Source organism: Bidens hawaiensis, unplaced genomic scaffold, assembly GCF_021521415.1.
Source record: "Bidens hawaiensis isolate Kalapana, Puna unplaced genomic scaffold, B.hawaiensis_p1.1 tig00006109_1, whole genome shotgun sequence".
NCBI classification, from domain to species: Eukaryota; Viridiplantae; Streptophyta; class Magnoliopsida; order Asterales; family Asteraceae; genus Bidens; species Bidens hawaiensis.
The window spans coordinates 1,077,725-1,149,813 of NW_027491407.1; the positions used below are offsets into that span (position 1 = coordinate 1,077,725).

At 34.8% G+C, this 72,089-nt stretch overlaps 4 protein-coding genes across 4 annotated transcripts; 2 read left to right on the plus strand and 2 right to left on the minus strand.

Moving 5' to 3' along the window:
- Nucleotides 1–4,973: 4,973 nt before the first annotated feature.
- LOC143631597 (protein FAR-RED IMPAIRED RESPONSE 1-like) lies at nt 4,974–6,294 on the plus strand. Its single transcript, XM_077100310.1, has 3 exons — nt 4,974–4,979; nt 5,061–5,628; nt 5,705–6,294. Exons 1-3 carry the CDS (start codon nt 4,974–4,976, stop codon nt 6,292–6,294), a joined length of 1,164 nt encoding a protein of 387 aa, XP_076956425.1.
- Nucleotides 6,295–6,579: 285 nt separating this feature from the next.
- LOC143631598 (uncharacterized) lies at nt 6,580–7,068 on the plus strand. Its single transcript, XM_077100311.1, has one exon. The coding sequence runs from the start codon at nt 6,580–6,582 to the stop codon at nt 7,066–7,068; it is 489 nt and encodes a 162-aa protein (XP_076956426.1).
- A 24,187-nt stretch (nt 7,069–31,255) lies between these two features.
- LOC143631576 (putative carboxylesterase 18) lies at nt 31,256–32,505 on the minus strand. The gene is made up of 2 exons (XM_077100297.1): nt 31,912–32,505; nt 31,256–31,713 (listed from the first exon to the last, which is right to left on the minus strand). The coding sequence occupies exons 1-2, from the start codon at nt 32,503–32,505 to the stop codon at nt 31,273–31,275; spliced, it is 1,035 nt and encodes a 344-aa protein (XP_076956412.1). The 3' UTR covers nt 31,256–31,272.
- A 27,658-nt stretch (nt 32,506–60,163) lies between these two features.
- LOC143631600 (uncharacterized) lies at nt 60,164–60,719 on the minus strand. Its single transcript, XM_077100312.1, has 2 exons — nt 60,543–60,719; nt 60,164–60,463 (listed from the first exon to the last, which is right to left on the minus strand). The coding sequence occupies exons 1-2, from the start codon at nt 60,717–60,719 to the stop codon at nt 60,164–60,166; spliced, it is 477 nt and encodes a 158-aa protein (XP_076956427.1).
- Between the last annotated feature and the right edge of the window lie 11,370 nt (nt 60,720–72,089).

Sequence of the window (72,089 nt, forward strand, 5' to 3'; positions counted from 1 at the left end):
TGCTTAAAATAAGCGATTTAATACCTTAAACGAGCTAGAAAACGAACTAGAGCATAAACGATCTGTGCAGGTGGTTGGAGGCGGCGCGCGACGGGAAGGTGGGGGCTGGCCACGCGGCACACCGGCCAAGTATGGGTTGGAGTTTGGTTTTTACAAGTTTAGTCCCTAACGTTTTAGTATTTGGTCATTTGTTGAACTTTTATGCAATAATTAAGAAATAAGCATTGTATCAAACATGAAGGGCCTATAGTGAACATATGGAAACTTAAGTATTCATAATTATTTGATTTTTGATAAATTATAATGATCTAGAATATTCCCGGTTCGGGTTATGAGTAAACGAATACGGTTTAGAATATCCGAAATGTTACAGTCTCCCCTACTTTAGGGAATTTCGTCCCGAAATTAAGGAAAACCAAAATTTATCGTTTTGAAAGCACTTTAAACTTTTTAAGGAAATATCATAACATAGAACTTCCAATAACCGAAGCAACGCTTCAAATGGCAATCCGATAAGGGAACTTGTATATAGGATGTACCAGCGGCGTATCCACCATGTCCTTATCATCTCATCATTCGTATCGTTACCCAAGCTACCTTAAGTTCTAGATCATGACACATAATTGTACGTATTATGATTTCCATGAGAGGACTTTGAATAATTATGTTCCGGACCATAATTAGTCTTATTGTCGGATGGTCCGCATAATTCATTCCATCATGTGGGTTATAAAACATTTAAAACCATCATTTTGTAAGAAACAAACGTTTTGAAATAAAATTTTTAAGAGAAAACAATTGTCTTGATAATTTTAAATATAATTTCAAATGATAATTAGTAAATGTTATAGTTGAATTAATAAAACCATAAGATTTTGAAAACCTCTTTTGTTTTTAAAAGTAAAATTTTGAAAATTGAAAAATTAGATTTTGTGAAACAGATGTTATTGTGATAATCGAGATTAAGGAAATGTGATGGAGATACAAGATCCTAATAGATTAACTTCGATAAAGGAATTTTATTTAGGGGATGAATTACGCGAAGGGTTAATTAATAACAAATAGTTAATGGCATGTGGAGTCCTTAAAGATCGTATTCTTTAGGAATGAAGTTCTTAAGATCAAGAGTACAAATTTATTTGGTGATACGAGTTTAGTTTAGAGAACTTATGAGATTTAAAGAGGAGTTAATTATAAATTTATAGCTTTTCAAGTTGGTGATTTTGAGATTAGATTAATTCGTTTAAGATGTTTTATAATATTATAATAGTTAGTAATTAATAATTTAAATATTAATTATAATGTGAAAATATATGTATTTGAATTAAATTGTTAATAGATTAAACTGGGAAACGAATATTCCCGAATCACCGAGATAGTCCTATTCCAATTAAATCTTTAAAATTAGATAAAATATAAAGTAGGTAATTAAATTAGATTAAATTGGGAATTCATGTATTTTTCCTTTTTTTATAAAATTGTTATAAATATTAGGAAGTAAGTAATTTGAATTATCAATAATGGAAATTTGAGTAAACAATAAATTCCAAATTAAAGTGAAGCATATAATAAATTGAGATAAATGCGAGGCTAGAAATGTATGAACCACCTTGACTATTTTAACAATTACGAATTTATCATTTAAAACGTTCAAAATTTTTAAAAAATCAAAGTAGGGAGTTGAAATATTTACGATGAAGGTTCAATCAAAAGTCAATTTAATAATAAAAGTTAAATTAATTAATGTAAACTTTTTAATAAAAAATGGAAATTAAATTTAAAGAATACATAATTTAGTTTAATAATGATAAAATTTACAATAACTGTATTTTAATAATAAAGATTTATAAAATGGAAAATAAGTTGTGAAATTATCATGATATTGAGGAAAACAAGAGATAAAAAAAATATTTATAGTTTAAAGTTGAGTATAAGGATTTAAATGTTCTTAGAAATTTATAGTTTGAGGATATGGATATAAATAAGAAAATATAATTTAAATAATATTTTAACGGATGTGAGTTAGTATAAGATTTCTTGTTCGATGTATTTTAGTTTTGTCGAGATTGGCTGTTGTTTGGTTAACGGAATACAGCAGCAAACTCCTTGGCGATTATGGTAGTCGAACAGCAATCACGAGAAGCAGGTGAACGGCGTTGATTACGATGATTTCCTAGAGAAGACATTCTACGAGGATCAAGGATGAAATTTTAATGAAATGATGGGTAAGTTGTGAGAATGAGTTGATATGAAATAATGGGGATGCGTATGTATATATATGTATATATATACATATATATGTATATGAATTAGTACTAGTGAAGACTCGAGGACGAGTCGGGATTTAAAATAATATGTATGAGTTTGTAACATTTTAGTAAATGAACAATGTTTTTATAAGATTTTCCAAGAATAAAATAATCAAACATATTAAACGAGTTGACCTCCCATGAGCTATTCATGGTAATTTAAATGGCCCAACTAAATAAACAATATAAAGTTTTTGAATTGGCCTCCCATGAGCGTTCCATAGCAATTTGTTGGCCCAATTCAAATATCGTGTAATAAACAATTGAGTTGTTCAGCCCATGAGCGTGTACATGGCATTTAACTGACCCAACAAATTAACGAATTATCGAATCAATGGAGTTGTTCGGACCATGAGCGTTACATGGCATTTAACCGACTCAACTAAATATCGAATCAACGAATCAAATATACGTAGTTGGTGTATCTCGGGAACCACCCCGGACGATACGTTCCAACCCAAAAATCAAATAAAAAATGATTCAAGAAATGGATAGTTGTAGTGCCCATGGATTTCCATGAATTTTTCACCCAACTAAGCTTATAAAATTCCTTAAGAATTCCCATGTGGTACCACTTGAAGTTATGGTTGTACGAGATTTGTCATACTCCCACGCTTCAAGGTGAAAGAGCAAAACATGGGAATTCTTAAGGAATTTCCCACAATAAAATATAATCTACCAAAAATTAAGAGGATTTAAAAATATTTTGAAAGTTGAGGCATAACCTCGGAATTTGTGTGTGTGTGTAATAAATAAATAAAACAAATACAATAAAATAATTAATCTAAGCAAGCGGTAAACAATTTATTAAATAGCACATAAGGCAGTTCAGATAAGGACGTATAGGGTTCCTAACATATGTCTATTACAATTTCTAACGACCTATCTTATAACCTTCGACTCTGATACCAATCTGTCACACCCCAACCTAAGGCGGAAATGCCAGGGCATGATTCGATTGCTCACAGCTCGAAGATACTATCACAAATAAAATGTGACAACATCTAATTAATTATTTTAATTCAAATGTACACACAATAATCAAATACAACAAAACAATTCAAATAAATAAATACAATCAATTAAATTTAAGTTTGTCTTCAATATAACCTATGTTCTTGACTACATATCCATACTTCAATCTAAACAACCTGCATATGCGTAGAAAATGGAGTTTGTCAACAACACATGTTGAGTGAGATGATCACCAATTTTGAAACATTAAATAATAGCATATATATATATATATATATATATATATATATATATATATATAGTTGATAAATGATAAATGCGCAAACCAACCATGTGATAATAATCAATCGAATCATAACAAACATGCATATAACCAAATCGTGTATGCCAATGAAATCGTTGCCAAGCGAATCGGGCATTGATTACAATGACTAAGGTTGTCGTTTTACCTTTGCCAAACGAATCGGGCTCCGGTTACTAAGACGGGCGTATGATCATACTAATGAGAACCTTCTACAAGGGGATATGTTGGACCTCTCCGAAATGTTATCAAGTAAACAATTAAACATGTAGCAACTAGCAAATAACATTCAACTGATATTCACACAATGATTATATTTGTGATTTTGTGTATATATATAGATAGAAAATATGAATAAGTACGCATATGTCCCCAAAACGTTTGAAAAGAGTAGATAAAAAGGGAATGATCAAACTCACCTTAGATGGAAGGCAAGTGATTAATAAATACGATAAACGAGTAAGGTTTAAGCGAGTCGTCCACTAACGCATCAAACGAGCTAACTAATCAGAACCCAGAAAGTGAAAGAACAAGGAGAAACGATGTGTCAAAGGTCCTAAAGCAAGCAAAGTCAACAGTCAAGGCTTGTGTCTTTAACGAATATGCAAAAACGGAAGGGTTTACGAGCTGGGCAGAAAGTAGGACGGCTGGAGTATGTTCGTTAGGGTTTGATTAAGGTTTACAGCAGATGAATGGGGCTTGTTTATATAAGAATAGCTAAAACGAACTAAATATAGGCTTTTTGGCCCGTTTAAGCAAGTAAACATGTTTTATGGAAAAAATCAATGAAATATTGGTAAAGATCTGATCTTGGGCAGAGGGAAACGAATTAGGAATTGTATTTTAGTTATAGGATGTTTACTTGGTCCTTAATTCTCTCTAACATGCCTAAAATAAGCGATTTAATACCTTAAACGATCTAGAAAATGAACTAGAGCATAAACGATCTGTGCAGGTGGTTGGAGGCGGCGCGCGACGGAAAGGTGGGGGCTGGCCACGCGGCGCACCGGCCAAGTATGGGTTGGAGTTTGGTTTTTACAAATTTAGTGCCTAACGTTTTAGTATTTGGTCATTTGTTGAACTTTTATGCAATACTTGAGGAATAAGCATTGTATAAAAACATGAAGGGCCTATAGTGAACGTATGGAAACTTAAGTATTCATAATTATTTGATTTTTGATAAAATTATAATGATCTAGAATATTCCCGGTTCGGGTTATGAGTAAACGAATACGGTTTAGAAAATCCAAAATGTTACAACCGGCGTTAAGCCGCAACTAATCGAAGCAGCCCTCTGCGAAAAGTTTCTCGGTGTGCAACTTGTAATAAAAGATATATACAACCACACCGCCAAGATTAGGAGGGATGGGCTACTAGGCGACACCCCTATGAAGGTAGTTAAAAAAAATTTGTAGTTTCAAAGTGTACTTGCCGTGCTTTGAATATTTAATAAAGTTTTACTTCATCCAATGCAGGCGCTGGAAAACTTTCTCGCGGGCAACGGTTTCACGTTCTATACCCGGGAGAGTGATACCGATGACAGGACGGAGGAAATTTTCTTCTGTCATAATAAGTCGCATAAGATGTGGCGTGCGTTCCCCGAGGTGATGATGATTGACACGACGTACAACACCAACATGTACGACTGGCCGTTGGTTCAGTTTATCGGTGTGTCGTCGACATCAAAGTCGTTTTGTATCGCCACCACGTTTGTTATCAGGGAATGGCAGAGGAACTTCTCCCGGGCTCTGGAGAAACTTAAACAAATGCTCTATGACTGCATGGAGCCACACGTGATCCTGACTGACGCAGACCAGGCCCTCATGAACGCCTGCGACGCGGTCTTCCCTAATGCCACCCAAAATTTATGCAGGTGGCACATATCCGAGAATATAAGGAGAAAATTTAAGGGCCTATATAGGACGGATATGGGGACGGACTTTGCGTACTGGTGGAAGGTCCTGTATCAGTCTCCGACGATACAGGACTACGACAACCGTCGCATCAACATGGAGCGTCATTTGATACAGGACGATAGAGCAGGTGAGTCCTTCAAACCGGATGACAGTTTTTAATAACCTATACATACGTCTTAATAACGTTTCCCTTTATTTTTCAGATGTCTGGAAATACATTCGCAACAGCTGGCTGGATCCATACAGACACAAGTTTGTAGCATGCTGGATCGACGAATGCCGAAACTACGGCGAAACTACGACGAACCGAGTTAAGAGCCAGCACGCAAATCTGAAAAGGTACCTCAATGGAAACAACAACTCGCTCGACACAATTGCCAGGCACATCCTTAAAATGGTCGACTCGCAGATGAAAGAGATCGGTAAATATTTTCATGAATCCCATTCCAAGGTCATGGAAGGACATCGACAACACGTATGGTTGAAGAAGTTAATAAACAGGGCATCGATTCACGCCCTGGGTCTACTTGTGAACGAGTATGAGTTGATACACAAGATGCGTGACGGCGGGGCTTCATGCGACCACCATTTGTATTCGTCTTCGGGGCTGCTATATTCTTGTCGGATTGAGGGATACATAGTTAACGACACGGGTATCCCAATAAAGGATGTTGGCCCTTTCTGGAGGAGGCTTAATTTTGGTCTAGCCTATCCGCCGAACGAGGATCCAGACTACGACGCAGGTATGCATGAAATCAACAATACGTTGTCGTCCATAGATGACCCTAATTAGAAGAAAAGTTTTTTCCCGAAGCTCATATCTGCTATTCCAGGGAGATTTAAAAAGAAGTCACCCGAAAAAAGAGAGGATCCTCGGGAGCGTCCCAAAAAAGCAGATCCCTCGAGGCACAGCTCATACACCCCCGCTCCAGATCTCCCTAGACACAGCTCCTACAACCCATCCTCGTCACAGGGGCCCAACCAAGAAAACCCCACCCCATCCTCGCTGACTCGTTCGTTGTCCCAGTCAGCGTCGCGATTTAAAACTCCTCGGGGATGACCTAAGACATCGAAACCTATGGGAGCTCACCTCGGGTTTCCTTTGATGGTTTCGCCAGCGAAAGTACCGGTGATAGAGATGTTTTGGAGCATCATTCCTAGCTGGGCTCAGCCGTTCGTCGCGGAGATCAAAAACGTACGCCCAGGCGGTAACTATGGTTTCCGATCAATCGCCGTGGGTTTGGGGATACATGAGAAACGTTGGCCGGATATTAGGCAGGCAATGCAGAACGAGCTGGAAACGAACGAAGGGTGGTTGAGTGCGATGTTCAAGAAAGAGGATGACAGATTGTACGGCTGGGTTCATTCCAACATTCTGTACTCCAACACGGTCAAACGGGCGCCGCCGAGTCGTTTGTTCAGCGTACCCGGTCATGGGCACGTGGCTGCTCAGACATACGCGTGTGTGTTAGTCAACCTAGCTGGCAATCAGACCGAATCTTACTTCCCATTGAGAATCGGTCCTGACTTGATTCCGGATCCAATGGTTATAGGCATTGCTAACTAGGGAGGTGATCACTGGAAATATATCAAACTGGTAGGAGATTTCCCAATGCCTACGCCGAACCTTAATTGGGAAAGAAGCACCGTACCGGCGGCCCTCGAATGGAAAACACTGTACGGACAACGTATGAAGGAATACGAACAGATACGCAAGGGTTGGCGAAGGGAACCCTCTAACGTAGATCTAGACAGCTTATAGAAGACAATGTATCAATGGATGAAAAGTCTATAATAATAATAATAATAAATAATAAATAATAAATAATAATAATATTAATAATAATAAATAATAATAAATACTAATAATATTAATAATAAATAACAATAATTAAGTAACAAATTAATATTAATATTAATATTAATAACTAATAACTAATAATAATAATAGTAAATAATAAAAATACGAATAATAACTAAATAATATAAGATAAAAATAATAAAATTAATAAGAATGATAATAATAAATAATAAATATTAATAATTAAGTAACAAATTAATATTAATCCTAATAACTAATAAATAATAAATACCAATAAATAATAATAAATAAAAAAAATAGGCAGAATACGCCGTGTATAGGTCTATACGCGGCGTATTTGTCCCCTTATACTGAACGCCGGCTGCTCAACTGCCACTTTATTTCAAATTTCAAAATTCCGCCCGAGCAACCGAGCATCCGAGCATCCACAAACGAGTCTATATTGGACCAACACCGACCGGAATACGACACGAGCCGAGGAGATTTGACCCGACACCGACACGAAATGGAGGTAATTTTTTAATATTATATTGATGATGACGATTATGTTAAGATGATGATGATGCTGTTGTGTGGATGGATAAAACCGTCGGCCGGAGTCCGGCCAAAATATGGCCGGAGTCCGGCCGTCGGTTTGCAGGGATTATCAGTGGCTGCGTATAGCCCTATACGCCGCCTCTGATATATAATTTTTTTTATTATTAGTATTGTTATTATTTATTTGTTATTATTAACAATATCTATTTTATTATAAATATTATTATTAGTAATTATTAATATTATTATTATTATCATTATTAATAATAATAATATTATTATTATTGTTATTGTTGTTGTTGTTGTTATTATTGTAATTGTTATTGTTATAAATATTATTAATATTATTATTATTATTATTGTTGTTGTTGTTGTTATAATTATTATTATTATTTGTCATTATTATAGTTTGGGGATGACGAGATTGGGGAGGAGCTCGAGCAAGAGTACGAGCAGCAGATAGGGCGGGGCCGGGGCCGGGTCTGTGGCCGGGGCCAGGGCAGGGCCGTGGGCAGGGCCGCAGACCCCCAGAGGGTGACGACGTTTTGGTCACCTACCCTCATGTGCAGTTCGCTGAGGGTTCTGACGCCCACACACGATACTCGCCTACGCCAGATACACCAGTTTTCCAGCACGATTATATCCTGGTCGTTTTTGGAGTCCTGTGACGCTCACCAGCGGGCGGCTGAGTACATCGGACAAAATACGCCCTTGAGCCGATGCTTCAGTATGTCACTATCAGCCCACCGGGAGCTGACACTGGAGGTTAATTTACTCCACGATACACGTTAAGTAAGTTTACTCCACGTTGTTATGTTTTTAATATATTTATTATATTATATTATATAATAGTATGTTATATAATATTAAATTATATTATATTATATTATATTATATTATATTATATTATATTATATTATATTATATTATATTATATTATATTATATTATATTATATTATATTATATTATATTATATTATATTATATTATATTATATTATATTAAGGGGATCATAACAATTATTGCAGGCCCCGCGCGTCTGGTACACTAGAGATTCAAATAAGGGTGCCAGGTGTCGATACGACACAGACGGAGGTTTACTTCCGCATATTCGGGCAGGACGTCCATCTCTCCATGGAGGAGTTCGCGGTTGCTTTGGGCTTATACACCGAAGCAGGAGGTACGCAGCTCGATATACATGGAGAGCATCCACCAGATGCCGGAGGATGACCTGCGGGTATGGTGGAGGGCCATCAGCGATCACGACTTCGGGGATAGGCCCTTGGACACCAAGTCCAAGGTCTCGGCTATTAGGGACCCGCTGCACATGTACGTTCTTAAAATGTATTCTATTTTTAGTATAACGTAATATTATATTATATTATATTATATTATATTATATTATATTATATTATATTATATTGTATTGTATTGTATTATATTATATTATATTATATTATATTATATTATATTATATTATATTATATTATATTATATTATATTATATTATATTATATTATATTATATTATATTATATTACACACGTACCTACACAGGCTGATTGCAATGTCCATCGCGGGTCGCAACCAGGACGCGGAGCACTACAGCCTGCGAAACCTGTTTTTTTTAGGTGTCTGCTGACTCACACGCACTGCAACCTCGCTAGGGGGTTTGCAGACTATTTTGTCGGCTACCAGTTCAGGCAGGGACGAGGGTCCTTGATGGGTGGCGGGTACGCCACCTAACTTGCGATATCTTTGGGCCATGGAGACCTGGTGAACGGCCTGCGTATCGCTCCGACCCCTCCGAGCAAGTTGGATCGCATCCGTTGTGGTGGCATGCACATTGTGCGTTCGTTCTCCGGGCCCAACGGCCCGTACGACCGACTGATTTCCGGGGCGGGGGCACATGTGCCTTACGTCCCGGTGCCTTTAGTCGAGCCTCCCCCGGTTGCGGCACCGGAGATGGAGCTTGTCCATGAGCCTGTCGACACGGGGGAGGGGGCCGGCGAGGATTTGGACGATGGTGGTGATGGACGTGAGGATCCGGGAGCATCTCAGTTACGTTTCAATATATTATCGTTTTATCATTTCTTTTAATTCGTCTTCGTATTGAATGTATTTCTATTGTTTTTTTTAGGGGCCGACGCAGCACGTTCCACGCACATATCGCGCGGTGTGTATGGGTCCCGCCACCGACGCTAGGTTGTAGGCCCTTGAGTTGGGGATGAGGCAGATGTCGCGCTAGATCGACTGGCTTGTTAGCAGTCGGGTAGCGGAGCTGTCTGGACAGTGGTACACCGTGCCACCGCCACCCTCCCAGTTTTGACCACGAGGCGAGCACGTCTGGCGTGAGACACGGACGGGGCGACGACGTGGATGCCGTGGACGGTTCGGGGGCGAGGCACAGGGGAGAGGACGACACCGACGTTGGCGACGCGTTCCGGGGCCTCGGAGGCCACGATGACGGCATGGGCATGAACATGGAGGACTTCCTGTAGATTTTTATGTTTTAGTTGTCGTATTTTCTTTCATTTGTACAGATTATCAATATAATAATGATTTTTGGTATATATGTGTTAACTGTTTTTCACCGGAATAATATTAAATATTAAATAAATAATTAATATATAATGATGATAATAATAATAATAACAAAATAACAAAGAAAAAAAATAAAATAAAAAAAAACATAATAAGACAAAATTGGTGGTGTTTTCTAGAAACACCGATTCATACGCCGCGTATAGGTCTATACGTGGCGTATAGGTCGGTGTTTTAGCAATTGGGCCGGTGTCTCTAGAAAATCCGTTTTAAATTTCAAAATTTATATCATAAACATGTATAAACGAAATCTTTAAAGATTTATAGTTGCTTTATGTTTTCTCAAACTATCACATTGTTTTATTTGTAAATGAAAGTTTGTTATGTATTTGACCAGAATTCACGAGTATGGATCTTACCAAATTCAAATAGTCCTTAAACGGGTTATAACATCTCATTAAACTAAAAATCAATATCACCAAATATTTGATATGAAAATCCTATAAAATAGGGATATACTAAAAATTAATATCCAATTATTTTAACAATGATATTATTTATAATTAAGAAACAATTTTATAGTAAAAAAATTAAGCGGGTCATTGGTCTCACCAAACCCGGATATCTTTTAAACCGGGTTATAACATCTCATTTATTTGTGAAACACTTTAATCATCCAATCCTAAGTATATTATTAACTTTCTTATAATAAATAAAATTAAAATAAAAAATATATATATAAATATTAGAAACGAATAATGTAAAACAACCATGTAATACGAGGGATAAAAACTAGCATATATATATATATATATAGGGGAGACTTCAAATGAGAACCCCTTTGAGTTTTAAGAACTCGAAAGAACTCAGTGTAACGATTTTTTTTTTCGAATTTTTATACACATGTGTAATATATGTAAGTTACATACACGTAAAAAAATTACAGAAATTTTTACACACCGAGCCGATATTTTACACATGTTTAACGGACGTAAAAGTTAGTGTAACCACTTACATCTTTATTCTCTCTTCTACTTTGACTTTTTTGCTAGATTTAATCTCAACCACATATTCCAATCCATCTAATTAAATGTGTAGCCTGGAATGGAGTTTTTAAGTTCTTACAGCTCAACATGGTTCTCAAAAGATCCCTCCTATATATATATATATATATATATATATATATCTCATTTATTTGTGAAACACTTTAATCATCCAATCCTAAGTATATTATTAACTTTCTTATAATAAATAAAATGAAACTAAAAAAATATATATAAATATCAGAAAACGAATAATGTAAAACAACATGTAATACAAGGGATAAAAACTAGCATATATATACATACATATATATATATATGTATATATATATATGGGAGATTTCAAATAAGAACCCCTTTAAGTTTTAAGAACTCAAAAGAACTCAGTGTAACGATTTTTTTTTTTCGAATTTTTTTTACACATGCGTAATATGTGTAGGTTACATACACGTAAAAAAATTACAGAATTTTTTACGCACCGAGTCGATTTTATACAAATGTGTAACGGACGTAAAAGTTTGTGTAATCACTTATATATTTATTCTCTCTCCTACTTTGACTTTTTGATCAAATTTAATCTCAACCACATATTCCAATCCATTTAATTAAATGTGTGGCAAAGAATTTAGTTCTTAAGTTCTTAAAACTCAACATGGTTATCAAAATATCCCTACCCTATATATATATATGTATATGTATATGGGAGGATTCATTTAAGAACATCTATATATGTTAAAAACTTTGAGAACTCATCTAAACCATAGATTATTTGATCAATGGTTCAAAAAGAGTAGTGGCATTTTGAGTAATTAGATAAAATATTGTGGACAATAATTAAACAACAAAAGGGTATTATAGGTATTAAATTTATTCTCTTTCTTAAATATTTCCTATAAAAACTCTCTCTCTCTCTCTTAAATATTATTAAAGTAAATAAGTAATTTAAAAATTAATTGATTTACTTTCCCTCTAATGATAGAAATTTAAACCGGATATTTTGTAAACATTATTTAATTTATGCTCTGTGCATATATTTCTAACATCAGACGGGAAATAATAGAAGAATGTTCATGGAGAACCAATTATATTATTTCATTAGTTGACATATTTCATGTGATTAATTTAGATATTTAATTCCGTTGTTTTCTACTATTTTTTGAACACTTATATTTTTTGTTACCACAAACCACATGAGACCAAGTAGTCAACATAGATCAAACAAAACCAATATAGTTAAATATTTACATATGATTTGCAAACCACCAACCCCTAATATTTGAAACTATTGTTGGCAGTTCATGGTAATTAATTTCATTCGATTCCTTGGTTAATGATATTAATATTTTGTTTTATTGGTACTTGTATATGTGGATATAATTACATATATAATTGGTTTGTTACACATGGTAGAATTTACATATATGTTTTTTTTAACGGAAATTTAGAGATTTTGCACATAAGTAATTAGTCAAGTTACATATATGTAAAACAAGTTACCTTCATATGTGTATACCACCAATTACATATATGTACATTCAGAAAAATGTAGTTTTTAAAAGATTGGGTTTTGAAATTTAAAAAGGGGTAGCGAAGATTGTTGCCGCATGCCTTCTATTTCGATGTAATAAAAAACTTAAATAATTAGTTTAATATCTATTTCTTTTGAATTAAAAAATAGACAAAACATATACAATGGTAATTGTATATGAGGATATAATTACATATATAATTGGTTTGTTACACGTGTTAGAATTTACGTATATGTTTTTTTAAACATAAAATTTAGAGATTTTGCATATATGTAATTAGTTAAGTTACATATATGTAAAACAAGTTACCTTCGTATGTGTATACGACCAATTACGACCAATTATGTACATTCAGAAAAAAACATATACAACTGATAAATTACATATATATATTTACTTAATGTTAAAAACAGTATATTAATCTGAGAGTATATGCACGAGTGCCCATTATGAATTCTTTTCAATGACACATATGCATGTTCCATATTCTATAATAACAAACATTCATGCGAATTAAGTAACTGGAACTATTGATATAAAATCATCGTGGTCAAATAAAATTAACGACATCAGGAGATAATCAAGGAAATTATGATAACTAGCAAGATTTTGTTGACTATCCATTTTACAAAACTACCCTTTGTATTAAAAATAAAAGAAAAATCAAAATAAATTATATGATTGGTTGTGATTAGTTCTTAAATTTCTTAGAAAAAATTGAGTTCTTAAAGGAACCATCCCCTATGTATATATAGACACACACGCGCGCACGCACACACACGCGCGCGCGTGCGCGCGCGCGTGCACACACACACATATATATATAGGGGATGGATCATGCGAAAAGTGATATTATAGCGAGAAATGCGAAAAATAAATCTAGACCATTGATTGTGTTTAATCAATGGTCAACAGTAGAAACGACATTATCGTAAATAAAGACACATATTTATGACATATTTTTAATTAAAAAGGGCATACATGTCTTTTGTGGTGTTGGCCTAATTAAACCAGAACTTAATGTATTCGGCGGTTATTTTTGCTAGCGTAATCAATGCTCATAAGATGATTAATACTAGTTTAATACATATACACGATACATAAAAACATACACCAACTTGTCTCAAGTGACTACACGACATTAGTTTTACCTACACTACATTAGATATTTCTATACTACATTAGTTGTGACAGCACAGCATTTGAAAGTGTCCCTACACCACGTTAAATATGTCCAAAATACATTAATTATGACTACAAAATATTTGAAAGTGTGCCTACACTACACTACATTAGTTTTGCTTACACAACACTAGATATATCTACACTACATTAGTTATGACTATACGACACTTGAAAGTGTGCCTACACTACATTAGTTTTGCATACACTACATTTGAAAATGAGCCTACGTTACATCAATTTTTCCTACACTACTTATGATATGTCTACACCATATTAGTTATGACTATATAACACTTGAAAGTGTGCCTACCTATATTAGTTTTGCCTACAGTACATTTGATATATCTACACAACATTAGTTATTACTACACAACTTTTGAAAGTAAGTCCACATTACATTAGTTTTTCCAAGACTATATATGATATGTCTACACTACATTAGTTATGACTATACAAAATTTAAAAGTGTGCATACACTAGATTACGTAACTTTATCTACATTACATAAGATAAGCCCACGTTACATTAGTTGATTAAAATAAAAAAAACACGTCTGTGACATTCGTGAGAAAACCGAGTACACCTTGGTATTCACAAACCAAACAAGCGATTAACCGCTTATTGCGTATCGAACAAACGATTAACCAAACGGGTCAGGTTATGACCCAGATATCTCGGGGGGCCAACTATAAGTGATATATGATTAAGATAAGCTAATATAATAGTATTATGGCCTTAGTACGTTAGCAAATCAGTTAAACGAAAATATGCTCGTTTAACTACCCGCTATAGATTTAAACACGAAAGAGAGTTACAAAACAAGCATTGTATCATCCGTTAAGCCGAAAAAGATTTACAAAACACTTAGTGGGATTGTTCTAAGAGATCCGTGAAAATATTTTCGATTTTCACAAAAGTATAATATGTTTTTATAAATTTACACCAAAATAGGCGAAAAACACTCGTTTTCGCACTGTTTGTCGTACCCGGTATATTTTTCGCGCCAAAAAAAACCAAACCCGAAATAAATTTGGAATTGGCTTTTCACGTACGAGCTTGCAAATCCAGATGTTTGGGCTAAAATGGGCCGAGGGTGGGCCAAACAATTCCCGGCCGCCACCCCATGTATTGTTATTATCTTTTTGTTTACTTAGCATATAAGCTCTTGAAGATATTTTAAACCACAAGTTCCAGAAACTAGAAAGAAAATTGCTGCTCTTTCATCCTAATAGGCAAAACTCACGGTAATTTAACCAAATTCATCAAGTTTAACATATTTGAATCTTGTTTAATATCATAAAAATATAGTTTGATTACAAAAAATCATTCCAAACCATGCAAAAATCCTAAAAATGGTCCAAAAACATGTTTTGATCATACACATGGTTAGGAACCTGGTTTTATAGTTTTTTTTGGCCATAAACACGGATTATAGGGTTTAAACGGCGTTTTTACGGTTCAAAAGTTCCGTTTAATACCCTAGCTGAAACCCTAAGTTAAGAGGCTTCCATGTTAATGAAACTTGCTTGTTTTGTGATATAGGACCTGTATCTATATTGCATAGAAGCACGAGAACCCGAAAACTTGATTAGAAAGACGAAAACGAACCAAAACCGCTAAGGTAATACCAAATCACTCGATTTCGAGCTGTTTTCGATTGTGATGTGCATATTGTTAGGCCATGAAATTTTTCAGGGACATCAGGGAAAATATCATTGAGTTCTTGTTCAAATTTGGATATTTTTCGACCATCTGAGAATATTTGGCGAATTTATTACCGAATTAGGGCGTTTTTTTGAGAAAAATAGTTAAATTGCTTGAAAAAATATGAAATTTTGTAGGGAACTCATATTAGGTATATTATGATAACTTATTAAATTTGGGGTCATTTGTAAATACCTAAGTATGTTTTGATGATTTGCGTTTATTTGAATTTTCATAGTGGTTTTTGGCTCGAAAATGATATTTGGCAAGATTGTTAGAGTTTGGGATTTTTCTAGGTTATTTTGGGATATATTTTGGTCACTCAGAAATTTTAGCGGATTTTTCGGAAGCCATTTGGTATAAACGGACGATTTTCGGGCTAAATATAGCAGATAAAATGAATTTATATAAATTAATGAATCAGTAAATAATTCCATAAATATTTTTATAAATATCTACATATTTTAATTGATAAGTCGCTAAATTTTCATAATTTAAGTATTAATGGATAATTAATTATGCTAATTTAAAGATTATACAAATTCAATTCTGATAAAAACCGACGAGTTCGTGATTAATGAACCTGTTGGAATATCAGAACACCAAGAGTGATCAAAAATTATATTTTTGGATTAATTAAGTAAAAACGAACATTTTATGAGAAAACCGGACAATTTGAATAGATTGTGCGCGTCTTTCTCAAATCAAACTGAATAAACGAAAACGAGCCCCGTAGTGAATCCAGAACCCCAATGTGCGATCTTTCTTTATAACTTAATCATTTTATCGATCAACACATTTACCCAAGCTTAAATTCCTATAACTGTTTTCTGAACGCGTAAACGAACAACTTGGCCCAGATGGGAAAATCCGGAAACTGAGCCAAGTTCAATTTTAAGTAGTAGACATTGAACAACATCACAACCTAAGCCTATTGATACTTTCTGGGCGTAACAGCTATACCCAGATGAGATATACAGCTAGTTTAATATTGAGATTTATAATAATATTAAAATATTAATATTATTATAATATTCACTATAGGAACCCGTGAACGAGTCGAAACAACTGTGAACTTACACTGTACCGCTGTGCTGATTGTCTTCTAAACCGTGAGTTTCATGACCCCACTTTAAATTGTTTTACAAACTTTTGGGTTGAAAAACATGTTGATACATATCCATATACTATGAATTGTTTGATGATGGGAATTATCTAAGTGCTAACACACGAAAGTCCCCACTAACACAGTGATTAACTTCAAGCCGGTGGCCTGTGAATAGTACTATTGGTTTGACAAACCCAGGCGGGGCCAGCACGGTTTGCTGAGACATTATCCCGTTTGCACATGACCATAATTATACAAACACGCTATGTAGTGTTAGACATAGCTATTCGGGGCATGTTGTGGGCGGAAAGGGGGCCATAGTGGTTGATTGAGAGTGGGAAATGGATGCACGTAGCATGGACAGTCAAGGCTTCATTGTAGCTTAGCATAATTATATTATAAACATACAAACAAACGTACTTGTGAACGTACATACATACATACATACTTGCGTATTTACAAACTATGATTGTTGTACGCACAACTGATTTCTTGAAAGTCGTGAAACTCACCAACTATTTGTAGTTGACCCGTTTTAACATGTTTTTCAGGTATACCAGACTTGGACTAGAAACTCAATGTGCTACGTGTTTGACTTGCGTTCAATGCTGGGTGAATTGATGCAAGTGTGCTAGTAAGAAGTAAAGCCGCTTAACGGGCTGGAATTAGTTTGTATCACCTAGTTATAAACAAAGTTAGATCGATGTAAAATATTGTAAACTTGTTTGTATTGTTCTTTATAAACAATGTGGTTGATACCAGAGGTGTCTGTTGCATTTCCGTTTTACGCTTTTGCAAATAGCTTAACGGGGCGTGACAGAAGTTGGTATCAGAGCCATTGGTTTTAATGGATTAGGTTATCCCTTAGGATTCCTAAAATATAACCGTAGGCTCGATTAACTCTGGGAAAATAAATAATAATTTAATATTATATACTGCTGGATGCCGGGATGAACTTGTAGAGCAAGTAAGTTATTGTGGTCCGGAACATAATAACAGACTTGCTTGTACGGGGGAATTCGGGGAGAAGTCGCGAAACTTACAGGTAGGTAAAAATGGCAACATATGTGTATAAAAGGTAATGCTGATTAGGTATATATATATGTAACATGAATACGTGCTTTTCTGGAACAAGGTGTGTGAATACGTGTATGTACTGTATTATTGATAATGGTAAATTTTATTGTAACGAATATTATATTCGATTATAATCAATACTAATTCTTATTATAATTAAAACTGTATGTTATTAAAACTAATATTATATTTTATCATAATTAATATTATATTTGTTTATAACAAATAAAATATTTTATCTGGCCTTAAGTAATAATATTATCTACTATGATTCCTGTTATCGAAAAATATTATTCTTGTGACAAATTGTTGAACCGAAATATGTGGAGATCGGTAACCTCATATCGGATGAAGAACCGGTGTTACCTATAAGCGAGAATTTTGATAAAGCTTTATCGAGTCCAAATTGAATTTTATTGTATGATCGAACCACAGACAGAGTGTAAATTCAAAGCTCAGAAAAGGAACCTTTGAAGGTGTGATCTACATACGTTCATCTCAAGGGAACACAACACTTCTCGATTCGGACCTAATCTTTATCTCATATACCTGTTTCTAACAGTAAACTGACTGTTTTCTAGTCATCTTTTCACTTCCCTCATTCAATAATAAACACTATTCCTAGGAAAAATACCTATTGACGACTTCAAGTTATGAAATTACAAAATATAATAAATACTTTACGAAATCCTCGATATATAACAGACCGTAATCACCCGTATGTACTGCTTATAAACTGTAGTTTAAAATTTTTTCATAGCATTAGTACAATCATCCCTGCCAAACCCACCTAATCAACAAACTCATCAAATCATATGTATACGAGTATCTTCAACCCCTCCCATATTGTTGTCACTCTGATCGATTTATCATAGAAGAGAAACCTCACGCCGTGGACCAATGACGTGTCTTGGCTTATTGAGAACCAACTTACTTCCAACTAATAACCACCACATTTGGTAGACCCAGCATGCTTACGGGTACCAAATAGTCTGATGAAAGAATATTCTGTAGTTATATTTAATAACATCCAAAGGTCAAGGGAAGTATACAAATGCCTCTGACTACAACATACTGCTTAAACTCATAACGAACAAATGCCTATTTACGGGAGAGGTAGAATAAAACAGTACCCAATGGTGGGATTACATCTAAGTAATTGTTGTGCAAGTTGTGAACTATTCGTGATTATTATAATGTGTGCTCGAATAGACAAGGATAGTATGACAACGTTGTGCATAGTTTTGATTCTCCATGCAACCATTTGGTGTGCCATGCTGATGTGGGAGACGATTTGGATCTATTAGTACAAACATTGACCCTTACCGGCTTAAGATTTCTTGTCACGGGATGACAATTTTTGATATATACATGCAAACAATGGTCTTATCGGGCTAAATCTATGTAATATCCTGGGTATATGGATATATGATTCGGTGTGTGTAATACGTATGGGCTATTTGAATTACCTGAATGTTAGCTAATGTGATTCCCTACGCAATAAGTTATAGGGAAAATTACTGTTATGTGAAGTTTAGTTGTTTATCATTATAGAATGACCCCAAAGAAAACAAACACGTGATTTGAGGCAGTTGTGGCCAAAATGATTGTTCGGCAACTGCAATTGGTAACTCTGACAATCGCAGTGCGATTCGCTTCCAGCATGAATACGACAACGAATACAAATTAAATGCCAAACAGTAATACGGCCGCGAATATTATTTCACCACCCAATACTAATACACCTACAAATGTTATTTTCATGATAAATACAAATATTGTCACGAATAGTACTCCCCCATTGGGCATTAATGCTACTACCGATAATGATAATTTTCCCCACTAAATGCCATTGGAAAAAAAAAAAAATCTTTTACCGAACATGAATACTAGTCGTAACAACCGTGATCCTTCACAACGGGAATACTCGTTTAAACGCTCTAAGTTGTACAAACATTTAAGTTTTAATAGTACTAAAGAATCAAATGAGTTAGTAAAATGAATCGAGATGATAAAGTCTGTTATCCATTCTAATATATTCCTATCAAATAGTTTCGTTAATTATGTTACTAATACACTACTTGGCCACGACCCTATTTGGTAGAAAACGATTGTACGAATTCGGGAACAAAAGGCAATTATCCGCATGACTTGGACAAAAATTAAAACCTTTATATTGAAATATTCTCGCCCAATGAATGAATCTAGAAATTAAAAACACGAACCCGAAAAATCCAAAACGAAAGGGTGGGTCAACTGGAATGCACAAACCGTTCTAACAAATCGGTTTGACTAATGCTATGGTTAGTATTGCAAAAGAAGAGACCTTAGATAATCCAGTTAGCCACTTAACTTTTGAGAATACCGTGATGCAAGCCGGGGTGGTAACTTTGAATTCGGTCAGTAAAGGTGTGTTGAGAGTCTGGGAAATCATCTAGTAAAAAACAAGCTAATCACGAAACAGGAGTACAAGAACTACAACAATTTAAATGTGCGCACCCTACAACTCAAAATAATACGACAATCAACTCTAGTTCATAATTAAGCATATACGACGAGCCTTTGCTAAAGGGTATATCGAATAAAGGCGGATCATAACAGAGGGAAGACTTGATACTATGCCTGTAGCCGTGAAACCATTATGAACACTGTAAACCGACCATGTTAACCTCATCACTTACTGTTATCCCAATCATAACCAATTCGATCACAAACTATGACAAACCCTCATGTTTACCATGAGTATGGAAGTACGAAACACTCCAAAAAGAATTGTCCATGGTTAAACCAAAAACAAGCATTGACGTCTAACTCGGCTAGAGGCCGCGTTTAGTGATTGGATCAGATAATACATGACAAGACTTAATTATGGTGAAAGAATACACCTGTAATTACTGAGTAATATACTTTAGTCGTTTGATATAGGTAACGATAGAAGTCTCATTCCCACTAACTTCTTATCCCCGAGAAATGTACTGGTTAGCTAAAAACAAGGCAGAAATCATGTGTGATAACTAAATAGTTAAAATTCCCCTCTTGGATAATGAATCAATCATGGTACAAGGAGAGGATGTTGGTGCAATATCACCTCTCGTGTCTCATCTTAAAGTATTGTGCTTTCGCCAAGGGTGTATGGCATTTCTGGAAAATGTAACCATAAAAACCTCAACGAAACATATAGGAGACATCCCCGTAGTACTCGAATACTTTAATGTTTTCCTAATGAAATACCTGGAATACCACTATCCGACAAGTTGAATTCCGAACTGACCTAACCTTAGGGACAACTCTTATTGCTAAGGCACCTTATTGTCGGACATTCTCCAAAATGTAAAACTAATTATACAGCTACAAGAATTATTAGATAAGGGATTTATGGGACCTAGCTATCATCATTGAGGAGCACCGGTGTTGTTGGTAAAGAAGAAGGATGAAAGCTTAGGATATGTGTTGATTACTGGGAACTACACGAATTGCCATCAAGACCAATATTCCCTCCCATAATTAGACGATTTGTTGAATCAGCTCCAAGACGCGAATTACTTCTCGAAAATCGACCTCTGAACCGGCTATCGTTAGGTTAAGATCCAAGGGAAAGATGTTTCTAAATCGGAGTTTTGAGCTCAGTATGGTCACTATGAACCCTTAGTTATGCCTTTCGGACCGACTAATGCACCTGTAGTTTTCTTGAAACTCACGAACCAAGTTAGTAAATTGTACCTCGACAAATTCTTTATAACGTTAGTGAAGACCTTCTGATATCTTGAAAACCAAGAAGGAACATGAGCAACATTCACGAACGATCTTGGAGATGTTCAGGCAGGAGGAATGGTATATCAAGATGTCCAAGTGTGAATTTTGGCTACAAGGAGTACGATTCTTAGAACACGTTATTAGTTGACACGGAATTCACATATAGCCGAGCAAAACTGGTAAACACCAGAGTCACCAAGAGAATTTTGTCAAATTTTGGAATTAGTTGGGTATTACCGACGCTATTGAAAATCCAGTATAGCCCAACCTTTAACCCTCCTAACCCGAAAAGAACTGAGTTTATGACTGGGGGAAGAACAAGAGATGGCTTCTCAATTGATGAGACAAAAAAAAATAAAAAATAAAAAATAAAAACTCCTATGCTAAGTCTCCCAGAAGGGACTGATGATCTTGTAATTTATTAGGATACATTCCTAAAAGGGTTAGAGTGCGTATTAATGCAGAAAAACAAGGTTACGATATACGCTTCTCAACGTTCAAAAGCACACGAGAAGAATTATACTATCCTTAATCCAGAGTATAGGACGATTATTTACCTCTAATGCATGGGCATGCTACTATTATGCCATCAAACGCACAAATTATAGGAATCGTAGAAGTTTATAACATGCAATTGATCTGTCAAAACTAAATATGGGGTAAAGAATACGAGTAGAGTCGTGGAACAGATTATAATGAGCTTCACAACACACTATCATAAATCAGTCCGAGAGCATAGTATGGCCCGGGTACTAATTGGCCCGGCTAACTTAAATTACATACTTTATCCCAACCTATAACAACTACGCAACTGAAAATCATAGAATGGCGCCTCTATCTCATTTATTTTAGATCGAGATAGACATCAAGCCTCTTATTTATGGCAAAACTTAGGAAATCGAATCGGTTTAAGCAAGACATGCCATTCCTAAATAAAAGATCGATCTGGGCGAACTATACAAATATTGGGATAATACATTGCAACTGTATTTTAAATCTCGAAGGAAACTAGGGCCAACTTTTTCCACTGGTCTAATCTTCGTATTCTAATAATTACCATAGTATTATACGAGCGACACTATAACTGGTACGATACAAGCAAGAATATAAATCGTTACCTTAATAGGCTAAAAGTTAGCAGCGCTCAAAATGAAAAACCCAATTTGAGTCCAGAAACCACAGATAAAACTTGTAGAAATTAAAAACAAACTGAAGGCCGCATAAATCTAATAAAAGACATATACCGATGTACGTAATGAATTGTTGACCTTTGAAAAGTGTTGTTCGAGTTGAGGAAACTGATAAGTTGACATCAACATACATAGAATTGTACGAGGTTGTCTCGAAAATTAATCCCGTAGCATATTGAATAAAATATCTCGAGAATCGAGCCCATTCTTGATTTTAGTTCTAATAACAAATTCCTTATATACCAAAACAAACAAGTGCCTTATTAACAAGGCGGAGATAGTACCACTTGAAAATGTACACATAACTAAACCTTGGAAAGAACCCATATAAATAATGGACGGGAAAATCAAACAGTTACGACTCATCAAAAATTTCAATGATCGAAGTTCGGTAAAATCCGCAATGGGAAACCAAATATATTTGATAACGAAAACAAATACTCCTGTTTGTCCCTAAGGAGCGTAAAGTTGGCATACCAAATTTCGGGGACGAAATTTCTTAACGTGGGGAGAATGTGACATTCGTGACAAAACTGAGTACACCTTGGTATTCACAAACCAAATAAGCGATTAACCGCTTATTGCGTATCGAACAAACGATTAACCAAACGGGTCGGGTTATGACCCAGATATCTTGGGGGGCCAACTATAAGTGATATATGATTAAGATAAGATGATATATTAGTATTATGGCCTTAGTACGTTAGCAAATCAGTTAAACGAAAATATGCTCATTTAACTACCCGCTATAGATTTAAACGCGAAAGAGAGTTACAAAACAAGCATTGTATCATTCGTTAAGCTGAAAAAGATTTATAAATACTTAGTGGGAATGTTCTAAGCGATCTGTGAAAATATTTTTGATTTTTACAAAAGTATAATATGTTTTTATAAATTTACACCAAAATAGGCGAAAAACAATCGTTTTCGCACTGTTTGTCGTACCCGGTATATTTTTCGCGCCAAAAAAACCAAACCCGAAATAAATTTAGACTTGGCTTTTCACGTACGAGCTTGCAAATCCAGATGTTTGGGCTAAAATGGGCCAAGGGTGGGCCAAACAATTCCCGGCCGCCACCCCATGTATTGTTATTATCTTTTTGTTTACGTAGCATATAAGCTCTTGAAGATATTTTAAACCACAAGTTCCAGAAACTAAAAAGAAAATTGCTGCTCTTTCATCCTAATAGGCAAAACTCATGGTAATTTAACCAAATTCATCAAGTTTAACATGTTTGAATCTTGTTTAATATCATAAAAATATAGTTTGATTACCAAAAATCATTCCTAACCATGCTAAAATTCTAAAAATGGTCCAAACACATGTTTTGATCATACACATGGTTAGGAACCTGGTTTGATAGTTTTTTTGGCCATAAACACGGATTATAGGGTTTAAACGACGTTTTTACGGTTCAAAAGTTCGGTTTAATACCCTAGCCGAAACCCTAAGTTAAGAGGCTTCCATGTTAATGAAACTTGATTGTTTTGTGATATAGGACCTGTATCTAGATTGCATAGAAGCGAGAGAACCCGAAAACTTGATTAGAAAGGCGAAAACGAACCAAAACCGCTAAGGTAATACCGAATCACTCGATTTCGGGCTGCTTAGGATTCGATTGTGATGTGCATATTTTTAGGCCATGTTTTTCAGGGACATCAGGGAACATATCATTGAGTTCCTGTTCAAATTTGGTAATTTTTCGACCATCCGAGAATATTTGGAGAATTTATTACCGAATTGGGGCGTTTATTTGGGAAAAATAGTTAAATTGCTTGAAAATTATGAAATTTTGGGGGTAACTCATATTTGGTATATTATGATAACATATGAAATTTGGGGTCATTTGGAAAATCCTAAGTATGTTTTGTTGATTTGCGTTTATTTGAATTTTCATAGTGGTTTTTGGCTCGGCAATGATATTTGGCAAGATTGTTAGAGTTTGGGATTTCTCCAGGTTGTTTTGGGATATATTTTGGTCACTCAGAAATTTTAGCGGATTTTTCGGAGACCATTTGGTATAAACGGACGATTTTCGGGCTAAATATAGCAGATAAAATGAATTTTTATAAATTAATGAATCAGTAAATAATTTCAGAAATATTTTTGTAAACATCTACATATTTTAATTGATAGGTGGCTAAATTTTCATAATTTAAGGATTAACGGATAATTAATTATGCTAATTTAAAGGTTAAACAAATTCAATTCTGATAAAAACCGACGAGTTCGTGATTAACGAACTTGTTGGAATATCAGAACACCAAGAGTGATCAAAAATCATATTTTTGGATTAATTAAGTAAAAACGAACATTTTATGAGAAAACCGGACAATTTGAATAGATTGTGCGCGTCTTTCTCAAATCAAACTGAATAAACGAGCCCCGTAGCGAATCCAGAACCCCAATGTGTGATCTTTCTTTATAACTTAATCATTTTATCGACCAACACATTTACCCAAGCTTAAATCCCTATAACTGTTTTTTGAACGCGTAAACGAACAACTTGGCCCAGATGAGAAAATAGGGAAACTGAGCCAAGTTCAATTTTAAGTAGTAGACATCGAACAACATCACAACCTAAGCCTATTGATACTTTCTGGGCGTAACAGCTATACCCAGATTAGATATACAGCCTAGTTTAATATTGAGATTATAATAATATTAAAATATTAATATTATTATAATATTCACTATAGGAACCAGTGAACGAGTCGAAACAACTGCGAACTTACACTGTACCGCTGTGCTGATTGTCTTCTAAACCGTGAGTTTCATGACCCCACTTTAAATTGTTTTACGAACTTTTGGGGTGAAAAACAAGTTGATACATATCCATATACTATGAATTGTTTGATGATGGGAATTATCTAAGTGCCAACACACGAAAGTCCCCACTAACACAGTGATTAACTTCGAGTCGGTGGCTTGTGAATAGTACTATTTGTTTGACAAACTCAGGCGGGGCCAGCAAGGTTTTCTGAGACATTATCCCGTTTGCACATGACCATAATTTTACAAACACGCTATGTAGTGTTAGACATAGCTACTCGGGGCATGTTTTGGGCGGAAAGGGGGCCATAATGGTTGATTGAGCGTGGGAAATGGATGCACGCAGCACAGACAGTCAAGGCTTCACTGTAGCTTAGCATAATTACATCATAAACATACAAACAAACGTACTTGTGAACGTACATACATACATATACATACTTGTGTATTTACAAACTATGATTGTTGTACGCACAACTGATTTCTTGAAACTCGTGAAACTCACCAACTATTTGTAGTTGACCCATTTTAACATGTTTTTCAGGTATACCTGACTTGGACTAGAAAGTCAATGTGCTACGTGTTTGATTTGCGTTCAATGCTGGGTGAATTGATGCAAGTGTGCTAGTAAGAAGTAAAGCCGTTTAACGGGCTGAATTTAGTTTGTATCACCTAGTTGTAAACACAGTTAGATCGATGTAAAATATTGTAAACTAATTTGTAATGTTATTTATAAACAATTTGGTTGATACCAGAGGTGTCTGTTACATTTCCGTTTTACGCTTCCGTAAATCGCTTAACGGGGTGTGACAACTTCACGTTAGGGATCAAATAAAAATTAATTAACTATGTGTTATAATAAAATGATTTTAGATTAAATGGATTTTAATTGTTCAAATTTTAGATGAATTAAACAAATAAAAAAGAATAATAATAATAATAACAACAACAACAACAACTTATCATTTGTTAGTAACGTAACATTAATTAAACCATTAATGAGTATGAGTTACAAAAAAAAAAAAAAACATTTTACATTTTACTAACATACTCTTTTATTTAAATAATAAGAAATTAAAAAAGAAATCATGTTATTAGTTATAATATCTTCCCGCACTAAAAAACACTTCTGAAATGAACCAAATCCAATATATATATATATATATATAGAGTTAGGTTAAAATAAAAATACACTTGAGTTGTGAAAACTCTAGAAACTCATTATCAAACACATGTTTTTAATTAGAGTTTGAATCTTGTGATCCACAATTAAAGTTAATAAAAAATATAAAACTAAATATAACTTTTTCTCTCTTCTGAAAACATATATAAAAACTAGGGTTTTCACAACTCAAATGGGTTTTCATTTTATACTTCTCAAATGGGTTTTTTATTTTCGATGTTTTGTATTAAATGTTACAACATATATTACGTGTGCAAGAAAAAAAAACCGATGTTACATAGGGTTTTCAAAGGTTTTCACAACTTAAATGGGTTTTCATTTTATACTTCTCATATATATATATATATATATATATATATATGATCAGAATAATGAGAGAAATTTTAGGGAATTGAGAATAATGAGAACCATTTTGCACCATAAAAAACCCACAAAATAAAAAAAATCATAAAACGAAAAAAACATGATAAAAAAATGATAGTAAGAAACAATTTTATATTAAAAAAAATAAGCGGGTCATAGGTCTCACAAAACCCTTAAACGGGCTATAACATCTCATTAAATTAAAAATTAATCTCAACAAATGTTTGATATAAAAATCATATAAAATAGGAATTTACTTAAAATTAATATCCGATTTAAAAAAAGATATTATTTATAATTAAAAAACAATTTTATAGTAAAAAACTAAGCGGGTCATGGATTTTACAAACCCCGATACTTTTTAAACAATTATAACATTTCATTTATTTGTGAAATCCTTTCATAATCAAATCCTAGGTATATTCTTAACTTTCTTACAATAAATAAAATTAAAATCCAAAAAATATAAAAATATTAGAAACAAATAATGTAAAACAATCACGTAATGTGGGGGATAAAAGCTAGTATGTGTGTGTGTGTATAGGGTTTGGTTCAAATACAAATGTAATTAACGTGCTAATTGTGAGAATCAAGTGGATTAGTTATCTATACAAGTAGAATAATTATGTAATTACATCGTAGAGTATATCTGTCTCTTCGATCATAACACTAGATTTTAAACATGTCTATTTGGACAAATTCGCAACCAATAAACAATATAAAGTAAAAGTAAACAATTGTATCTTTTTGATCATGCCACTAGACTCGGACATGTCTACTCGAACAACATATTATCATACTATGATGATGAGGATGAGATACCAACCAACCATAAAAACAGCAAACACATAATTCATATAGCAATCAACAATTAATCGAGCAATATCACAACCACGTATATAATGGAATTATGTTTGAGTATAATAGTGTATTAATATTAATATAATACGCATAATGCCCCCCAAAAATAGAGACAAAGGGGATGTGATTATTCACCTTGGAGGTAAGGTAGACAGCAAAGAGGAGGCGTTTAAAGCAAACAAGTTAGTTAGTCCTTTGAGGAGTCTTGACAGAATATCCTAATTTGAAGTTATAACTAAATACACAATCTAATAACGTGAAATGAGCAAAACATGAAAAGTAAGTGTTTATAACATAATTGGGATCGATAAATGTTAAGTACAACTTTACTTTTATATAAGTTGAATAAAACATGTAATCAATTTATATATTTTTACAAGTTAAATAAAGATTTGTACAATAACATGCTAAATTTTTATATTGCAAATATATTTGTAAATTGAATGAAAATTTGTTTTGAAAACTTAACAGTGTGTGTGTTTGTGTGTGTGTGTGTGTTTTGGTTAATGAGAATGGAGAGGCAGGCATTCACATAATATTCATCTATCGTTATCTCTCTATTGTATATGCTTGTGTTCGTTTATGTTCGTTTATTTGAAATCTAAAATAACACATCTACCAATACTCCCATAACTTCCACTATATCTTTTACACAGTCCCACTTCTATTACCCCTATTCCTAAAAACCCTACCCATGCCTTGTTAGTCTCGGAATGGTAATGCCAGAATGATGAGTATAACGCCTTAATTAAATATGAGATATGGGAACTTGTACCACATCACCCATAAATGAATGTAATTAGGAGCATGTGGTTATTTAAACACAAGTTTCATTCTAATGGCACTTTAGAGCCCTACAAGGCTTGTTTAGTATGTGATGGCAGGTTGCAACAAGTGGGTATAGATTGTGGGGAAACGTTTAGTCCCGTTGTAAAACCGGTAACTATTCGGACCGTGGTGCCAGTTGCATTGTTACGATCATGGCCAGCTCATCAACTTGATGTTACCAATGCTTTTTAACATGGGAAACTCAATGGAACGGTTTATGTGTATCAACCTATGGGATTTCAAAGCAAGGAGTATCCAAATCACGGTGCCGACTTAAGAAAGCTCTATACGGGTTAAAACAGGCACCACGGGCAACGCTTCTCTAATTATGTGATGCATTTGGAGTTCCAACAAAGTCAGAGTGACAATTCCTTATTCATTTTACACATTGGCTCACACACAGCGTATCTTCTTTTATATATGGATGATATTTAACTCACATGCTCCTCTAAAGCTCTTTGTCAATAGTTAATGTCCCGCTTGGTCGAGGAATTTGCAATGAAGGATCTTGGGCAACTACACTACTTCCTAGGTATTTCTGTAACCCGGGATGGAGATAACATGTTCCTATCGCAAAATGGATATGGGGAAAACACACTAAAAAGAGCCGGCATGCTCACCTACAAACCGGCTCCCACTCCCGTAGGCACGAACGGGAAACTAGGGCTGATTTAGGCTTACCTTTCGAACACCCAAACTTATATCGCAGCATGGCAAGAGCATTGTAGTATTTGACTTTCACTCGCCCTGAAATTAGTTATGCGGTTCATCAGGTTTGCATGCATATGCATGCCCCTCGTTCCACACACTGGGATACTCTCAAACGAATATTGTGATAACGTCAGTGCCGCATATCTTGTTGGATTCAAAATTTGCTTTTGAAACTTCATCACCCCTAAAACGTGCCACCATTGTGTATTGTGATAACGTTAGTGCCGCATATCTTTTTGGAACCAGTTAATCATCAACGTACAAAACATATAGAGCTTGATATTCATTTTGTTCGCGAATAGGTTCCACGGGGTAAGGTTATACTTCTTCATGTGCCTTCTCTGTATCAAATAGCATATATATTCACAAAATGCCTTCGCGGAGCTCTATTTGAAGATTTCCGGTCCAGTCTCAGCATTCGGTCACCTCCCGCTTTGACTGCGGGGGTGTAATAGACTTATATATTACATATAGTTGAGATTATATAATAGTATTAGCATTCATGTATGAAATCTTATCTCTTATTATAGAATCATAATAGACTAACGCATTATATATATAAATATATATATATATATATATATATATATAGGGTTAGTTTCATTTGAGAACTCAAAAATAGTTAAGAACTTTTAGAAACTCTTAAAAACCAAATATTTTTTTAACTTTTTTTATATATTAACATTATTTGAGACTTGCTTTATCATATTTATAAAAAAAAATTTTGATTACATATATAAATCACAAGTTATGTGATAAAAATTTACATATGTGTAAAAAAACATAGATATGCGTAAAAAAAACTAATTTTCATAATTGTAATCGTAAATATAGACGTCAAAATTGATAAAACTACACTTAAATAACATCGATCAACATAAAATTTTTTTTTATAAAAAACGTTAGTTATTAAGAGTTCCTTCAAGTTCTTAAATAGTTTAAGAGTTCTCAAATGATATATATATATATATTGGTTAATGAAAATGGAGAGACAGGCATTCACATAATGTTCATGTATCGTTATCTCTCTATTGTATATGCTCGTGTTCGTTTATTTAAAATCTAAAATGAAAAGTTTAAAACAAAAGTTCGAAAAAAAAATAATTATAAAAAATTAAAATAGCAAAACAATTAAAAATAAATATCTAAATAAACCTCCGTAACACGGGGGCTAAAAACTAGTATATGAATATTTTACTCCAAATATAACTAACACATATGATAGAATTAAAACAATATAGGATTAAACAACCCTTATAATTTCGTTAAATATAATTTATATTAACATCGAACAACAAAAGAAACAAGGTAATGATGATAATTATATATTAGCAAAGATTTAAACATTTAAACGTAAAACCTTATTTCAAAACAAAAAAGCAACCAAACAAAATAACACATAAATGAATAAAAGTTTAATTTCTTATTGGTCTTTTTACAAACTTCATGCCCATATCGATCTTCTAAGCCTGAAAGCAATAAACAAATTAAGGTAATAAATATCTAAAATGATTTGTATTTTAATACAAAAAGCAACTAAATATATGAATGTTTGGAGACTTCATAAAAATTTCAGTGATACCTTGTTTAAGACTTTGTGAACGAAGCCCTTCACATCCGATATAAGCTGGTCAGATTCCGGCAACTCCGAGAAAAGGAAGAATACGTGAAACATGTTTGGGAAGTCAATGAAATACGCTCCCTTCCCGTTACTCTTGAGCCACTGGTAGTATCTTATATGCCGGTCCCGAAGGGGATCAAACCCAGCCGCGACCACCATGGTCGGTGGAAAATCCATTTTGGATATGTCCACCGCATTGGGCCCGCTAACATTGATGATTGGATGGTCTCGGTTGTAGGGTTCAACCGACGGCATGAATGCGTTCCAAAACCAATCCGTCCGCTTCATTGTCACAATAGGTACTGATCCATCCAGCCGTATTTCAGAATCGGTTCGCTCTTCCCCACCAAAAAATGGTTGGATGGCCACCAGGCCAATTACCTATAAAATAAAGCATCATAGTATTGTTCATCAACAGCCATGCAGGTGGTTGTGGCTAGATTGTATATATATGCCGTTTCCATTTTGTAATAAAGAGATACACATGATCATGCTTCGCTTAAATTAATTAAGATATGAATTAAGTTGTTTATTTTACAACTTATAATATATATGATTGAAAAACGAAAGGTAATGTACCTGGAGTTGCTGGAATTTAGATTGGGAGGCTCTTAGAGTCACATGATGAGCTAAGTGTCCGCCAGCGCTATCACCGGCGATAAAGCACCGCGAAATGTTGGCATTCTTGGGCAGCCATTTAGACCTATTCTTTTCATTATCGAGAAATTTCAGCACATCAAACCCGTCATCATGTTGGGCAGGGTGTCGGTTCTCCGGTGCAAGACGGTAGTCGACAGAAACAACAACGGCATGCAACTCTCTTGCGAACTTGCGGCAAACATAGTCATATACCGGGACGTCCGGGGAGAGGATAATATATCCACCACCGTGAAAGTACACCATCACCGGGAGATCTTCCGCAGCATACTGCGTGGGGACAAATACACGGAACCACAGATTGCGGGTTGGATCGACTACGACATCGTGTGTCTTGACACCGTGGACGGGTATGGACAATGGTGGGGTTCGGAAGTCCACGAGTTTGAGAAGACGGCGGGGCACTGTGCTGTCTTTCCGGAGAAGTAGGTCGATTGCAGGGTCTATTTCCGATAGTACAATTCGTGTACTCAGGGGCAAGGATAGAGATTTCGGACTTTGGGTTGCTGATTCCATTAATACAAAGATTTAGATGGATGTGTACGTATTCAAAATTCAAGGCGTGTTACAAATGCTAAACATTTTTTACTCTATTTATACGGGAGGTTATATCACACCATATCTGATTATTATTTTCGGTCAAATACCTACTATCACCACACCACCGACGTATTTAACAAATTGTGTACTCCCGGCCCAAGTTGAATTCAGAACTCTTGTATCTAAAACTAATTAACACCATCAGTTTTGTTAACCTGTTTTACGTTAATATACATATAGTTGACTTTTTTTAGTTTTTATAAGATGTCCTTTTAATTTAATAATGTGCTCTCTTGATCATAATATATATCAACTTGTGCTCGTATGATGCTACACTTAACAGAACCTAGTATTCAACTTTGTTTGTTATATGTAAAAGTGACAGATTGTACTTTGCCAATAACCAAGTACGTAGTCAATATCTTGAGCCTAAAATTTGGGTTCTTCTGGGGACATCTAGACACCCCTTAATACGCTATGTATGTGTAGGGTACATTAAACCTAAGACTGCCTAGGTTGTCAAGTCGTACCTTATATATCCCGTATAGCACTATACGGAGCGTATTATGCCCATTAGAATTATTGTACCCCGGCTCTCCCTCCCACTCTTTATCATTATATATCACACACACACAATATCAACATACACACATATTTTATAGCATACGCCCGAGAAGAGAGAAATAAAAAAAAATGTCGTAGCTCAACCATTTATTTCCAGACTCGAACGAGGAGGAGCCGGGTTACGCGCTTAACGATCAGCCTAGCACGCCGTGGTTACCGGATTTGAACCAGGTTTCGTTTTATATTTATTTAGTATGAAGTTGTTGCTTTTTTTAAATAAGACATGTTACATTACATGAATTCAATATCTATTCTAATAAAATACTACCACTTTTACCACTTGTCAATCTCATAGCCATCCTCACATTTTTTTTCAACCAATATTAATATATGGTCCTTATCTTTTAAGTCATTTCAATACGTGAATTCAATATTTTTATTAAATGAAAATCCAAACCGATTCATTTATTAACATTAATGGTGAAACAAGAAAATAAGGAAATATAAAAATTGAAGTTGTAGGTATTTTAAAATAAAATTTTAAAGTCATAGGTAATTACAAATAAAGAAAATAAATGTGCATTATTGTCGAAGAATTTGGATTTATATGGTAAACTACAAATTGTTTTTAAACTGGGATTCGAGTAGCAGTTCATAATTTTTTTATATAAGGTTGCTTTCAAATTTGGATTTAATAATTTTCTCATATGCATTTGAACTCAAGAAAATGTGTATTTTCTTAATTTTCTCCAAACATTTTGGATAAATATTGCAAAATGGAGAATACCTATTGTATCTAGACTATTAGTAACTTTATACGCATGAAAGGCTTACCGTGTCTCTCGTATTCTTTTAGATGACGTTCCGTCAGACGGCAATTGTAGTCGAAGTCTCCAGTTGTCAAAGACTTGTATATAATGGTTCGGATTTTCGGTTTTGAAAAGTAACGAATGTTACAAGAAATGAAATTTGATACGGGCATGGTGGATACACTGCTGGTACATCCTATATATAAGTGTCCTTGCCATATATATAAAAATTTATTAAAACTTTAACAACTCCATGTATTATTAAACCCTAAAAATAATAAAAAAATGATTTTCCTTGTGTATCATGGAAATTCTTTGAAGAAAGGCAAGAATCAAATAATTTTCTATGGTAGAACAAAATATCTTTCATTTCCCCCTCTACTAGATTCTTTTTTTTGAGTTCAAAAGTAATGTTGTTAGGAATGTTGTTAGGTTCGCTTGAAGGTGTTTTGAAGCCGCTACCAACAGGTATCATCCCCCCAGAACAACGTTTTCTTTCAGGCCTTTCAACCAATCGATACGCCCCAGTCGAGCTGCTTTTGCTAAAACCCGCGCGGTTTCTTGAAAACTCGCTTCGGATATGAAACTTTGAGTATTCATAGATGCTCTTGTTATTCCCAATAAGACGGCTTGGTAACAGATCGCTTCTTCCAAAGCGCGCCCCATTCGTTCCGCTCGTAATTTTTATATTACAATTTATGACAAATAATCAAAGGATATATTTGTCATTTAATGATATAATACTATTATATCACAAAATATAATAGTTGAAAATATAATATTTTATATTTTAAATTATAGGGAAATAACCCAATCATGCAAATTATCCAACAAAATATAGTTGTTTTCTTTTAAAATTTATTTTTGTTTTAATTTCGGGACGAAATTTCTAAAAGTTGTGAATCTTTTAACATTCGTTACTTTTCAAACTCGAAAACCCGATGTAACACCGCGAAAATTTCCAACTTAAGTTTGTGCAAAAAATGTCATTAACCAAATTTCAGGGACTTAAAATTAAAAATTTAGAAATTTTGATTCTTCGTGCGACGCAAAGAAAAAGGTTGATACACTTCACGCTACGAGAAGTGTTGGCACACAATTCAAAGTTTTGGCATGTTCGCGCTACACGAAGTAAATGGATAAGGCAACTTCAGGCGACGTGAAACCACGCTAAGTAATCGGGAACACGTGTCCAACCACGTGTCAACACGTGGCGTCATAGATGCGCCACGTGTAAAATGGCGGTTGGAGGCGGTTCGCGCGACGCAAAGATGCTCAGATTTCACCTATAAATAGGTGGTGACGGGTTTGTAGCATTTCACACCAAAGTCACCTTTACTTTCGCACATTTAGTGTTGGGAAGCGTGCTCAATTGCCGTGAAGTTTCGAGGTCCTCGTGATTTGTGCAAGTAGAGGAGCCCTGACACCATGTAGATCGGTTAAGCAAGTTAGAAGCAAGGTTCTGCCAGTCAAGCAATCACTCTGTCTTAGTATTAGCATTCCCGTATACTCATTAAGGTAGGATCTAAGTTTAAGTTATTTCCAATCATATTGTAATAGCTTAGACCTAGTCAAGGCTATGGCCTTTAACCTTGAAAATATTTTCAAAGCATTCACAAACAGTTTTCAATAAACATTACTTCTATAAGGATAATGTTATAAAATTATATCTTGACCGGCATGTAGTAACTGGAAGGGGGATATCATTAGTAGATTCTTCTTGCCTAAGGTAAGTAATTCGTACAAATCTCAATCAACCGCGGGACCCGTTTACTTACTTGGAGAAGTTTACCAACGTGATAGACTCTATTAGGCCAAAGCATGCTATACCAAACGTCACATAAATACAAATAGGATTTCAAACATTCACAAACCTAATCAAGGTTAAAACCAGACTTAAGCTCTGCAGTCTAATCAATAAACACCATCAAGGTGATCATTCAAACATATTTGTTTATAGGTTAATAATCATTCACAATCAAGAAGGTTTATAAAGCAGTCACACCGACGGTACAGGTGAATACGTTAAACCTTTACAAGCAGTCAGAACATATTAATACTCTATAAGATAGACATGTTGTTTGTCTTATAGAGTCAGTCAAACGATTACATGAGATTACGTGATCTCTAAAACGTTGTAATACAAATTAGAAAATAAAACAACTCAGACCGAATACACATGTGTCTGGATCCAAACATAACTGTTTAGCCTACACAGTCAAAGGCTATGTGGCTGCGGGCTAATGGTCATATATAGTTCTCCGAAATGGGCTACGTGGCTCGGAGACTTATTTGTGTTTAGGGCAGTGTTACAAATACCGGGTATAGTAATATATCTGCTGAGCTTGTCAAGAAAACTATATTTGTATTATGATTGTTATTTAAATGCTTTTAGAGTCATTACGATTCACCAGCACATAGCTAACATATTTTATTCCCACTTTCAGGTAATTAAGTTTGGTGATAAGTAGCAAGGATTAAGAGTCATCAAGGAGATAGAAGTTCTCAACGCATGATGGCTCAATTTTGTTATAAAATCCTTGTAATATTAAAAACAATATTTTGTACACATATACTTGGGTATTTAAATCCCAAGTAAATTTTCAATGTAAATTAATACTATATTAAACCTTTAAGTCTTCCGCTAAAATTAACCCTTAAACTCTGATACATTTACAAAACAGGTACCAACTATTAGTCAGACTCCTAGGCCCTAAGATGGGGTGTGACACCCGACCCATTTTAAAGTAACGAATGTTACAGGTGACGTGCGTGTATATATATTTTTAATAATGATTTTTTCACACAGTTGGGTTTTAAATTTATAGAAATGATTTTCACTTCAAAACTAAACCACACACACGTAGGCAAGTGTACCTATCGTATAAGTAGTATAGCATCGGTAAGAATCAAGTATCGATCCATGGACACGATAGCTCTTGATACTAAATCTTTGCTAATGTCTAACCGGCTAAAATCACAAGTTGTTTGGTTTTAACTAAGAATATAATGCAAAATAAAAAAACTAAGCTAAAGAGCACAAAAGCAAACAATCAAGGAAGAATATCACTTTAATCTCGAATCTATTTAGCTCACAAATGACAATAATTATGGATACATGACAAGGTCACAAAATGCATAAGTGATTAGACTCTCGCCAAAGATATCTAATCATGTGACTTGTTGGAAAGTTAGTATGAAAGGTACAAACTAACCACCTAAAGTCATTCAAGTAGAACGAGTGATACGATTATGTCAATGTTTCATGATGGTACGGACTAGTTTCCAATCACGGGTGACCAATCCAAAACTCTTTGGAAAGATAACATGAAAAACACATAATCCACCTAAAGTTGATTAAACTAAGCAATAGTCATTCACTTCTTCAACTTATGATGTTCATATCAAGATTACATAAACTAGAGGTTCGTGTCAACAAACGCTAGATAAACATAGCACTTAACATGACAAATCATAACAAATACTTTGTCTTTCCAAACATAAGCATAAGGATGCACATTCAAGAGTTTATCATGAATAATCAATAATCAAGACTTCATTCACCATTCCTAGTTCAAAAGCCATAGACTAGCATAAAAATATACAAATCCATGAATGGATGCTTAAATCATGAGTTTTCCAACATTACATAACCAAAAAACCACAAGTCTTGAATATTATGGCATAACAAACCTTTAAATACACAAAACCATTGAAGAATAATAATGAAATTACAATAACACTAACACAATCCTTGCCAATAATCCATAAATACCATCAATATGACTAAACTTCATCTAAATCAAAGTGATAACAAAGAGTTTAGCTCATCATGAGCTCAAGAACAACATACAAGCTTCAAAAGACAACAAAATTCATGGTAAAATCAAGAAGAATCAAACCAAGAATCCAAGCTAGATGATGTAGATGATGGATGATGCTTCTCTTGATGTTGGAATCCTTCAAAGTTCTTGCAATTGGGTGGAAGTCACCAAGGTTTGGAAGTTAAATAGTGGGTTCAAAACTCCCTAGGACTCCTCTTTTTATTTCTGGATGCTGGGTTTTATATAGATAAGAGAGACATCATCATGTTTGTAGAGAGACATGGTCATGTTCAAGCAAAATCTAGATCTAAGCATCTAATTGGTTCTTTTGTCTACTCGGTACCGCAATATCTCATCTTCAAGGAGTATACACTGATGCGTAATGGTTAAAAGAGTAGTCAACAGTGTATGCAATTGGCTTAATGCTGAATATGGGATCCACGACTTCATTTGGAGAAAAGGCACTAGTAGCTGGTTTGCCAAGAAATTAACAACATGATCATGTCATTTGAAAGACATGATCATGTCTTCTCATCTATGTGCAATTTCCTTCAGTAGCCCTCCAGAAATTCCATAATTCAACAACAAACCCTGGAAATTCACAAGAATCATGTATAAGTATATAACTCCACTAATTTTTATTAAATTTCCACTAAACATGTGTGAAACGAGATAAAGAATGTGCAATAAATATTCATAATTTTGGGCACATCGATAGGCATGCACTACAAAAAAAGTGATCAATAGGGACTAAAGTATGAGAGACTGATGTTTCAGTCTCAAATACTTCGTATCAGGGACTGATTTTTCAGTTGTTGGTAGCATTGGGGACTGATGTTTATGGATCATATTTTAGTAACTAATAATTAGTCGCTAATATTTAGGAACCTTATTTGAGACTAAATTTTAGTTGCAAATATGCTTTTGCCATGTAACATTTTGGAGCTAAACTTATTGGCTACTGGATTTCAGTCTCAAATGCATACCCTCTATAATGGAAAGTGACGCAAATATAATGGAGACTAATTGTTAGTCTCTAATTTATAGGAACTGCAGTAGGGAATGAATATTAGCTCTTAATATATTTAAAGCAAATGATATCAAGGACTGATATTCAGTCTAAACTCCTGTTGGTATAAGAATTCTTGAGTAACTAATTTTCTGTCTCTATTTGTGCTAACCAAATTCGACCATTTGACTGGAAGTATTAGGAACTATAAATCAGTCACAAATATCTTTTTCAAAACGCCATTCAAAACGCTATTTTATCTTAAACGCCTATCGGTATAAGAAATGCCGAGTGACTAATTTTCAGTCTCTTAATTATGTTAATAAAAATCTACCACGTGATGACAAGTATAGGGGACTAAAAATCAGTCATAAAGAATTTATTTTTGAAATGTTATTCGCGACTGAAATTGAGTTTCCAACTTGTTTTGAAAATAAAAGAACTATATACTAATTTTCAGTTTATCATAAATCGTAATCAAATTCAACCATTATATAAGAAGAATAAGAGGCCAAAATCAGTCTCAAAAGTTAGTACTCATGAAGAAAAGAAAATAATCTAACACATGATGATTTGTGAAACGTATCGGCCGCTATTAGCTGATGAAATAATAAATTCAATACACAGCTTTCAAGTTCAGTAATATATTCAAAAGATTTATGCATTATAAGCAATGTTGTAAAAGTTGGTAGGCGGTCCTAGGCGGTCGACTAGGGAGTTGCGAGTACTCGAGAGTAGTCGGGGATTACTTAGAAAATACCTAAGGAGTACTCGGCCGAGGCGGGGAGTACTCGATCTAGGCGGGGAGTAATCGGGGTGTACTCAGCCGCCTACTCAGGAGTTTTACAACATTGATTATAAGTATAACATAATACATAATGTGTTCAAGTCAAGTCCAACAAAAATACGACAAAATAAATTTAAAGTTCAACAAATACAAAAAACCATTTGTTAGCATCCAAATCAACCTGCAACAGCATCAAATCAACAACCAATATTTTATACCCAAGTAACACAGGCCTCTAAAATAAGTCTCTTCGAAATTCAACCTTATCATGTATCTGCAAAACATATTATAGTCATGTTAGTTAAATAGTCAAAACATAATTACTTTAAAAAATAACTAATGAACTGAAATCCACCAAAATCATAGTCCATTTCTTTTAAATAAAAAAAATACCTGAAATTTCTTGTGTGCCCAAATAGTTGAATCCAATCCAAACACGAACCAGATAATGTACGAGCCAAATTTCACGAATCTATTAAATACCACAGTCTTTCCTTCCATAAATTTACCATTACCTGCTAGCATAAAATCCATAATTTATGTTTAAATAAAGTGAAACGATTCTACTTTTACACGTATAAGACTAGTATTTGTGAAAGTCATTCTGTCAAAAACTCTTACGAAATTTCATTGCCGAACATTAAAAATCATCATTGTCTGAGTCAACAATTTCAGTCTCATTATTGTTTTCATCATCATCGGAATCATCCAAATTTGACTCTAAATCTAAATCTTCCATGCTGTGATCGGAATCTTCTATCCCATCATCAATAAAATCATCTATGACGCCACGAGAACCTTGAACATCAACATTTTTAACAATTTCTTCTACAACATCTTCCAACGAATCTTCTGCATTCTTGTTTTCTGGTACATCCCATATGTGCCCATGGGCAATTCTTTCAATGATTTTTCATTGTGAATTTGGCTTAAGTAAATCATTTATATAAAATACTTGTTTAGCCTGGTTTGCCAAAATGAAAGATCTTCCTTATAAGCATTATGGGATGTGTCTATGCTTATGAAAATAGGTTCAAATATCGTGTGCTTTCTTCGACGATCTGTATCAAACCATGTGCATTTGAATAAAATAACACTATATCCTCTTATGAATGACAATTCAATGACCTCGTCAAGATATACATAATAATCATCTTCGACATCATTATGAAAGCCAGGCACCATAACTCCACAGTTTTGGGTTTTCTTGCGGTCATCTCTTGACTTAACTATAAATTTGACTCCATTCACTATGTATCCCCTATGTGAAAAAACTCGATTATCGGGAGGGCAAGACAATGCATATAACTCCTCATTTATTTGGGTTGGGTTTAGCAAATAAATTTGTCGAATCTGTTCTCAATTTTTAAAATAACAATCGTTTTATTAGAGTGCAATACAATATCATAAGGCAAGTATGTAAAATATAGTGTGATTCTTACCCGTTTTGCGAACCAATCAGGGAATGTAGACTGTTGCATCTTGGAAAAATATGATAATTCAGGATGCTGCCTTTGTAAAAATTGTATGTGTTCCCTGTCATGTGTAAATAAGCTATAAATTGATTGACATGTGACACATAATACTAATTTACCACCAATAAAATTAACAAAAAAAAAACTTACTCTAAGTACGATTGAATCTCTTGACAATTATCGAAGATAAACCATATTACCTTCTTCATAAGAATACTAGACTGATTATAAACTTCTTTTTTCTCGATACCTCGACCATTTAATTTGAAAATATCCATCGCAATGCTTCGAGCATTAATATAGGTTTGTCATCATTTTTGTTACGTTTCACAAGCTTAGATTCAACACCTCGCAAATAATGCGAACAAAATGTTATAGCTTCTTCAACAACATAACCTTCTGTTATCGAGCCTTCAGGTTTCGCTTTGTTCCTCACATATCTCTTTAAATGTCTAAGGTATCTTTCAATTGGATACATCCATCTTGATTGCACAGGTTCTCCTAAAATTGCCTCTTGAGGAAGATGCACACACAAGTGAACCATTACTGTAAAAAATGATGGGGGAAATATTCGTTCAAGCTTACACAAAATCTTAACTATGTCTTCTTGCAACACTTTCAACTCCCTCACGTGTAATGTGACTTCAGTAAGTTTCTTGAAAAACTGAGATAACTCCACTAACGCATCACGAATTTGTTTTGTCAAAAACTGACGAATTCCAATAGGAATTATGCGCTGTAATAAGACGTGAAAATCATGTGATTTAAGCCCATATACCTTACCTTGCTCAACAATCACATTTTTCGCTAAGTTACTGGCATACCCGTCTGGAAAGCGTATAGACTTAAGTAAATTACAAAATTCTTTTCTCTCATCTCGAGTTAAAACATACAAAGCATGAGGTTTAACTCAACGATCATTATTCATGACCAAGTGAAGCTCCTTTCGTATGTTCATATCTTTCAAATCTTGTCGAGCTTTGTCAGTGTCTTTTGTCTTTCCTTCGATGTTCAACAAGGTGCCTAACACATTCTCACACACGTTCTTTTCAACATGCATCGCATCAATGTTGTGACGAATTAACAACTTAGGCCAATATGGGAGTTTGAAGAAGATGCTTTTCTTATACCAGTTTAAATCGTTTGGGTCCCTTTTTCTTTTTATTCCACCATGAAAAGGATGTTTTCCATGGTGATGTGTAAGTAGATGGTCCAATTGACGTAAGCAATCATCACCATTGACTGGTTTAGGTGCAAGCCTAGTCTCTCTCTTTCCATAAAAATCCCGTGCTTTCCTCCAAAAGTGATCTTGTGGTAGAAATCTCCTATGACCAACATATGCTATTTTGTTTCGTATATGTATACTGCTCGCATCTTCATTACATATCGGGCATGCCTTGTATCCACTTGTGCTCCATCTAGATAGGTATCCATAAGCAGGAAAATCATTGATCGTCCATATAAGTGCGGCACGCATGTTGAATATCTGTTTTAATTCACAATCATATGTTTCAGCACCCTTGTCCCATAAAAGTTTCGACTCATCTACGAGTGGACGTAAAAATACATCAATATCCTTTCCTGGTGAATCTCTTCCTGGAATAAGTAATGTCAACATAAATGAAGCATCGACCATAGACTTCCAAGGAGGCAAATTGTATGGTATGAAAACAACAGGCCACATACTATAGGAGAGACTCATTGACCTGAAAGGATTAAAACCATCACTAGCAAGCCCTAAGCGAACATTTCTAGGATCCTTTGCAAAATTGGGAAAAATTGCATCGAAGTGTTTCCATGCCTTTCCGTCTGCTGGATGCCTAAGAACCCCCTCCACATTGGTTCTTTGTCGGTCGTGCCATGACATTTCCTTAGCAGTGTGTCTTGAGGCGTATAAACGTTTAAGCCTACTTGTGATGGGAAAGTAACCGCAAGACTTTTACCGGCTTCTTCTTCCCCTTACTATTTTCTTCATAGCGACTAGCTACAAACCGGACAATTTTGTAATTCTGAATATTCTTTCCAAAATAATGCATAATCATGTTTACAAGCATGAATAGATACGTATCCAAGTCCAACAGTACGCAAATACTTTTTTGCCTTATAATGGTTCTTTTGTAAGTTTGCATCCTTGAAAGCTCGACTAAATAAATTCAGAATCATATCGATTAACGCATTTGTCATTTTACATGTTACCTTCACGTTCATCAACTCTAGTAAAAAGCCTAGTACAGAAAACTCATCGCACCTCGGGTATAAAGGCTTCTCCATGTCAACAAATAACTTCTCCACATGTGGGTTATTACGTATATCAGCACCGCCCCTCAAGTTTTCAGCTTCGGTTTCGCCACCTGTATGAAAAGCATCCCAAGTAACTCATCGACTTCGTCATTTGATTCGCTTTCACTTTCTTCACACTCACTGTTTGTTCCATCTGTTTCATAACCCGGTAGATGCTCACCATGATAAATCCATACATTGTATGATGGTTCAAAACCATTATGTATGACATGGGTAGAAACAACTGCTGGATCATGTCTTCTTGCATTCACACATTTTTTACATGGACAATGTATTCGACCTTCACTATCAGCAAATCTTTTACCCCACTCTGCAAAAGCTATCACTCCTTTAATGAACCTTTGATCTACCTTATTAGTGATTTTAGTCCAGCTCTTATCCATATTCATTGTGAAATCCTGGTTAATAGCATGCATGCATCAACTATTTATCAAAATAAAAACACTATTATATGGTTTTTGCGGTGCGTATGAAGCTTGAGATTTGCCTCTTAAATGGATTTTTTGTAAGTTATTAATTAAATTAGGCTTATGTTTTAGGTTGGGTTATTTTTTGGTTTCTTTTTCTTTAAGTTATTCTTCAAATAATGCAATCTGTTATTGATGTTAATAATGTAGTAGATTTTCTTAAAAAAATAGTAGTTATTTGATTTAGCAGTTTGAATAGTATAGAAAATTCTAATTATTTGAATAAACTAGTAAAAACTAATATAATCCTTCATGAATAACAAATATGGGTTTAATTTTTCATTGGTGTAATTATGATCCACAATATGATTTCACTCTTATTTAGACTATATTTTTGCTTCGTTATTGTAATTTTTATGATGACAGACAAATCCTGAGACTCAGATGCCACCTAGCCCATTAGAACTATATCACAAGTTGCATTACAATGGCACGAAACAAGGATGGCTAAATGATGAGTCACGTGTAGAATATGTAAGTACATCCTTGTTAAAAGCTTTTAATTGTTAAAATATTTGTTTTGGGTTGCTATTAGTTTAAATGTTGTTCCCGTACCTTATATTATCCTAGAAAAACATTATCCAATATAAACAGATGGCAGTGGATAAATTAAATTCTGAGGGAACTACCATTACTATTGCTATGGAACACGAGCTTGAGAAAGAAGCCATAAAAGCTGTTTGTGGCAGGAAGAAAACAATACAATCAGCATAGTTGGATGAAATCAGTAGCTTAATCATCTCAACGAGAATCAAGTGAGAAAGAAGAGCTAAGAAATAAGGTTATTGAACTCAAGGCGAAAAATAAAAGAGATAAGGAGAAATATGAAAAAATGTTCGAGTTTATGAGCGCAAAGTTTTGTAAGACCCCAAATCCCGGGAATCCTACAGTTAGTAATCACGTCCACAAATTCACAAAAATTTAAAACCAAACGATTCTTTGTATTTAAAACAAGTTCAGAGTAAATAACAGCGGAAAAGTTTAAGTACCAAAAATCCCAAAACACGGGTACAGGTGTCCAAAATCAATTGTAAATAAAATATTCGTTTTATTTGAAATCTTCATCTCATTAAAATCATTTCAGAGTAGTAAACAGCGGAATAGATAACATCAAAATTCCCAAAACCCGGGAAGGTGACCAAAATCCAAAATTTAAATACTTATGGTAATAATTTAAAAGAAACAGTCTGCGTTATTAATTCTTCGACTAGATGTGCCTTCAACCGTCCGAGTAGTCTCTAGCATGTCCAAGCGGAAATCTCCAATCCTCAACCTGAAAGTCAATCTAACATACACACAAAGTCAGCTTGAGCTGAGTGAGTTCAAGTTTTCATAAACAATAATTCATACTTTATTTCAAAGCTATAGTTATACACAATAGAGAAGGTATAAATAAAATAAATTATATATTATTCATCAAGTAATACAATCATCGTCGAACACACGTACACGGGCCTCCCCACCCCGAGTCAAGACTCGAGTAATATATTTGACCCGGACGCGGTAAGACCTAAGCATGTGACACGAGCCTCCCCACCACGAGTCAAACCCGAGTAATATATTTGACTCGGTCACAGCTTATACATCCAAGCACGAGATACGGGCCTACTCACCCCGGGTCTTCCCCAAGTAATATATTTGACCCGATCCCGACTCATACATCCAAGCACGTGATACAGGCCTCTTCACCCCGGGTCTTCCCCAAGTAATATATTTGACCCGATCACGGCTCAACATCAGGGTCGAGCAAACGTACAACCCAAACACGTAACATCAGTGCATGCAAACACAAAGTAGGCATACACAACATCAGTAGTCGAAACGACTACAACATCGCCAAATATAGGCCAAGCAATAATGTATATATATGTGTATATATATATATATATATATATATATATAACATCCCAAGGCCTACCATTCCTAGCAAGCCTATATAAATTCGTTTAAAAACATTTCAAGAGTTTAAATATCAAAACGGGATTATAAAACATTCCAAGAGTTTAAATATAAAAACGAGATTATAAGACATTCCAAGAGTTTAAATATAAAAAAATGGAATTATAAAACATTCACAGAGTTTAAATATAAAAATAGGATTATAAAACATTCACAGAGTTTAAATATAAAAACGGGATTATAAAACATTCCAAGAGTTTACATATAAAAACGTGATTATAAAACATTCACAGAGTTTAAATATAATGATGGGATTATAAAACATTCACAGAGTTTAAATATAAAAACGGGATTATAAAACATTCCAAGAGTTTACATATAAAAACGATATTATAAAACATTCTAAGAGTTTAAATATAAAAATGGGATTATAAAACATTCCCAGAGTTTAAATATAAAAACGGGAATATAAAACATTCTAAGAGTTTAAATATAAAAATGGGATTATAAAACATTCCCAGAGTTTAAATATAAAAACGAGATTATAAAACATTCTAAGAGTTTAAATATAATACGGGATACAAACAGTTAGGCCATCATCAACACTAAGTATTCATACTTAGACATCTATATACATCCATATATTTATATCCCTATAAATACCGTCCAAATAATAGCATCAGGGTCGAGCACACGTACAACCCAAACAGGTAACATCTCATCCAAGTAATAACATCAGGGTCGAGCACACGTACAACCCAAACACGTAACATCTCATCCAAGTAATAACATCAAGGTCGAGCACACGTACAACCCAACACGTAACATCAGTGCATGCAAACACAAATAGGTCTACTCATATTCAATTACTGCCAAGTCCACTAACATCCTCGAGTCTAGACCATCAATAATGTATATAACCTTAAGGACACAAGACCATGAACGAGTCTAAAATATCCTAAGGCATATAAAATAATTCAAATATAGCTTTCAAAATGCACCATCATGAGTAAGACCATGTAAAACTATTCAATTCACTTTAACGAGTAAAATCGTTTAAAATTGTATTTCGGTGTGTATGCTAGCCCAAAACGTAAAAGAGTAAAAAGGGCATCATGAACTCACCTGAATCAACCGAACACCTGCAATGAGCTAGGAAATCCCTAAGTGCACAATCACAAGCAAGGGCCTGTAAATTATACACAACGCGTTACTAAACTAGACTGTAAGAACACTCTAGCCTAATGGGCCGTTCAAGCCCAACAACTTGGCCCAAGGCCCAACACTTTGGCCCAAGGCCCAACAACTTGGCCCAAGGCCCAACACTTTGGCCCAAGGTCCAACAACTTGGCCCAAGGCCCAACAACTTGGCCCAAGGCCCAACACATTGGCCCAAGGCCCAACAACTTGGCCCAAGGCCCAACACCTTGGCCCAAGGCCCAACGATAATCAAATCGGGTCGAATGCGCGCGAAATAAACCTTAAAACCATTTGTTAAACGAATCAGCCCCGAATGGACCAAATTCCATTTTAAATCTTTTCATTCATTAAGATTATGTCACCTGAGTTGATAGGGTTGACGGTTCCTTTTTACAACTCTTACTTTAATGTTTAAACGAAAATTCACGCACCGCCGACTCGATTGACGAAGCACTAACCCCAACAGCCCCGTGCATCAAAAATATAATTTTCCCACAGCCCTTAAACCCCCCTAGGGCTGTACAAACTGATTCGGTCGGTCATCCGATCGTTTAACGCATCAAACTCAACAATTGCCAATCCTACACCCGATAAACCCTAGTTTTCGAACTAAAATCGATTGACCGACCTAAACACCTCCATTGGCCATGAAATTTTAGTATATTGTAAGTGACATACCTAAGAATATGACGGAGTACGAACTTCAATTATAACAGCCCCGAAAGATGCGAGAAAGGGCAGCCACCGGTTAAGCCTAAAACGAACTTATTGATCAATACGAATATAACATGCAGATTTTAGCATGCAAAGATGTATTTTATTGCATAGGAAAACCATGGAATTAAATTATTAAATTTTTACCAGTGTTACATAAATATCTTAAGTTTATAAAAATATTTTTATTATATTTTTCTAGTGGACATAAAAATCATAAAAATTCTTCTAACACAGAAACGTATGTGCAGCTATTTCAGCTGCGCAACAAAATGGTTTTATTTTTATAAAATTCATTACCCAGCCAAATTAAACGATTCCAATTGGGTTTGGTTCCTAACTCAAAATATTAACTTCCAGAAGTGGAACCAACCAATTTAGACTTGTCGAAAAAAGGTATGATGTCGGGAAGACGGACCAGAATCCGTCGTCCCGCATCATGTTTGACACTCGATTTTATAAAATCATAAAAAGTATTCAAATCTCGTCCAAAAATTACGTATTATACCTTTCTGCAAACTAGACTCAAAGTAGAACATCAGGAATTAAGAATCGATCAAAAACAGTGGATTAACATTGCGTTACAGACCCTACAATAAACGTATACGAATCTGTCAGCAAGCTATTATCATCAAAACTCAATCTTAACGACCAATAAGTGCATTCATATGATCAATTAAGGTGTAAAAGACATGGGGAATCATAAAACCGACCTTGAATTGAAATTTTCATGGCTGAATGTTGGCTAGGCAGAAGAAAAACGAGCAGGGGGGTCCAGGTCCGACGGCTGCAAATAGGTTTAGGGTTTGAGTTTTCTTTTGTTTTATGATATAAAATAGTTACATCCAAGTCCCTCCAAATTGAAGTATGTAGCAACTTGGGTGGAAAGTTAAGTGAGAACGTTTACGAGGTTTGCAAGGAGCTCCCGGGAGAATGCCGGGTCAAGCCCGAAAGGTGTACATAACACTACAAGATTAAACCTTTTGTCGGAAATTAACGGGCGTTACAAGTTTCCAGACTTTGAGAGCATAATAGCCAATGAAGCGAGTGATGAAGATGATCACAGTGACAACACTATCTAGGAATTGAGTTCAGACATGTGTTTCTTTTTATTTTCTCTAATAATTTCAAAATTAGAATTGATTGAATGGTTTTTTTATTAGTTAATATTATGATATTAATGCTTGGAGATATTTGGATTTTGAGAAAGCAATAAACAAATTTATGAATGATATTATTATAAATAAAACTACAAACCATTATATTACCTCATGAGAGCTGTTTTTTAGTCGTTGAAGAGATCGGTTAGGGATTGTGAATACATGTTGGGGACTAAATTGAATTGTATTGGAAACTATTTTAGCATGCATTTGTAAAACAATGGGATTAACATACTATTAGATACAAAAAACTTGTCGTTGAAAAACACATTAGATTAGTTTGGGAGACTAATTTTCAAACCCTAAATATATATATATTAGATACTGAATATAAAAGTTATTGGAGACTGATTATCATATTCTAAAAGTTCATATTAGGAACTCAAATAAAGATTAATTTTTTTAGTCCCTAAAAGTAGACTGTTAACGACTGTAATCGAGTGGTACCAGGGACTAGTTCTTAGTCTTTAAAGCATTTTATTGAAGACTGAAAGTGGAGTATTAGAGATTGATGTTTTGGTCCTATATAACAATTTTAGACTGATTATCAGACTCTAACTGTACATACTTGGGACTAAAATAACACACTATATGAGATTAATTTTCAGTCCCTAAAATGAGCCATTTTAGCGACTAAATTAGAGTGCCGCTAGAGACTAATTTGATATGGAGTCTTGAGCATAACGGAATGTATTAGGGACAATATAGTCTTGCTTATAGGACTGATTTAAAGTCCCTAAAGTTAAACATTAGAGACTAAAATATCATAATATTTGAGACTGATTTGCAGTCGTTGAAGATATGTTTTAGGGACTGAAAGGACGTGGTAACAAGAAAGAAATTAAGGACTGAATTTGTATGTTTAGGAGACTGGCTGTTAGTCCCTATTGGTGCTATGCAGCAGGGACTGATTTTTAGTTACTAAAACCGCTATTTAGGACTACGTATCTGTTACTGGTTGGGGACTGGTAAATCAGTCCCCAAGGCCTATTAGTTACTGATTGTGGAGTATAAGAGACTAATTTTTCAGTCCTAGATAGCAATCTTTTTTGTAGTGATGTAACATTCGTTACTTTTCAAACCCGAAAGCTATGCCTAAGTCAATCCAAACCCGACACAACTTTTAGATACTCAAACCTAACTGAGCAAAATATTTACACGGGAACCCACCCTTTGTGTAACACGTATAATTCCATCACTCCTACCGCTATGTCAAAATGCTCCAAATTATGATAATTTCGGCCACCTCATCAACCCTTGCCACGTAACTATGCATACTCAACACCCCACATTTATTCCCACGACCTGTTACCCAATCATTCATCCTAACCTTCTGCCTTACCTTATGCTTGTACTTCAAGTTCGTTACTATTGTATTAACTCGAGTACACCCGCTATAAGGCCTAACTTGTTTCCGCCATGCGATACCTAACCCCACATTCCTTGTCTACTTATATTTTATTGCTTTTCAACATCAATACCTACTCTTTTCAAACTCATCAACCACGACTAAATTTTAAATAAATAAATTTTTTTCATGCATACTTTTCTATGCTTAATTCTTTTATAAAGACCTTTTACTTGAAACTTCAAATCTTGATTATTTTAAAATTGTCAATTAATAAATATTTGTTCATATATTCACAAAATATTTCGTTATACGAAGTATAGTCAAATTATTTTCTATAAAAGAAACTTCATTTTAAACGGTTGTTACCATCATTATTATTATACCTTCATTTTAAACGGTTGTTACCATCACCATCATCATCATCATCATCACCACCACCACCACCACCACCACCACCACCACCACCACCACTACTACTACTACCATTATTGTAATATTTTTTCAAGATTAAATAAAGTAAAATATTTTCCTAAGCCTATGAGGCTATTATATTATCACTATAAAAAGTGTTATCTTCACTGACTCATTTTATTTGGCGATCATTCATAATGTTCTCAAAAGGTGCCACCCAACAAAAAAACCTTTTACACTAAAAGTTTTATACAGTTTCATGAACTTTAGCTATAGCTAAGGATTTCTTTTCAAATTATTATTATTTTACTTTGAGCATCACGTTTTGCAATCAATCTTTCACAAACTTAAACGAATCTCAAAAGGAAATTTATTTTTTTCTTTCCTTTCCTTGTCAACGTCAACGAGTTCCGAGCTAATAAATCATACCATCGTTCCCATAGCAACTTTCATAACACACCCCATCTTCAAAAAGACAAACATCGCAGACTACCTTTTGTTTTGCTTTCTTTCTTTCTTCTTCATATATATATATATATATATAAAATTCTGTTTGGACATTATCGAAATAATTTTACGTATCGATTTTCTTTCGAAAGTTGTTTACGAAGTTAATATTGAGTTTGGTTATTCGTTGATTAGTGTACTATTTTCATGCATAGTTGCATTTTTTAAACGATTTACTTTTGTTATTTAAATTTCATGGTCTATAACCGATTTTCCATAAACGTAATCGTTTAGTGGAAATTAAGACTATGAACATGTTCACGTACATGTTGAGTGTATTATTGTTACACGAATCGTTTTGATGGCGTGATTAGTTCTATTTCCGCTTAATGTTTTATTCGAATTATTTTGTTATTTTTGATTTCAGTGCGTCATCAATTTGACCAATGTATTATTTTGATCTGAAAATTTCAATTATTTATTCTTGATTTCAATGTTTTATCAATTTGAGACGAATGTTTCACTTTGATCTCGAAGTTTCAATTGTTTAATTTGTGATTCTTAATCTCAATGTGGCCTTTATTCACATTAATATTTTATTGAAATTTTGATTTGTTTAACGAATCATTATAACTCCTTGAACTTACTCTATTACGTTATTAAGTTTCGTTATTCTATCTCATTCTCGGACTCAATACTTGACCAACTTACGCATTTATATTTTATTGGCTGAATGCCACATTTATTTATTTTGTTATTCTCGACTTCAATGTTTTGTTTAATTATGTTGATTTTCATGACTTTAACGTTTCCATACATCATCATCATCATCCTCCTAGGTTACTCTAGAATCTCGCTTATTTCATTATAACTTCAACAACATTGTTATTTTGGTTAAACTTCAACGATTTCATTTATTTGGAACTAATATTTTCGCTTATCCTTGGTCTCAAGGATTTATTTATACATTTTGTTAATTTTAATTTCTATAGTTCATTGTTTTTTATTTCCAAGTTTTTATTTATTGTAATTATTGTATATGTTTTAAAACCCATACAATGGGACAGACTATATGGACCATCCGACGATAAAGATAATTACGGTCGACACGTAATTATCCAAGTACTTGCATGGAAGATATAATAAGTACGTTGTGTGAAATAACTCGAAAGTACATGGAATGATTTTGAAAGATGGGACAAATTAAATATGATAAGGGCAAGGTGGATACGCCACTGATACATCCTATATATAAGTGTCCTTGCCATATTCCCATTTGTGGCATCTTTCGGGTCAATCAAAGATCAACGTTATTGTATTTTATTTAATTATGTATATAAAAATTTGTTAAAAATAAGTTCCATGTATTAGTTGTTTTCTTTTAAAATTTTGTTTTTATTTTAATTTCAGGACGAAATTTGTAAAAGTTGTGAATCCTGTAACATTCGTTACTTTTCAAACCCGAAAACCCGACCCATTTTAAATTTTTTGGTTTTGTTTATATATATGTGTGTGTGTATGTGTGTGTGTGTGTGTATGTGTGTGTGTGTGTGTGTCTGTGTGTATATATATGGGTGAGATCAATTGAAAACTCTTTTTAAAGAGAAAACTAAAAAACTCTTAAACAATTATTTTTAACTTTTTTGAAGTTTCTTTTTTTTCATTATTCTTATATGCTGTTATTGGTTCCAAAAAAAAAACAACTTGTCGATAACTGTAACATCCCGAAATTTCAAGATAATATTAATTATATTACTAAATAATAGAGGGAAAGTTTACTCGGGTTATCAGGAAATAAATAAAAGAATAGGAGTTGGTATGGGTCGGGCTAGTGTCGGGTAATGGATGTGGGTTATGGACTTGGATTAATTGAGATGGGTTAAATGAGAATGGGATTTCAGGGATATAAATACCCCCAAAATCCCAAAATATCTTCATTCTATCTTTATCCAAGCACACTCAACACACACATTCTAACCGATCAAGATTCGAAGCCGAGACCCAAGATTTTGTTGATAGATCTGAGTTGGTAAGGTAAGAGCAAATCCAACAAAGCTAATATTACTGAAAATGGTTAGGATTGGATGGGTTAACCGGACCCGAAACCCAAACTGCCCAAATCGGACCCCTAAAACGTCGATTTTAGGCCGATTTGATGGTTGGGATTTGTAGGCGCCGATCATACGATTCCGTGGGTACCAAAATCGAGTTATTTGGCTAAGAAACGAAGGATTTATGGGCAAACAGATCTGCAGCGCGATAACTTCGCCTGCAAGATTAAGTTCGCCTGATGAACTTCGCCTTCAAGCGTAACTTCGCCTTCAAGCGTAACTTCGCCTAAGGATAACTTCGCCTGAAGCCAAGTTCGCCTAAGGTTTAACTTCGCCTGAAGCCAAGTTCGCCTAAGGTTTAACTTCGCCTGAAGCCAAGTTCGCCTAAGGTTTAACTTCGCCTGAAGCCAAGTTCGCCTAAGGTTAACTTCGCCTAAAGCCAAGTTTGATTAGAAAATAAATTATAAAGCGATAAGTTAAAGTAAGCTAATACTAGGCCACCAGATTAGATCAGGCGAGTATTGATGCGTGTAACTTGTACAGTCAGCCGAGCCCAGATAGAGAAGGGATTTACAGCTATCAGAAGAAAGAAGCAGAGTTCAGGTGAGTTTCTAGCCCCATTTCCTTGTTATGTTTTCGGGGCTGTGTGCATACTCGATGTGAAGTGTGAATACATTTACCTTAAGTGGTAAGTGTATGCTATAGATGTTATATGAGGTATATATTTTATAATGCTTGTCGGTACGTGAACGATCTTCGGATATTGCACGTATCGCCAAGGATAGTAAATTCCAAGTGGTTGATAGTGTGTACGAATGTTATGATGTGACTGGTTTAATACGTAAATACCGAACTGATATGAGGTGTGATATAGGCAGGTAGAGGTAGAGTGTGTTAAAAGTGGCAAGTGTCTAGCAAGGGTGTTAGTGGCATAACGTGAGCGCGTGATAGGGAAAGCCTGTACGTGCCATCGTTATTATGTGTGTATGATTGTTGATGTGACATGCTTATTATGTAAATAATATGAAGTGTGTTGTAGACAAGTAGAAGTAGAACGTGTTAGAAGTGGCAAGAGTCTAGTAAGGGTGTTAGTGGCATAACGATAGTACGTGGTAGGGTAAGCCTATACGTGCCTTCGTTATTAAAGTGGCAAAGTGGCATAACGTTTTACGTTATTAAAGTGGCAAAGTGGCATAACGTTATACGTTATTAAAGTGGCAAAGTGGCATAACGTTTTACGTTATTAAAGTGGCAAAGTGGCATAACGTTATACGTTATTAAGTGGCAAAGTGGCATAACGTTATACGTTATTAAAGTGGCAAAGTGGCAAGGTGGTAGGTGTAAATAAGAGGCTAAGTGGTAAGTTAAGCAGGTTAGATGCGAAAGTGTGAATACACTTACCTTAAGTGGTAAGTGTATAGATGTTATACAAGTAGCTATTATGTAATGCTTGTCGGTACGTGAACGGTCTTCGGATATTGCACGTATCGTCAAGGAGAGTGATTGTCAAGTGGTTGTTAGTGTGTATGTATTCTATGATGCGATTGCTTATTATGTAAATATTGTATTGGTATAAAGAGTGCTGTTGACAAGTAGTGGTAGAACGTGATAGAAGTGGCAGAGTCTAGTAAGAGTGTTAGTGGCATGACGATAGTACGTGGTAGGGTAAGCCTATACGTGACTTCGTTATTAAGGTGGCATATAGTGGCATAAGTGGCTAAGCTGTAGGGGTAATTAAGAGGCTAAGCTATAGGGGTAATTAAGTGGTTCAACAGTGGCATGTTAGACAGTGGGCTATGTGTCTTCGGATACGTATATATTGTATGAAGTGGTTGTATGATAAGTTGCTTGATTAACTAGAACTCACTCAGCGTAGCTGACTTTTAGTATGCACGCAGGTGAGCTGATTATAGAGTTAGCATGAGGATGACACACGACATGGATTGAACGGCTGGCATCTGAAGAAAGAAGTAAAGATGTTTTAAATATAAAGTTTTGTGTTATGGTATCAAAGAAAAGATTTAATGTTTTGTAACAAATGATTGATGTTTTTTATTCCGCGAAAAGTTTTAATAAACTCTGATTTGAAGAACTGTGTTTATGAGTAAATCCGACGCTAAAGTAGGGTCACCGGGTTCGGGGCCTTACAATAACCTCATCGGTGTAGTGCACATGTGTAATAGTGTGAATTGCATATATGCAAAATTGTTGTATTGCGTAGAATACAACACTATTGCACATATTTGATACAACATTATTGTATATATTCAATATAAGACTAATACGCGCATCGAATACACATTAGTACGTATATGTAATACAACAATAACTCATATGCGCACTACATCGACTTTTATTTCATTATTATTTTGTTTGCATATAATACAACACTATTACACATATACAATACATAAATATTGAATATATGCAATTAAACACTATTTAACTTAAAAATACATAGTAATACACATGTGTAATACAACGGTATCGCACAGTAATACGTATGTTCATTATAGCGGGTTTTTTTTATTTTTTTAATTTTTTTAATTTTTTTCAAGTAAAGGGTTAGAAAATATAAGAATAATGGCAAAAACAGAAATTTGAAAATATTTTTTTATTTTTAATTAAAAATAAATCTTTAGGAGTTTTTAAGTTTTCTCTTGATCCTCCCTATATATATATATATATATATATATATATATATATATATATATATATATATATATATATATATATATATATATATATATATATATATATATATAGGGATGAGTTCTAGTGAAAACTCCTCTTAAAGAGAAACTTAAAAACTCCTAAAAACTATTTTTAACTTTAAAAAAAAAAATTTTTTTTTGAAGTTTCTTTTTTTTCCATTATTCTTATATGTTGTTATTGATTCAAAAAAAAAAAAAAAAAAAACACTTGTCGGTAACCTCTTGGTATAGTGTGCATGTGTAATGGTGTGCATTGCATATATGCAAAAGTGTTTGTATTGCATAGAATACAACACTATTGCACATATTTTATGCACACTATTGTATATATGCAATATAAGACTAATACACATTAGTACGTATGTGTAATACAACATTAACGCACATGTGCACCACATAGACTTTTATTTTATTATTATTTTTTTTCCATATAATACAACACTACTACACATATACAATACACAAAATATTGAATATATGCAATAAAACCTTAGTCACCAACAACACCGCGTAATTTACCCTTAATCGGTGCTTTGACTTCCGTAAACCTCGCTAACTGCCGGAAATAATTAAAAATCACAATAACGAACCTTTAATCGTTTACGTTCCAATTCATCCTATAAATAAAACTCTAATCCTAGTCTAAACTCGTTCATATCATCATTTTAATCGAATACACACTCAAAATCACGAATTTGTTCATCTAAAATCCGTTCCGGCCAAGCTCTCGTTCGCCGTCAAATCATAATAATTAGAGGTAAACTTTACTTGGTATTACATAGTTTTTAGTCGATAAACAAAACCCCCAACTTAATTTTATCATTCATGGAACGGATTTGTCAGATTGAATCCTAGGGTTTTTGTTTGAAGATGATGAACTTGAAATTACTATATATATTATTGTTTATGAGCTTATAACAAATTGCTAAGATGACCTAATGGTTAAGACATAAGAGTAAAGGACACTACCCGGGTCAGTGAACTTCTTTTATTTCTTTTTTAAAACCATTTTTATTATATATATATATTAAACCAATAAAATTCTTAAAAATTATTTTAAATTAACTAAAATTATTTGTTTTAAAAACTAAATAAAATTTTTGTAAATTATAACTAATCTTTTTCAACTTAAACCTAACTTCCAACTTCTTTGAACTGTTAAAAACTATCGTTAGTATATTAACTTTATAATTTGTTAAATCATTAAAAAGTGAGTTTATAAATTCCGTTACGATAAATTTAATTCATTAACTTTAAAATTCATTAGGCTTCTAATTCATTAAATTTTAAACATCTGTTAGCTTATTTTTCGTGAAACCTTAGTTCGTTAACTGTAAACTTCGTTAGCTTTATAATTCGTTAGTTTTAATTTGTTAGCATAGTTTGAGATAACATCCCTATTTAAAACGTGTGCCTTGTAAATACCTTAAGTCTCATAATAGCGTTAGTTATAATATTAAAGTAGTTCATTAAAAAGCCGGTAAGGTTTAAATATACTATTATAATGCCACAAAATATATTAAAATAATGTAATATCCCGTTAACCAAATATTTACAACCTTTTTCAATTCCGTTAGTTAGATTTTGTTTTTTTGTTTTTATTTATAGTTCGATAAGTTCGATCGTTTTGGATTCTTTAACATACTTTCGGTTGCTTTCGGATTTCGTTTCTCGTTTATCATCTATATCAAAATATATAAAGATAGTATATCAATGAATTCTATCTCTGCTCGATCGCAAGGTATTCAAGAAATACTGTTAATAGAATATCAACAGAGATTGATCAAAAAGTCAACGAAAAAGGTATCGAGAATGTTCAAGAAAGATGATTGATAGCATATCAAACATGACTGCTTTAAAGTACAAAGGTACTGTCAGAATACAAGGAAACAAATGATTAGGAGCAAGAGAAGGAATAGATTCGACAGATCGAATCCAAGAAACAACAGAGCTAAACTTAGTAAATGCTTAGAATACAAAAGGTAAGATAAATAATTAAGCACAATTGATCACTGCATTTAGCAATTTATAATTACTTATGATATTCTGAGCTATTGACTAATTACATCAAATTAGATAGAATATAATCCCGAATCAACAAAGTAAGAACATACAAACCTAAGGCATCGAATCTCGAGAACGAGATTCATCTCAAGATGGGGAGGATGTAACATCTAGGAAAAACCCATATTTAATTTGAACTAAAGTTGTCAACTTTGAAAGTTGAAGGATTAAAAATATTCTCAAGATAAAGTCATGGAAAAATAAGATAAGAAAAATAAAGGCATCTTATGTTAAGGAAATGAGAAATTCCATCCCACATGGAAAGATGGAAGAAAATGAAAGTATTTCACATGAGTATAAATAAGGATTTCATCCCACATGGAAATAAGAAAATAAATGGAAGCTCTTTATAAGGAAGCAAGTTTTCATAATAATGTTTTAATATGGCTAATCACTCTCCATAGTCCTAGCGGAGGGTGCGAAGCACCCAACGCGCACGCGCACGGACTCGCACTCGGACTCGGGCGATGGGCGTAATGTGGCGTTTTGATGGTGCATTTTGCACTTCGCACGCTCGCATCGCCGAAGTGTCAAGTTATAAAAGTCTAGGGACTAAAAATAAAAATTTGAATTCCAAAACCCATTGCGCTACGTGATGAGCTCCAGAATGAAACCATCGCGCTATGCGATGGAGTGTCATGACGCAATAGACACGTGCCACGACGGGGAGACACGTGGCATACGCTAGGGCTGAGTCAGCAGCCACGCGTCATTCCCCTGACATCGCACTACGCAATGCCCTAAGTGAAGGGACCATCGCGCTACACGATACTACCCAGACTCAGCTATAAAAGGGGAGGCTCACGAAATTTTATCTCACACCTCAATCACACACATTTTCACATAGTTAGCCTCAATTTACGTGCAGGTCTCGTGGAACTTGCCAAGCTCCGATGCTCTGACAGTCTAAGCTCTAGTACGCAAGAGTAGCAGTGCCGCTTGATCAGTCGTAGGTATTTTACTCCAAATACCCGTACGAGGTAGGGCTTCTGATTAAATTATTATTTTATTATTTTAATAGCTTATACCATAGTCGGGGGTATAGCCCGAACCTTGATCACTGTTAAATATAATATAGCTTTTCATAAGCAAAGGTTATAGTTAATTATTGTTTCTTCATGATTAAGAAACGTAACCATTTATATGCAAAGGGTGTAGTTAAAATAGTATTTCTTAATGACTAAGAAATATACTGTTCATTCACACAGGATATAGTTAAAGTAATGTTTCTTCTTGAAAAAGAAACCTAGTATAAATGTTTCTTCCTAAAGAAGAAACCTGACACATAATTGATAAATAAACAAAAGGACTATAGGTCTAAATGTTTTATACAAACAAATGATTTGTCAAGGTTAAAGCTATACAAAACAGACTACGGGGTCTGAAGCTAGATCATTGATCTAGATATTTATACAAATGTTATTTTCGTACTATAGGTTCGAGATAACAGTCAAGAATCAGTAACAGAAACTGATTTACAGACAGCGGTCAGTAGCAGAAACTGATCATATACAGGAATCAGTATTAGAAACTGATTACAATCATAAAAAGGTGAATACGCCCTAAAATTTTACAACTCTTATAGAGTTTGAACTGTTTGCATGGGATTTAAGAATCCTTAAAACTTTGTGTTACAATAATAAGAAACGGGCATACTCGGATTAAGAATATACATGGTGTTTGGATCGATACATACATGGTGACTCGGAGTTCCCCGAGGCCATGCATATGATCGAACATGCCTCTGGAAGTCTACAGGACCGTTAAGAGAAATGATATTGTGTATATGATTAATTGTACATAACTTAGAGTAATTTTATCCCAATTAAGTTGGGTGCCTAATGAGTGTTGTCACAAAGGAATTATTGTTGTTTACACAATGGTATTGATACTGAGCCTGCATCATTCACTGGCTATGTGCTGATGTATTTTCACCCCACATTTCAGGGAACTCTAAAGAATAAAACTGACAGGCAAGACAGATAGAAGATTGGAGACATAGTCATTAGAGGTGATCTGATGGCTCGGACATTTATTCATATATTATAAAGAAATATATTTTCAAAAGACAGGTATTTGAAACATTCAAACGGGTATTCTGACCCGACATTTTATAAATGAATATTATATTTCAAAGACTTCCGCTAAAACAAATCCGCAACTCTAATATATTTTCAAAACAGATACCAACTAACAGGTGTGGCACCTAGGCCCTAAGTCGGGGTGTGACAACCAGTACGCGATATCCTTCCAAATATTTGTTCTATAAAGACTTTTAAACTTTTTCTTTATGTTCTCGCAGATGTGCCATCTACATAAAATTTTGGTGGCGTTAGGGAAGACTACGTTGCATGACTTCATTAGGGCTCGATCCGTGTCAGTCACAATCACGGGGTTCTTCTTTGTTTCTTGAGAGCCCATGTGAAGTTCTTCTTTGTTTCCCTAACTAGAAATGCGTGGGCGATACAGAACGCCTTTGATGTCAACGTCACACCAACAAATTGAACCAACGGCCACCTGCACGTGTTGGTATTGTACATCGTGTCAATCAACAACACCTCGGGTAATGCACGCCAAATTTTATGCGATATATTATGACAAAATAAAATATCCTCCGTCCTGTCGGTGGAAGAATTTTCCCGGGTATAGTACGCGAAACCATTGTTATGGAAAAAGTTTTCTAATACCTTCATTGGATTTAATAAAACTTTAATAAATATTATAACGCGGGTTAAATATAGTAAAACTTGAAAGGTTTTCAACTACCTTCATGGGGATACCACCAAATTTCTCCTGATCTTTAATCTTACTCAAGGCATTATATCTGTCCTTTATTCTACATTTAGAACCGGGAAATTGCTCACGTACGGCTGTGTGAATTTGGCTAGGCCTCAAGTCGTTCCAGTTTAACGTCACAACCAGATCAAGTTCAACGCTGGTCATTTTCCTGAGTTGCGCGTGTCCCTCCTCAAAGACAACGAAATCGTGTTTGTGTGTCTCATTTACTACTTCAAGCCTCCAACAATTACCTGCCGCCTCGTGCCTTGACGTGTGGTCGAAGACTCACTCAAAAATAAACCAATTACAACTAAATAGATAGCAGTAAGTGGGTGTCGAACACAAAGAGTTTGTGGAATATGTGTTACTAAAGTAGCTTAGAAATTAAACTAATATGAAAGTAAAAGACAAAAAGTAATCTTCAAAGTGATTTTGATTTGATTTTAATATCTAAAATAACTAACACGAAAGTTGTAAACGATTGATTAAACAAGCATTCCCTCGGGGTTCAGGTTATTACTCAACACTCTTGTTAACATTCAATGGATAAACCATAATATCTTGGTTTTGTGCATATGCAATTGTTTGTGATAAGTCAAGAACTAAGTACTCGGATTCCTAGAATGCGAGGTTGTTACTCAACAATCAATCAATACTATTAACCCTAATTCTTTCCACTAAATCTCAATTGTCAACGACACCAAGAACGCGTGGTTTAAAACTAGGTTTAACCGATATAGACAAGTTACAAACAATCACACAAACATCATGATTATACTAACATGAACAATTAGATAATCAATCCAAGTTCAAGAACAAATAACATAAGTGTCTTGTAATTAACCTTACATCCAAAGAGGAATACCAAAGGAACTAGCCACTCATGGTTTGAGAGATCATCATAACATCAATTGTCTTCGTCATAAGAATCAAAAACTCAAAATAACGATTACAATCACCAAAATTAATCTCTTGGACTCCACAAATCGCCCTAGGGTCGTCCCAATTGAAAGATATGTGAAAATACACCCAAAAACGGCCTAAAAAGTTGCCCAAACTCGCCTGTTACGAGTCGGACCGTGGGCCACGGTCCATCCACGGTGCTTAGAATGACACGGTACGGTGAAAACTATCTGATTGGAGTGGGGTTGACCGTGGTCCACGGTGTTGACCGTGGGCCACGGTGGAGCTTTTGCTCATTTTCTTGTTTTCTTCATATCTTTCTTGTTTCAACTCCGTTTTCTTCGCCGTTTTCGCCCACGTTCTCGTAATTTCATCCTCTACCTCCTCCTACGAGTAACCACAGTCAACTAATTCCATGAAATTACGTTGGTTAAGCCAATGCATTTATATCTTTTAACTCGCTTAACAGCTTCCCTACGAGTCACTCGTCACATTCCCACACTTAACCGTTGCTTGCCCCCAAGCAACACTTAAAACCACAATTGCTTTCAAAATACAACCACCAAACATACCAACACACCCGGTTCAGTCAAGGTCCCAAATCATACCCTATTCCCTCATTATTAGAGGTTTCATTAGTATTACTTAATATTATATTTAAAACAAAGAATTCTGGTCAACCTTAACATGCTTTCGGTTTTTACCCACACATAACACACTATCACTCATTGACCATCTTATCGGTGATCGTTCCATATATTCCAATAATACTTAATTCTCCTCGCATGCGCTTGTACTACCATCAAATCTCCACCTATATAAATGCTTTGACACAAATGCAAATCAAGAGGACTTAAAACGGGTTATAATGGGGCAAGGTGTAAGGGTATGGAAGGGGAATATTGAAAGTAGCTCAGGCGATCCGATCCAGCTTATTACATCAAAACTAAGTAAACAATAAAATAAACAACTATAAACATTACTGACTTGCATCTCAACACTCAATACACCCTACTTCGAACATTGACTCTCAAATTTTTCTTTCTTTTTTCTTTATTTTTTTTCTTTTTTTTTTTCATTTTATACTTGCAAATAAACATAAAACCTAATACTCTCTATTGATTAGTACCAAAACAAATACAACTACAAAGAAATACCTACTAAGCCGGATCGTCTCGCAAAATAACATCGGGGTTGATCGAATAAAAAAGAATAGATCCAATGTTGTTTTCTACGGGAACCAACCCCCCGCCCCTCTCATTGCCCATGCTCATATGTGTAATGTATGAGGCCCAACCCCCAAAACCCACACTCGCGCTCATCCAGACGAGGCTTTAACCTAATTGCCTCTATCACTTTTGCACTTATGCCAAGCTAAGGTCTCAAAATGCATTGATAGCACAAGTTCTAATGGAGAATAACCAATCTATCACCACTCTCCACTTTCCCAATAAACAAGTGGATATGGACATGTTATGCTGGTTATTGTACCGAAATCATGCTAACCTTGACTAGAATACTACACAACCTCGTTTATTAAAACAACTAAGCAAACTTGACATTTAGGGAATTGTGACTATGAAAAAGGACCAAAACCTTACCCCGCCATCTTACCACTTTCCGACTTTCTTTAAATTTTTTTTTTATTTTTTATTTTTCTCTTTTATTTTTCTTTTTTTTTATGAAAAAATTTTAAGAACTAAAAATTCTCCCATCCCCACAATTGGGATACATTGTCCCCAATGTATGGTTTTGAGAAATTAAAAACAAAGACTCTACTAATTAAAAACTCTACTTCCATTCATGAAAAACCCGTGTTGTCCTTAACATAGTGTCGAAAAGAAATCCATAAGAATTTCCTCACACTTGGTTTTTGCTAAGATGGTAACTTAAAATACCATTAATAACAAACAAACTAGAAATTATAGAGCAAAATAAAAATATACAAAATGTATAATTACCACCTTTTTGAAACTTTTATGATATTCAAGGTGGGTGACTGGCCCACTCCCGTGCAGCCTTCTCGTTATAAGCACGTTCTTTTTCAAGCAACTGTTGCTAGTTTTCCGGAAAACCAGGGTCGAGCCCGAACATCCTCATCCTCCACCCTGGATCATTTAGGTTAGGTGGATGTCTCACTTTTGTCTTCCTTGGTCGGCCACCTTTTTCTGTCACCTTCTCACTCTGTTAATGCTCAACTTCTTTCTTCTCAACTGACCTGTCAATCATAAAACACTCCATTTTCGTGTGATCCTTGCTCAAGGATACACACTTGTTAACAAAATCCGCCTTCAGGCTTTCCTTGTCAACAAGAGGGTCAGTAGTATTTTCAAATAATAATAACAGTTTATCACGATTCCCACATTTAATTCTCAGAGTCCCCTTAGCACAATCAATTACTGCAAGTGAAGTGGCGAGGAAGGGTCTACCCAATATGACTGTGGGTTGCGTATTAGTTACATTTTTAGCATAATCAAGTACTAAAAAGTCAACTGGGTAACAGAAATCCTCCACATGTACCATCACATTATATATCATGCCTCGGGGAAGTGTATGGGTATGATCCACTGAAACCACGGTGGTGGTTACTTTTTGATAAAAGGGGCACTCCTGAGTCTTGAAGTTTACTCGGGATAATATTGTTATCAACCCTCTCATCCCTTATTTTTGTTAATTTGTCATTTAAACATTTACCACAAGAAGAATTTTCACAAAAAGATATTTGATTTGGTTGTAATTCAGAATTATTTTGAAAAATTGTTTCATAATCACTCACATTTTCAGTCTCATCACTAATATCTTCCACCACCCCCTCAACAAACTGTGGTGTTGGATCTACTTGAACACTAGAAATTCCAAAATTAGGTAAAAGACTTACCGCATTTATATGCACGTTGTTCTCCTTCTTTAAGCTCGAGCTGTTTTTCTTCAAATTCTCAACATCGGTTGCAAGTTGACCCATTTGAGTGGTCAAAGATTGAATGGCTTTGTCACGGACTTCATCCTTTTGCATGCGCACTTCATCAAGTTAATTTCTCGTTTGCATGTCTTGTTGTATCATCCTAAGCATATCCATGACTTCATTCCCACTTGAAGAACTTTGACCCGAAGACCCACTTTGATTACCACTCGATTACTGAAATTGACCTTGATTTTCATGGTTGTTCCACTTTGAGCATTTCCTTGATTGAAGTATTGTTGACGAGGAAGAAAGTGGGTTTGAGAAGTCTCTTGGAAATTAGGATTGAGTTGAGTTGATTGATTGCCATAGCGGATGTTTGGATGATTTCTCAACCCGGGGTGGTAAGTGTTTGAGTTCATGTTATAATTCCGATTACCACCTCCTTGACCTTGAATTGCATCCACCTCTTCAACTTGTCCTTCCACACCGGGACACATATCACTAGCATGTCCCAGCCCATTACAACTCGTGCACACATCATACACTTGATTAGAAACTTGAGGTGCTTCATTATTAACCACATACACTTGTGGTCTTGTAATAACCGGCCTGCTCTTCTTGCGGTTTGAGCATTTCTTTTTGATGTGACCGACATTTGCTCCAAGAATGCCCAATTATCTTGTTCATAATTGGTACCGAATGTACCATTTGTGATTGACATTAAGTCCCTCTCATCTTCCGCATTCAACCCCTCACGAAAAGCATTCAACAATTCCCAAAGAGCAATACCATGTTGAGGACAATTCTTAATCATCATATTGAATCGCTTAAATGCTTCATGAAACATCTCACCCGATTGTTGTTGGAAAGTTCTCAAACTTCGTCTTGCATCATTAGTCTTTTGAGCCGTATAGAATTCTTCCAAAAACCTTTGTTGCATCTCGGCCCAAGTATAAATTGATGCAGAAGGCAATGTCTAAAACCATCTCTTTGCCTTTTCTTCTAACGAAAATTGGAATAAAACCAACTTAACCTCATCCGGTGAAAAACCTTGACCCCCAATCGTGTTGCAAATAGAGTCATATGCCTCCAAATGAAAATAAGGTTCTTTCGTTGCTAGACCCTTATACTTTGGTAAAGTTTGGAGCGCATTGGTTCTCACCTCAAACGTTCTTCCATTTTGGTTTTGAGGAATAAACACCAGAGATGGGTTATTGGTGATGACCAGTCTAAAGTGAGCTTCAATTCCCCTGACCATTTCTCTTGCATGCCGTCTTGGTACCCACAATAGTACTCTCGGTTGGCCCATTTGCCGGTAAACGGGCCTTTGTTGCACATTTTATTGAAATTGCGGTTGGGGATTTGGTTGTTGAAATTGAGGTTGTTGATATTGCGGTTGTTGTGGAACTTGTTGCAATGGTTGTGGTTGCTGCAGTTCTTGAATAATTGGAGGTCCACCCCATTGTTGCATTTGATGTTGCAGTTGATGTTCGGGACCATACCCGAATTGCCCTTGATTCCTCAATTAACTCCCATCAACTCCACTTGCATATCTGTAACGCCAGTTAATTTGCGACAAAAGGTTTAATCTTGTAGTGTTACGTACACCTTCGGGCTTGACCCGGCTTTCTTCCGAGAGCTCCTGGCCACCCTCGTAAACATTTCTCACTTAACTTTTCACCCAACTTGCTACATCTTTCCAACTCAAGGGACTAGGGTGTAATATTTTATATTATAATAAAAAAAAACAAACCCTAGCCTCCTTCACTAGTCCGATCGGCGCAAGAAGCAGCAGCTACAGCCCTTTCCACCTTGTTTTGCGTGCAATCAGCCACCGTCCGGCCGTCCAAACTTCAATTCCAGGTCGGTATTATATGTATACAACTCTTTTTCACCCTAATTCATCCTTATGGCGCGCTTATTGGTCGTTAGGATTGAGTTTTGATGATAACAGCTTGCTGACAGATTCATATACGTTTATTGTAGGGTCTGTAACGCGATGTTAATCCACTGTTTTTGATCGATTCTTGATTCCATGATATTCTACTTTGAGTCTAGTTTCCAGAAAGGTATAATACGTAATTTTTGGACGAGATTTGAATAGTTTTTATGATTTTATAAAATTGAGTGTCAAACCTGATGCGGGACGACGGATTCTGGTCCGTCTTCCCAACATCATAACCTTTTTTCGACAAGATTAAATTGGTTGGTTCCACTTCTGGAAGTTAATATTTTGAGTTAGGAACCAAACCCAATTGGAATCGTTTAATTTGGCTGGGTAATGAATTTTATAAAAATAAAACCATTTTGTTGCGCAGCTGAAATAGCTGCACATACCTTTCTGTGTTGGAAGAATTTTTATTATTTTTGTGTCCACTAGAAAAATATAATAAAATATTTTTATAAACTTAAGATATTTATGCAACACTGGTAAAAATTTAATAATTTAATTCCATGGTTTTCCTATGTAATAAAATACATCTTTCCATGCTAAAATCTGCATGTTATATTCGTTATTGATCGATAAGTTCGTTTAGGCTTAACCGGTGGCTGCCCTTTCTCGCATCTTTCGGGGCTGTTATAATTGAAGTTCGAACTCTGTCATATTCTTAGGTATGTCACTTACAACATACTAAAATTTCATGGCCAATGGAGGTGTTTAGGTCGGTCAATCGATTTTAGTTCAAAAACTAGGGTTTATTGGGTGTAGGATTGGCAATTGTTGAGTTTGATGCGTTAAACGATCGGATGACCGACCGAATCAGTTTGTACAGCCCTAGGGGGCTTTAAGGGCTGTGGGAAAATTATATTTTTGATGCACGGGGCTGTTGGGGTTAGTGCTTCGTCAATCGAGTCGGCGGTGCGCGAATTTTCGTTTAAACGTTAAAGTAAGAGTTGTAAAAAGGAACCGTCAACCCTATCAACTCGGGTGGCATAATCTTGATGAATGAAAAGATTTAATATGGAATTTGGTCCATTCGGGGCTGATTCGTTTAACAAATGCTTTTAAGGTTTATTTCGCGCGCATTCGACCCGATTTGATTATCGTTGGGCCTTAGGCCAAGTTGTTGGGCCTTGGGCCAAAGTGTTGGGCATTGGGCCAAGTTGTTGGACCTTGGGCCAAAGTGTTGGGCCTTGGGCCAAGTTGTTGGGCCTTGGGCCAAAGTGTTGGGCCTTGGGCCAAGTTGTTGGGCTTGAACGGCCCATTAGGCTAGAGTGTTCTTACAGTCTAGTTTAGTAACGCGTTGTGTATAATTTACAGACCATTGCTTGTGATTGTGTACTTAGGGATTTCCTAGCTCATTGCAGGTGTTCGGTTGATTCAGGTGAGTTCATGATGCCATTTTTACTCTTTTACGTTTTGGGCTAGCATACACACCGAAATACAATATTAAACGATTTTACTCGTTACAATGATTTGAATAGTTTTACATGGTCCCAATCGTGATGGTGCATTTTGAAAGCTACATTTGAATTAATTTATATGCCTTAGGATATTTTAGACTCGTTCATGGTCTTGTGTCCTTAAGGTTACATACACTATTGATGGTCTAGACTCGAGGACGTTAGTAGACTTGGTAGTAATTGAATATGAGTAGACCTATCTACTTAGTTCCCGTATGGGATGATATATATATATATATCTATGTATGTAGGAATATATATGTATGTGTATATGGAGGTATGTATGTACGTATGAGGATGTGTTACCTTATAGCCTACGATTGTGTAATGATATTTAGTTCCTCGTGACTAAGAATGATGAATGTAGGCTTACTGATGTGTGTATGCCTACTTTGTGTTTGCATGTACTGATGTTACGTGTTTGGGTTGTACGTGTGCTCGACCCTGATGTTATTACTTGGATGAGATGTTACGTGTTTAGGTTGTACGTGTGCTCGACCCTAATGTTATTATTTGGACGGTATTTATAGGGATATAAATATATGGATGTATATAGATGTCTAAGTACGAATACTTAGTGTTGATGATGGCCTAACTGTTCGTGTCCCGTATTATATTTTAAACTCTTGGAATGTTTTATAATCCAGTTTTTATATTTAAACTCTTGGAATGTTTTATAATCTCGTTTTTATATTTAAACTCTTGGAATGTCTTATAATCTCGTTTTTATATTTAAACTCTTGGAATGTTTTATAATCCCGTTTTGATATCTAAACTCTTGAAATGTTTTTAAACGAATTTATATAGGCTTGCTAGCAATGGCAGGCCTTGGGATGTTAAATATATATATATGTATATACATTATTGCTTGGCCTATATTTGGCGATGTTGTAGTCGTTTCGACTACTGAATGTTGCGTATGCCTACCTTGTGTTGCATGCGCCGAATGTTACGTGTTTGGGTTGTACGTTTGCTCGACCCTGAATGTTTGTAGTCGTCTCGACTACTGAATGTTGCGTATGCCTACTTTGTGTTTGCATGCGCTGAATGTTACGTGTTTGGGTTGTACGTTTTCTCAGCCCTGTATGTTATTATTGACGCGGCTGGGTCAAATATATTACTTGGGGAAGACCCAGGGTGAGGAGGCCCGCCGTATTATGAACCATGGTCGGGTCAAATATATTACTTGGGGAAGACCCGGGGTGAGGAGGCCAGTATCACGTGTTTGGTTGTTAAACCGCGATCGAGTCAAATATATTACTTGGGGATGACCCGGGGTGAGGAGGCTCGTGTTACGTGATTTTGTTTTATTAAACTCTGACCGAGTTAAATATATTACTTGGGGATGACCCGGGGTGAGGAGGCTCGTGTCACATGCTTAGGTCTTACCGCGTCCGGGTCAAATATATTACTCGAGTCTTGACTCGTGGTGGAGAGGCCCGTGTATGTGTGTTCAACGATGATTGTATTACTTGGTGAATTATATATAATTTATTTTATTTATACCTTCTCTATTGTTTATAACTACAGCTTTGAAATAAAGTATGAATTATTGTTTATGAAAACTTGAACTCACTCAGCTCAAGCTGACTTTGTGTGTATGTTAGATTGACTTTCAGGTTGAGGATTAGAGATTTCCGCTTGGACGTGCTAGAGACTACTCGGACGGTTGAAGGCACATCTAGTCGAAGAATTAATAACGCAAACTGTTTCTTTTAAATTTTTACCATAAGTATTTAACTTTTGATTTTTGGGCACTTTCCCTGGTTTTGGGAATTTTGATGTTATCTATTTCGCTGTTTACTACTCTGAAACGATTTTAATAAGATGAAGATTTCAAGTAAAACGAATATTTTATTTACAATTGATTTTGGACACCTGTACCCGTGTTTTGGGATTTTTAATACTTAAACTTTTCCGCTGTTATTTACTTTGAACTTGTTTTGAATAAAAAGAATCGTTTGGTTTTAAATTTTTGTGAATTTGTGGATGTGATTACAAACTGTAGGATTCCCGGGATTCGGGGTCTTACAATATCCTTCTTCAAACTCTTCATACACTTTATTGTTTATCTTCATAGCGTAGCCCACCAATCAAATACGGGCCCAATCTCTGACCCAGTGAAGTATGGGTTATGGGTGGGTCTTGAGGAAATGTGTATGGTTGTTGACTGTAAAGTGGGTGCTGTGGAGAGTGAAAAGGTAATTGTTGTGATGAATTTGACGATTGTCCTTGAGTGGGCACAAAACTTGTTAAGGGTGGAAGGTTCATTGGTGGTTGAAAGCTAAACACGGTGGAAGTTGGCACACTTGTAATGCACATACGTATTACTGTGCGATACCATTGTATTAAACATGTGTATTACTATGTATTTTTAAGTTAAATAGTGTTTAATTGCATATATTCAATATTTATGTATTGTATATGTGTAGTAGTGTTGTATTATATGCAAACAAAATAATAATGAAATAAAAGTCGATGTGGTGCGTATGTGAGTTAATGTTGTATTACACATACGTACTAATGTGTATTCGATGAGCGTATTAGTCTTATATTGTATATATACAATACTGTTGTATCAAATATGTGCAATAGCGTTGTATTCTATGCAATACAACAATTTTGCATATATGCAATTCACACTATTACACATGTGCACTACACCGACGAGGTTATCGAACCAATAACAAAATATAAGAATAATGAAAAAAAAAGAAACTTCAAAAAAATTAAAAAAACAAAAGTTAAAAATAATTGTTTAAGAGGTTTTAAGTTTTCTCTTTAAGAGGAGTTTTCACTTGATCCCACCCATATGTGTGTGTGTATACACACACACACACACACACACACACACACACACACACACACATATATATATATAAACAAAACCAAAAAATTTAAAATGGGTCGGGTTTTCGGGTTTGAAAAGTAACGAATGTTATAGGATTCACAAATTTTAGAAATTCGTCCTGAAATTAAAATAAAAATAAGATTTTAAAAGAAAAAAACTAATACATGGAGTTACTAAAGTTCTAACAAATTTTTATATACATAATTAAATAAAAAACAATAACGTCGAACTTTAATTGACCGAAAAAATGCCACAAATGGGAATATGACAAGGACACTTATATATAGGATGTACCAGTGGCGTATCCACCTTGCCCTTATCATATTTCATTTGTCCCATCTTTCAAAATCATTCCATTTTTTGAGTTATTGCACACAACGTACTTATTATATCATCCATGCGAGGACTTGGATAATTACGTATCGATCCATAATTACCTTTATCGTCGGATGGTCCATATAGTCTGTCCCATTGTATGGGTTTTAAAACATATACAATAATTACAATAAATAAAAACTTGGAAATCAAAAACAATGAACCATAGAAATTAAAAATAACAAAATGTATAAATAAATCCTTGAGACCAAGGATAAGCGAAAATATTAGTTCCAAATAAATGAAATCGTTGAAGTTTAACCAAAATAACAATGTTGTTGAAGTTATAATGAAATAAGCAAGATTCTAGAGTAACCTAGAATAATAATAATAATAATAATAATAATAATAATAATAATAATAATGAATGGAAACGTTAAAGTCATGAAAATCAACATAATTAAACAAAACATTGAAGTCGATAATAACAAAATAAATAAATGTGGCATTGAGCCAACAAAATATAAACGTGTAAGTCGGTCAAGTATTGGGTCCGAGAATGAGATAGAATAACGAAACTTTAATAACGTAATAGAGTAAGTTCATGGAGTCAATAATGACTCGTTAACAAATAAAAATTCCAATAAAATATCAATGTGAATAAAGGCCACATTGATATTTTAAAAAAATGCAACTATGCATGAAAATCGGTTATAGACCGTTTATGGAAAATCGATTACGTTTATGGAAAATCGGTTATAGACCGTGAAATTTAAATAACAAAACTAAATCTTTTAAAAAATGCAACTATGCATGAAAATAGTACACTAATCAACGAATAACCAAACTCAATATTAACTTCGTAAACAACCTTCGAAATAAAATCGATACGTAAAATTATTTTGATAATGTCCAAATAGAATGATATATATATATATATATATATATATAAAGAAGAAAGAAAGCAAAACAAAAGGTAGTTCGCGATGTTTGTCTTTTCGAAGAGGGGGTGTGTTATGAAAGTTGCTATGGGAACGATTGTATGATTTATTTTCTCGGAACTCGTTGACGTTGACAAGGAAAGGAAAGAAAAAATTAAATTTCCTTTTAAGATTCGTTTAAGTTTGTGAAAGATTGATTGCAAAACATGATGCTAAAA

Coding starts and splice junctions, on each gene's coding strand:
- LOC143631597 (XM_077100310.1), top strand. Junction 5,629..5,704: donor GATACAGGACGATAGAGCAG/GTGAGTCCTTCA, acceptor TTTATTTTTCAG/ATGTCTGGAAATACATTCGC.
- LOC143631598 (XM_077100311.1), top strand. CDS start 6,580: ATGGGAGCTCACCTCGGGTTTCCTTTGATGGTTTCGCCAGCGAAAGTA.
- LOC143631576 (XM_077100297.1), bottom strand. CDS start 32,505: ATGGAATCAGCAACCCAAAGTCCGAAATCTCTATCCTTGCCCCTGAGT. Junction 31,714..31,911: donor CTAAATTCCAGCAACTCCAG/GTACATTACCTT, acceptor TTTATTTTATAG/GTAATTGGCCTGGTGGCCAT.
- LOC143631600 (XM_077100312.1), bottom strand. CDS start 60,719: ATGACCAGCGTTGAACTTGATCTGGTTGTGACGTTAAACTGGAACGAC. Junction 60,464..60,542: donor TTGGTGGTATCCCCATGAAG/GTAGTTGAAAAC, acceptor AATCCAATGAAG/GTATTAGAAAACTTTTTCCA.